General features: G+C 39.2%; 1 long non-coding RNA gene across 1 annotated transcript; it reads left to right on the forward strand.

Moving 5' to 3' along the window:
• The first annotated feature begins 36,436 nt into the window (after nucleotides 1-36,436).
• Nucleotides 36,437-39,540, forward strand: LOC106995203 (uncharacterized). Its single transcript, XR_001441964.3, has 4 exons — nucleotides 36,437-36,542; nucleotides 37,282-37,329; nucleotides 37,472-37,530; nucleotides 39,101-39,540. It is a non-coding gene; the product is annotated as an uncharacterized LOC106995203 (long non-coding RNA).
• Nucleotides 39,541-72,089: the final 32,549 nt, after the last annotated feature.

The following is a 72,089-nucleotide window of genomic DNA, read 5'->3' on the forward strand; positions in this document are numbered from 1 at the left end:
CAACTGGGATTTGTGTGATATGCTTCTTATGATTACACTGGGGTTATGGATTTCAGGGAGGAAGATAACAAAGGTAAAGTGCAGTTCTCATATATCAAGCATACATGCTATCAATGTGACTTATTACTGTGGATCTCCTAATTACTTGATCACCTGGCTGAGAGAGCATTTGACACCTTTCTCCACTGCAAAATTACTCTTCCTGCCCCATTTTCATTCTGTACTCTTTGGAAACAAGTCTCCATTTTCTTGAGAGGGTAATAACAACATAAATTATTTAGAGTTCTTCTCCACAGGAAATTTGTCTGTTGTCCTCCATTTATATATTTATATATGTAAGTGTGGGCTAATAGGTATTTATTTTCTACTTGTTATATACTATGTTATTTATATTGTTGCCCAAATTGCTTCAGATTTGGATATTGGGAACTCTTTCAGTTGGCTCCTGTGTCCCTTTGACACTCATCCATAGATATGTGGGTTTTAAAAAATTTTGAGCATTTCCTTGCTTTTTGGCTTTATAAGATGCTTGTCTTATGTATACTCTGACCAAGACCTAGAATCAGCCATTCATCTAAGGATCCCTTTTTGTTGGAAAATGTTACTAACAACCAAGATCTTGGTACTGGGTGTGCTCAGTGTTACTGGATTTTGTCACTTCTATCTCTTTATCTGCTCACTATTGTGCCTTATTCTTTCTATGCTATTCACTTCCAGTTTATCAGCTATTTAGCACTTTAATTTATTCCTTATTTTTTTCTGTACAATCAGCCTCCTACTCTAATGTGACTCCTCATGGGCTTACATTTTGAATCTCATCCTAAAAAAATATAAACTTTCATACCAACTTGCCTCCCCCTTCTCCATTATCCTGTTCAAAACCAAGTTTCTTAGAGATTTCAACTCACACTGCCTCTAATTTTTTGCCTCCCACTCAAAATCTCACAGTCAGCTTTCTTCTCTCATTCCATTGGCTCTGCTCTGACAGGGTCAAAAAATGACCTCCTTGTTTCTAAATCTAATGAGTGCTTTTATCTCCTTGTCTGGCTGGACTAATCAATACTATTTGGTCTTGTTAACTATGCAAGAAATTCTCTTCTTGAAACTCTCCTCATTCCTCTCTTCTTTTATGACACTGCTCTCTTGATTATTACATCCCTAGGATAATTTTTCTCTTTTGCAGGCTCCTCTTTCTCTGCCCCCTTGTTAATATTTCCTACGCTGGCTTTTTGTGTTTCTTTCTCTTACTGATATATTGGTTAAAAAATATTTGCGTAGATCTCTTGCATATGTGTTAAGAAATTTCTTCTGACTTACAACATATGCAACAGAGAGTCTTTAATCAGGCTTCTGCTATAAAAATTAATTTTCCTGGATTATGTAGATTGGTGTTTTCATCAATTCTGGAAAATTCTCAGTAATAACCTGTTCAAATACAGTAGTCACCCCATTATGTGCCGTTTTTCCATGGTTTCACTCACCTGTGGTCAACCATGATCCAAAAATATTAAATGACAAAATTCCAGAAACAAACAATTCCTAAGTTTCAAATTGCATGCTTTTTCAAGTAGCATAATAAAATTTAATGCCATCCCATTCCATCCTACTTAGCAAGGGAACATTACTTTGTCCAGTATATCCACATTGTACATGCTACACATTCATTACTTGCTTAATAGCCATCTTGGTTATCAGATTGACTGGCATGATATAATGCTTGTGTTCAAGTAACCCTTATTTTATGTATTAGTGGCCCCAAAGTAGAAGAGTAGTGATGCTGGCATATTGCTATAGTTGTTGTATTTTATTAGTAGCTATTGCTGTTAATCTCTTACTGTGCCTAATTTATAAATTAAACTTTGTCATGAGTAGTATATATAGACAAATACATATATATGTGTATATATGTGAATATACATATATATTTGTATATACATTTATATTTTATCTATAAATGTATTATACATAAATGTATATATGCATTATATATAATAGATATGTATTATATATAAATAATATATATTTATAAGTGTATATAATATACATTTATATATAAATATAAATACGTATTTACCTATGTGTATATAATATATAATATACATATATGTATAATCTATATTATTAACATATTTTAATAATACAAATAAATATATATTGCTATTTATATAGAATACAATAAAGCATAATAAATAATACTCTCTATAAAGACGTATATGCATTTATATGCGTATTTTGTATGTGTTATTTATACATATGTAAATACATATATATTTGTATATATAGGGCTCAGTACCAGCCAGTTTCAGGCATCCCCTGACAGTCTTGGAACATATACCCCATGTGCAGCCTCTGATTTTTTCCTTTTTTATTCTCTTTCTCAAACTTTGATTAAATATATTTTAGTCTTTTTACTGGACTCTTTGTCTTTTTTTATCTATTATGTAGTACCCATCTTTTGTCTCTCTATTCTGCATTCTAAACAGTATCTTTGACTTATCTCCTAATTCACTAATTCTTTCTTCAGCTGGATCTAGTATCCCGTGAATGTTTTAACTCTTAGTTATTGTTATTTTGATTTCCATAAATCCTATTTTGTTATTTTTCAAATTTATTACCTCAATTTTTTATGGTTTCCTTTTCTGGGCAGAAATCTTTAAGCTTAAAAATTTCTTTTCAAAAAATTAAGCATGTGCTTCGCATCTGTAAATTCTCATTACTCCAATTCCTAAAGCAGTCTTTGTGTATCTGGGCTTTTCTGTCTGTTGTTTTTACTGGTTCTTTATTGTGGTATCTTGTTTCCTAGTTCTTGGTTATCTATGCTTATAGCCAATCACTATATTATATTATTTATAGGCATAATTTAAATCCTAGAATGAAAGTATCTTCCTTCAAAAAGGATTCACATGTGCTTCTATTAGAGGGATAGTCCCAGTTCAGGACCATGTTAATAAGGTTAAAGCTCTGATTTTTCCCAGATGGCCCAGTCAAATCAAACTGTGGATGCGATTCCAAATGAGGTTTGACCGACTTCCACTTCACCTTCACCCAGATATTGAAGCCTTTTGAAGTCCTAGATTATTGTGCAAAAGCACTACTGTTAGATTTCCTATCTTATGTGGGCCCTGTGTTTTGATTTATTTTACCTGAAACTTCTAAATAAAACAGTTTTCATAATCATTTACCTCTCTGAATTCTTAGTTTCCCTTCCATTTTTACTGTTAATTTTCTTTCCGTATTGTCAGTTATTTGTTGTGTTAAGAAAACTTTAAAAAAGAAACCCCATTCGGCTGGACGCAGTGGCTTACGTCTGTAATCACGGCACTTTGGGAGGCCGAGGCGGGCGGATCACGAGGTCAGGAGATCGAGACCATCCTGGCTAACATGGTGAAACCCTGTCTCTACTAAAAATACAAAAAAGAAAAGAAAAAAATTAGCCAGGCGTGGTGGTGGGTGCCTGTAGTCCCAGCTACTCGGGAGGCTGAGGCAGGAGGATGGCGTGAACCCGGGAGACAGAGCTTGCAGTGAGCCGAGATCGTGCCACTCCCTGGGCGACAGAGCAAGACTCCGTCTCAAAAAAATAATAATAATAATAATAAAAAAATAAGCCCTATTCATTTTTACAGTTGTTTTTAATGTGAAATTTTGTCCAAACTTTCCAGTTATGATCATCCACCAGAAACAAAATTGTTGCCTTCCAGTGTAGGAGACTGCCATCCTAGAGTATGTAGGATTTCTTTTTTTGTAAAACTCCATTTATTAAATATATTTTATATATTCGAATGGAAGTAAGATATATCAATCAGGGTTCTTGATGGCAAGCAACAAAAATCAACTCTGGCTATTTTGAATAGAAAAAAAGTTATGAAAACATACTGAACCTTATGGAATCTCAAAGAAGGCTAGAGAAACAGACTTGGAGAAAGTGGCTGAACAAAACAGATTCACAAAAGCAAAGTCAAAAGTCATTCCACAGAACTAATTTTGTGCATATCCTGCTGCCATCTTCACTGCTACAAAGTGATTGTCAGTGTTTCACTGCCAATACCTTTGGCCCCAGTACTGATATTCTTGAAATTGAATGTTCTTGCCATTTGTCCTACTGGCTCATGAAATAAAATATTATTCTCTCTTCTTTCTCTTTGTGTCACTGATTTCTGATTCAGGGTCTAGAATGGGTGCGTCTGATTGACCCAGTCTGGAGTATGTGCCCACATCCTCAGAGGGAAGATGGGAAAGTAAATTTCTCATAATTGTAACTTCCATGATAGTAGGCAAATTTTGCTTTCCATCTAGATTCAAAAGGTAGAAAATTCCCAGACATGGTAAATGGGTCTATTACAGAAATACTTTTGTATTATAACAGTATTTTGGTAAAATTGTACAATACATGGTGTTTTGCTGGTCCAGCCCTTCCACAGTATGGAAAGATTGAAGGACCCAGTAAATAACATCCCAAAGGCAATAGAACTGGGATCAACTATAGACATTGGCATCTTCTAGTCTAGGCCTAGCCATCACCTCCATTTTTTTGACTGTCCCACTTGCTCTGCTTATTGGACCTTCAGCAATCTCTAGATCAATAGCAAACGTGACCAGAAAGACTGAGGCCAATAGCTACAGTAAAGGGCATAGAAAAATCTAAAGGTACATAGTCAAGCATACAGGTATGATTCCTCTGCTTCTCCAACAGTTTGACATATGATAGTCTCTGCTATACCCAAGAGGCCACTTTGCTAGGCCTGTGGCTCAGATAGGCTGCTTTCATTAGTGTGTTGCACCTGCTTTATATTTCTGCTTCTTAATTCCCACCTTGTCATCATATATAGACATTCTGCTTTGTTAGTTGTTCACTTAATGCCACCTCCTCAGCTAGAATTACATTCCTGGAAATTCACTGAAGTAAAATATAGATTTCTCAGGGCAATAGTAGGCAGTTTTAAGTTCTATACCTCTCACAGAGCTTTGTGGATGACATAGATGAAGCAACCAGGAAGGCCTTGAATAAGAAAATCCTTGCTTAGCACAGTGGTTTTAAATAACATTTGCGTGACTCCACATTTTATATCCATAGCTCTGATCTTCCACTCAACTTTAGACATAGACATGTGAGTAGAAATATCAAGTAAGCAATTGGATATATAATAAACATCAAATATTCATCATGGCCAAAGTAGAATTCTGGTGCTGTTACTCAACAGACCTGTTTTTCTCCAAGTCTTCCTTCTCACAATTAAGGATGCCAGGTTACACACCCCAAACACTGCTGTTCTCATTAAGGTTCAATAGGTTTTCTTGAATAAATGATCTTCAAATTGTTTCAAACCTTTTATGAACGACGAGACTTTGGAAAATGTTGATTTTCATAAATTGGCAATATTTTCATTGCTTTGCTAGAAGAGCAGATTTACGGAGGTTCCTATTCCACCATTATGGAAGTTCTGCCATTGTCTATGTTATTTGGCTGTACCTAGTAAAATAAATATGAAGAAATGAATCTATTAAGTCATTGTGTGCATTAAAAAGCTTGTTAAAGTTATATTATCATTTTAATGTTGAGATTTCATTTTCTAAAAGTTCATTTAGAAAAATTTGACATTCATAAATAATACATTTTCTGAAGTTTTCTTTTCTTGTAATCAATTTGATTTTGGGACTTGAGTCATGCTGGCTTCATAAAATTAGTTGAGAAGTGTTCCCTTCTCTGTTATCTGAATGATACTATGTAGAATTGGTGTTACTTTTCTCTACAAATTTAATGAATTTCCCTGAATTTTTGTTTTCAGATTTTTAACTAAGTATTCAATTTTTTAAATAGTCACAGAGTATTTCAACTACCTATTTATTCTTGAGGGAGTTTATATAGTTTGTGTTCTTTTTTTAGAAATTGGCCCATTACATCTAAGTTGTCACTTTACATGTGTATATTTGTGCATACTATTCCATTATTATCCTTTTAAACTAAAAATAGAACTACCATACAATCCAACAATCCCACTATGGGTTATTTATCCAAAGAAAAGGAAATCAGTGTATCAGAGGGATACCTGCACCCTCATGTTTATTGCAGCACTATTTATAATAAGCAAGATATGAAATGAACCTAAGTGTCCATCGATGGATGAATGGATAAAGAAAACTAGGCATATATTCTCAATGGAATAGTGTTCAGCCATAAGAAAGAGCAAAGTTTTGTAATTTGCAGCATCACGGATGGAACTGGAGGTCATTATGTTAAGCTGAATAAACCAGGCACAGAAAGATAAATACTGCATGTTCTCACTCTTACATGGGAGCTAAAAAAGTTAATGTCATGGAGGTAGAGAGTATAGTGATAGTTACCAGAGGCTGGGAAAAATGTGTGGTGGGGTGGGGCACGAAGAAAGGTTGGTTAATGGAAACAAACATACAGGTAGGTAAAAGGAATATGTCCTTATGTTCGATAGCAGAGTAGAGTAACTATAGTTAACAACAATGTATTGTATATTTCAAAATAGCTAGAAGAGAGAACTTGAAATGTTGCCAACACATAGAAACGATAAGTGCTTGAGATGATAGGTATCCTAAATATCCTGATTTGATCATTATACATTCTATGCATGTAACAAAATAGCACATGTGCCCCATAAATATGTACAAATATTATATAAACAATAAAACAATTAAATCTGTATGACCTGAAGTAATATTCTCTCATTCTTGATGATGATAATTTGTGTTCTCTTTATTTTATTCTTGCTACAGACTTGATGATTTTATTAATCTTTTCAGAAAGACTGCTTCTGCTTTAATTGATTCTTTGTTAATTTTCTTTTCATATTGTATTGATTTCTGCCCTTACAGTTATTATTTTTTAAACTCAGCTTTAATTTTGTTTCTTGATTTCTGCTTATGTAAGGGGGAAGCTTTAGATTACAATTTTCAGATTTTCCTTTTTTTCTAACAGAAATTTAATGCCGTAGCTTTCCATCTAAGTAATACTCTAGCTGCATGGTGCACATTTTATATGTTGTAATTTTATTTTTGTTCAATGCAAAATATTTTCTGATTTTGATTGAGACTTTCTTTTTGTCCCATATAAGCATGTCATTTAATTTTCACATGTTTGGAAGTTTTCCTGTTATCATTTTGTCACTGATTTTAAATTTAATTATCTTAAATTTATGCCTGAGAACATACTTCATATATTTCAATTGCATTATGTGTGCTAAATTTTGTCTCATTACCTAAAATATTGTCTGTTTTGATGAGTATTGCACGTACACTTGAACTTACATTCTATTGTTGAGTGAAAAATTCTATGAATGTTGATTAGATCCAGTTTGAAACATCATTCATTTATTCTACATCATTGCTGATTTTCTGTCTATCACTAAGAAAAGCATGTTGAAATTTCCAGGCATAATTGTGGATTAATTTGCCTATTTCTCCTTTTAATTCTGCTAGTTCTTGCTTTATTTGAAATTATGTTATTACTGGCATACACATTTAATTTACTGTGTAGATTGATTTCTCTCATTCTCTTTTTAGTTCTGTTATTGCTTTATTTGAAATTTTGTCATTAATGGCATGCACATTTTATTTACCATAACTTCTTAATGAAAAACCATTTTATTAATGCATAGTGTTCTTCTTTACTCTTGTAAAATAGTATTTGTTTTGCAGTCTATGTCTACTTTGTCAGATATTAATACAGTCACTCCAGCTTTCTTGATTTTTGTTTTCATGCTATATCTTTTTCCATCCTTTAATACTTAACCTACCTGTAATTGAAGTGAATTTCTTGTATATAATATATACTTCAGTCATTTAAAGAAATCTAATCTGATAATCTTTGTCTTTTAAGGAAAAGGTGACTGAAAACCCAGTAGGAGAGCTTTGTGGCATTTTCACTTACCCTTGCCTGATCCCCCTTTCCCTGGCTTAGTGACAGTCTGGAAGATGTCAGCCCACATTCCTGTGGTGGGTTTCTGGTGCCAGAGGAAACAGTATGAACTTGTTCTAAAGAACTATGGTTTTCTATTTTGACCTGTTTGGTGATTCTCTGAAGGAGTAACACAAATGCCTTATCTTTATGGAACCTAACCAGGAATTCTCTCAGGGAAGAGAAGCAACTATAAAAGAAGAATTTGTTTAAAGCATTTAAAAATAAATGAACTGGCTGCTGTGACCTGGGGCAAAAGACATCAATTAGGGCCAAATAATAAACATATTAAGAATCCTGTGAGAACAATCTAGGAAGGAAGATGTCTTGGAGAATAAAGGCTTTGAGAAGCTTCCACATGTTCCTCAGAATTTAGGAGGTCATATACATGCCCATGGCAGACTGCTGGGGGGGCTTGGGAAGAAGGCACTAAGCTTTGAGCTCTCTCTTCAAGTTCTACACAAGCGGGAAGTGAAGGTGTGAGAAATGTTGTAAACTGCCTGGGAGAATGTGGCAAGCATGCCTCAGTGCGCACATGCACACATGCAAACACACACACACACACACACACACACACACAATCTAGCTTCGAGATTGGAAATATGGTTTTTGGCTTCAGAAATTTAAAGACATCTCTATCAAATCACTAGCTGATCACTAAGCCAGAAGAACAGAGAATTTAGAAAATCACACTTGACAAAGACTAGAATAGTTTGGGAAACTCATCAAATGAATAACCAGAACCCACAAAACGAAGCAAAACTAACCCTGGTAAAGGAAGAAGAATCAGATTTTCATGTAATAATATACAAAATACCCATTTTTTTATTAAAAAAATTATGAGGTATGCAAGAAAGCAAGGGAGCATGACCCATTCACCATAAAAAAATAAATGGACAGAAACTGTCCATGAGGAAGCCCATGCACTGAGTTTCCTAGACTTACACTTTAAATCAACTATCTTAATTAAGCTCATTGAGTTAAAGGAAAGCATTGGCAAAGAACTAAAGGAAATCAGGAGAACAAGATCTCACCAATTAGAGAATTTTTAGTAAAGGGATAGAGATTATACAAAGTAAATAGAAATTCTGGAACAAAAAGTATAACTGAAATGAAAAATTTACTACAGGCATTCAGTACAAGATTTGAATAGTCAAATGAACCAGTGAATATGAAGATGAGTCATTTGGAATTTTCCAGTCTGAGAAGCAGAAAAAAAAATGAAGAAATATGAATAGTTGTAAAGGGAACTGCCGGATAATATAAAGCATACCAACATACATATGTTTGAAGACATAATGGCCAAAAGTTTTCCAAATTTGATAAAGAACATGAATCTACACATTCAAGAAGCTCCACAAACTTCAAGTACCATAAATTTAAACAGACCATACTAAAATACATTATAGTAAAAATGTTGAAAGCAATAGCAAAGAATCCTGAAAGCATCAAGAGAGAAGTGACTCCTTGTATATAAGGTATCCTTAATAAGATTAACTGCCAATTTTTCTTCAGGAACCATGGAGGTCAGAAAGCAGTGGATGATATATTAAAGTGTTAAAAGATAAGTCTGTCAACCAAGAGTTCTACATCTAGCAAAAATATCCTTCAAAAATGAGGGAGAAATCAGGACATTGCAAGATTTTTATAAAAGTTTGCCACTTGCCCTACAAGAAATCATAATGTAAGTCTGTTAGGCTGAATGGAAAGGACATTGGACAGTAACTTTAAACCATAAGAAGAAATAAAGAAAACCAGTAAAGGTAGCTGCATACATATTTTGGGTTGCTGGTGTCCTCTCAAAAGTTATATTGCAGTCCTAACTCCTAATATATTAGAATGTGACCTTATTTGGAAGTAACATCATCGCAGATGTGATTAGTTAAGAAAAGATTCTACTGGTACAGTGTGGGCTTTAATGCAATGAGTGGTGTTCTTATAAGAAAATGTTGTGTGAGCACACAGGGAGAGTGCTATGTGAAGGTGAAGGCAGGAAATGGAGTAATGCATCTACAAGACAAGGAACACTAAGGATTACAAGCTGTCACCAGAAGCTAGAAGACAGACATCAGACAGATTCTGTCTCAGAGTCCTCAGAAAAAACCAACATGGATGACACCTAGATATCAGACTTCTAGCCTCCAAAACTTTGAAGAAAATGAACAGAGAATAAATTTCTGTTGTTTTAAGCCACCCAATTTATGGTAATTTGTTATGGCCACACAGTGTCTGGCAATTTGTCATAGCAATCTATTTATGTTTAATAGGTAGATATAAAAGCTAGTATTATTATATTGTTAGGTTCTTTAAATTTTGTTTTTGCTTTTTGAGACAGAGTCTCACTGTCACCCAGACTGGAGTGCAGTGGTGTAATCTCTGCTCATCGCAGCCTCCAGCTACCAGGCTCAAGCAATTCTCCTGCCTCAGCCTCCTGAGTAGCTGGGATTACAGGCGCACATCACTACCACCTTGCTAATTTTTGTATTTTTAGTAAAGATGAGGTTTCACCATGTTGGCCAGGCTGATCTTGAACTCCTGACCTCAAATGATCCACCTGCCTTGGCCTCCCAAAGTGCTGGGATTACAGGCGTGAGCCTATATTGTTAGTTTGTAATTCCTCTTTTTTCTATCTTATTACAAAATTAAATGTATAAAACAATAACTATAAATATATGTTGATAAGAACGCAATATATAAAGATGCAATTTGTGACAATAACAACATAAAGGGGTATAGATGGAGCTCTATGGAAACAGATCTTGTGTAATAGCAAACCTAAATTGGTATTAATTCAAACTAAATGGTTATACATTTAAGATGTTAACTATAATCCCCAAGGTATCTAAGAAAATAACTTTAGAATGTACAGAAAAGGAATTGAGAAGAAAAATGTCACTCTATGAAAAAAATCAAACACAAAAGATGGTAGTAATGGAGAAAATGAAGGGCAAAAAGTCTAAGATATGCAGAAAACAAATAGCAAAATAATAGAAATAAGTACTTATAATTACTTTAAATGTAAATGCATTATTCTCCTCAATTAAAGGCAGAGATTGACAGAATGGATAAATGAAACATGATCCAACTGTGTATTGTCTATAAAATGTATACTTTAAATATAAAGGAAAAAATAGGTTGAAGTAAAAGGATTGAAATAGCTATTCCATGCAAATAGTAACCAAAAGAGGGCTGGGATGGCTATAGTACTATATCAGATAAAATAGACTTTAAGTAAAAATTGTTAAAAAGACATAAAAGGATAGTATATATTTTTAAACAGGTCAATTCATCAAGAAGATGTGCAATTTATATGCTTGTCTAAGAATAAACAGTTCTACAATCATAGTTGGAGACTTCAATACCACACTTTCAATTAAGGATAGAGCAATTGGAAAAAAGTCAATAAGGAATAGAGATTTTGAATAACACTATATACCGACTAGACCTAACAGACTATACCAAACAACAGCTGAATACTTAAGTGCACATGAAATATTCTCCAGGACAGATAAGATTTTAGAACACAAAATTAGTTTCAATACTTTTAAAATTACTGAAATCATGCAAAGTATATTTTCTAACCACAATGAAATAAAAATAGAAATCATTAACAGAAGAAAAATGGAAAAATCACAAATATGTTGAAATTAACATGTATCTGAACAACTAATGGGTCAAAGAAGTAATCACAAGAGGAATTCGAGAATTAAACATAAATGAAAATGAAAAGGCAACATACCAAAACTCATGGGATCCTGCAAAAGCAGATGTTTTAATTTAGGTTCTTTAAGATGGAAAGAATCCCTTCAATGATTAGGAGAGACATAAGATGAAAATAAAGATTTTAAGAGAAAGACCATGAGTGGTAGGCCAATACCTTTATTGATCCAGGGCAGTATCCAAACAGGTTTCCCTCGGGAAGTTTTAATTGGTGGGTTTAAAGCAATCAGGCATGAATTCCAATAGGTAATGCTGTGTCTGAGAGGTGGTCACTGTGGCATACCTGCACAGTGCATGCAGGATGTGGGGGTCAGCAGAGCCAGTCAAGAGATTGTATCTAGCTGTCTTACAGAGAAGTGATCACGAAGAGGAAGTTGTCTAAGACACATATCTGGATCAACCACATTATGAAACTGGGGGTGGGGAGGATATAGAACTGGAAACTGTGGCCAGGCGCGATGGCTTACACCTGTAACCCCAACACTTTGGGAGGCCGAGGTGGACAGATTACGAGGTCAGGAGTTCGAGACCAGCCTGGCCAATATGATGAAACCCCGTCTCTACTAAAAATACAAAAATTAGCTGGGTGTGGTGGCACGCGCCTGTAGTCCCAGTTACTCCGGAGGCTGAGGCAGAAGAATCGCTTGAACTCGGGAGGCAGAAGATGGAGTGAGCTGAGATCACACCACCGCATTCCAGCCTGAGTGACAAAGTGAGACTCCGTCTCAAAAAACAAACAAACAAAAAAACAAAAAAAAACTGGAAATCGTGTGAAGGGTGACTGAGCCCTGATTCTGGTAAGGAAAAGTTAAATTTATATTTAAAATAAATGCCCAGACGACCTAAAATGATAAGAATTCACTGAAGCAGTTCTCAGTAGAAAATGTCTAGCTGTACCAACAGACATATGACAAAATGCTCATCTTCACGGGTCATAGGAGAAATGCAAATCAAAACCACAATGAGATACCATCTCACGCCAGTTAGAATGACAATCATTAAAAAATCAGGAAACAACAGATGCTGGAGAGGATGTGGAGAAATAGGAATGCTTTTACATTGTTAGCGAGAGTGTAAATTAGTACAACCATTGTGGAAGACAGTGTGGCAATTCCTCAAGGATCTAGAACTAGAAATACCATTTGACCTAGTGATCCCATTACTGTGTATTTACCCAAAGGATTATAAATCATGCTACTGTAAAGACACATGTACATGTATGTTTATTGCAGCACTATTCCCAGTAGCAAAGACTTGGAATCACCTCAAATGTCCATCAATGATAAACTGGATTAAGAAAATGTGGCACATATACACCATGGAATACTATGCAGCCATAAAAAAGGATGAGTTTGTGTCCTTTGTAGGGACATGGATGCAGCTGGAAACCATCATTCTTAGCAAACTTTCACAAGAACAGAAAACCAAACACCGCATGTTCTCACTCATAGGTGGGAACTGAACAATGAGATCACTTGGACTCAGGAAGGGGAACATCACACACCGGGGCCTATCACGGGGGAGGGGGGAGGGGGGAGGGATTGCATTGGGAGTTATACCTGATGTAAATGACGAGTTGATGGGTGCAGCACGCCAACATGGCACAAGTATACATATGTAACAAAGCTGCACGTTATGCACATGTACCCTAGAACTTAAAGTATAATAATAATTAAAAAAAAAAGAAATAGAAAATCTGAACAGACCTATACCAAGTGAACAAATTGAATCACCAATCAAGAAGTAAAAGCCCAGAAATAAATGGCTTCACTGGTGAGTTCTACCAAACATTTAAAGAAGAATTAACACCAATCCTTCTCTAACTCTTCCAACCTATAGAGGAGAGGAGAAAACAGTTTCTAATTCATTATGTGAGGCCAGCATTTACCTGAAACCAGAACAAGACAAAGACAGTATAATAAAAAAAAAAAGTGCAAGTCAATATCCCAAACGAATACAGATGCAAAACTCTTCAACAAAATACTAGCAAACCAAATCCAACAACATATTTAAAGGATTATTACCATGACCAAATGGGATACATCCCACAAATGCAGGGGTGGTTCAATATACAAAAATCAATTAAACCACATTAAGAGAATAATGGGGGAAAAACACATTATTTCAATTGATGGAAAAAATGTATTTGACAGAATCCTGCACTGTTTCATGGTAAAAAACAAAACACTCAAAAAACAAGGAGGACAATTTCCTCAACATAGAGCATTTATGAAAAACCCACAGCTAACATCAAACTCAGTAGTGAAAGTATGAAAGCTTTTCCTTTAATGTTAGAGCTAAGACAAGCATGCCTGCATTTGCCACTTCTATTCAATGTCATACTGGAAGTTCTAGCCAGGGCAATCAGGCAACACAGAGAAATAAAAGGCATCCAAATTGTATAGAAAAAGTTTAAACTATCTCTATTCACAGATGACATGATCTTATATATAGAAAATTGTGATGAATCCTCAAAATATGATTAGAGCTAATAAAAATACAGCAAAGTTGCGGTATAATAAATCACACTATAATCAGTATTTCTATACTCTAGCAATGAACAATACAAATAGGAAATTAAGAAAATGATTCCATTTGAAGTGGCATCATAACAAATATTTAAGAATAAGTTTTTAAAATGTACAAGACTTGTACATAGAAAACTACAAATATTGATGAGAAATTAAAGACATACAAAAAATGGAAACTAATCCTGTGTTAATGGGTTTGAAGGCTTAATATTGTTAAGATGGCAATACTCCCCAAAGCGATCTACAGATGCAAGGCAATCATCGAAATCTCTATGACCTCTTTTGCAGCAATGGAAAATCTCATCTTAAAATTCATATGTAATTGCAAAGGACCCTAAATAGTCAAAGCAATCTTGGGGAAAAAAAAAAAAACCGAAGTAGGAGGACCCACAGTTCCCAATTTCTAAGCTTACTGCAGACTACAGTAATCAAAACAGTGTGATACTAGCATAAGAATAAACATATAGATCAATGGAATAGAATTGAGAGTTCAAAAGTTAAACCCATACACCTATATCAATTCATTTTTTTGAGAAGGATGCCATTATCATTAAATTGAGAAAGAATGTTTTAATGTATGATATATACTGTATGTATATACTAATAGGGTATGCACTACTCTGTATCTCTGGAGAATTCTAAGACATATAAAAGGCCAACGAGCCTATCAAAATATACTCAACGTCGTTAATCATTATAGAAATGCAAATCAAAACCACAGTGAGATACCACTTTATACTCTCTAGGATGGGTATAATACAAAGAGGGAAATCTTAAGTTTTGGCAAGGATGTGGAGTAAATTGGAACCTTTATACCACTGCTGGTGAGAATATAAAATGGTTCAACTGCTATGAGAAACAGTGTAGAGTTTTCTCAATAAGTACAACATAAAATTACCACATAATCCACAAATTCCACTCCTGGTGTTACACCCATAATACTTGAAAATAAGTATTCAAAGGAAACATGTACACAAATGTTCATGGTAGTTCTGTGTGCAATAAGCAAAACGTGGAAGCAACACAAATGGCCATCAACTGATATGTGGATGAACAAAATATGGCATATCCTACAATGGGATATTCAGCCATAAACATGAAGTATGGATGCATTTACAACATGGATAAACCTTGAAAACATTCTAATTGAAAGAAACTGTACACAAAATGGGCACATAGTGTACAATTCCATTTGTACGAAATATCCAGAATAGGTGTATACACAAACTGTCTGTTCTACTATTCTCACAATACTCTCAGTAGTTTTGACACCATGTATATGTTTCCTATACTAAGCAATTCTCCAGTGGACACCAACTGGGTACTCTACAATTCAATTCTGACATTATCTACCTGGAGTTATATCCCATCGCTTAAGAGCTCATTCCCACAAAACTGTCTTCACTTTAGAGGCCAATTGCAATTCTGGGCTTCTGGAACTGCTAACATACTGGCTGTAAATTGGGGATTCCTACAATTTCCTTCTCAGGTTCAATCATTTGCTATAGTGGCTCACAGAAATCGGGGAAACACTTAATATTGCTGATTTGTTACAAAGGGTATTTAAAAGGATACAAATGAATAGCTAGATGAAGAGATATACAGGGCAAGGTTCAGAAGAGTCCTGAGCACAGGATCTTCTGTTTTCATGCCACCCGCTTGGTATGTGGATGTGTTTATGACCCCAAAAGCTCCCTGAACCCAGTCCTTTTGTGTTTTTATGGGGGCCTCATTACACAGGCATGGTTGATTAAATCGTTGGTCATTGGTAATCAATTCAAACTTCACCCTTCCTATCTTCCTGGAGATCACTTTGGAGATTCCAAGGATTTTAGGACCAGTGAGCCAGGAAATGGGAAAGAAGACCTAACATAAATTTATTATACATTATAATATTACAACGGGAAATCCGTAGAGATATAAAGCATATTAGTGGTTGCCAGGTACTGGACTGGGGCAAAAAGAGAAAGGGAAATGGCTTTAATGGGTATGGGGTTTCCTTTTGAGGTAATGAATATGCTCTGTAATGGGAGTAGTGATGGCTGCACAACCTTTTGAATTTGCTAAATACCACTGAATTGTACACTTTAAAATGGTAAATTTTCTGTTATGTGTAGCTTATCACAATAAGAAAAACCAAGGGTGGTTTTGGCCTATAGTCCCAAACTTGATGACCCTTGCTCTAGGTATTTAAAAATGTATACTTGACTTTCACAATCTACCTAGATGCAATGTTTTACTATTCTATTTGGAATGTTGAAGCTGTTATTGTATAGGTTCCTTTACTCTGCTGTCTTTATGCTAATTGTCATATATATAAATATACTGAAAACTCATCAGACATTTTTATGATTCTTGCTGTTAAATACAATTTTTTAAAATGCAAGAAAAGTGGCCTATCATGTTTACCCAATTGATTGCTGTTTCTTTTATTCTTCCTTCATCCCTGATGTTCCACATTTCTTTCAAGGTAACATTTTCTTCCTGTCTGAAAAGGCTTTTTCACAATTCTCTTAAAGCATATCTGCTGGCTATAAATTCTCTTAGATTTATTTTATCTGGGAACATCTTTATTTCACATCTTTCCCCTGAACATTATTTCACTGGATATAAATTTGGAATTGATAAATATTTTCTTCTTGCATTTGAAAAATGTTGTGCCACTTCCTTCTGGCTCCTGTGGTTTCTGATGACAAGTCCAAAGTCATTTGAATCCTTTCTTCCCCATATGCGATGGACCATTTTTCTCTGGCTATTTTCAAGACTTTTTTGTGTGTCTTTGGTTTTTGGCAATTTGATTAGGATATTTCTTGGCATGAATTTCTCTTGGTTTATCTTGTTTGAGATTTGCTCAGGTTCTTGAATGGGCAGGTTTATATCTTTGCCAAACTTGGGAAAATTTATTCCATTATTTATTCAAAAATGTTTTTTCAGCAGCACTCTCTTTCTTCTCTCTTTGTAAGGCTCTGAGAATGCAAATGTTTAAAAAGTGGGCAAAGGACATGAACATATGCTTTTCAAAAGAAGACCTACATGCAGCCAACGAGCATATGAAAAGAACGCTCAACGTTGCTAATCATTAGGGAAATGCAAATGAAAACCACAATGAGATACCGTCTCACACCAGGCAGAATGGCTACTATTAAAAAGTCAAAAAATAACAGGTGCTGGCAAGGTTGCAGAGAAAAGGGAACACTTATACCTTGCTGGTGGGAATTGTAAATAGCTCAGCCATTGTGGAAAGCAGTTTAGTAATTTCTCAAAGAACTCAAAGCAGAATTACCATTCTACCCAGCAACTCCATTATTGGGTACATATCCAAAGGAATATAAATCATTCTACCACAAAGCCACACGCATGTGCGTGTTCCTTACAGCACTATTCACAACAGCAAAGACGTAGAGTCAACACCCACCAATGGTAGACTAGATAATGAAAATCTGATACATATATACCATAGAATGCTATACAGTCATCAAAAAGAACAAGATCATGTGCTTGGAAGCAACATGGATGGAGCTAGAGGCCATTGTCCTAAGCAAACTAACACAAGAAAAGAAAATCAAATACCTCATGTTCTCACTTATAAGTGGGAGCTAAAATTTGAGTACATATGGACACAAAGAAGGGAACAGCAGACACTGGGGCCTACTTGAGGGTGGAGGGTGGAAGAGGGGTGAGGATGGAAAAACTGCTTATCGGGTACTATGCTTATTACCTGGGTGATGAAATAATCTGTACACCAAACCCCTGTGACATACAATTTACCTACACAGCAAACCTGCACATGTACCCTTAAACCTAAAATAAACGTTTAAAAAAACCCAGCAAATAGATGTTGGCAAAACAATCTTTGTAAACTCGTAAGTTTATATTTCCTTATTCTTTTGTAAGTAGTGAAAGGCGAACTGTTGTGAAAGATGTTGGCCAGGGCCCAGTTTTCCTTTGGAGGCTTGACTGGTGTTAGGTCTGAGTTTACCCTGGTTGTTAGGATCTACTTCCTTGTGTCTCTTAGGTTGAGGGTCATGATTCTTATTGATTACCAGTTAGAGGACATGCTCAGCTCCTACAAGCTGCTCTGGAATTCCTTACCACATAGCCCTCTCCATAGGCTGCCTCAAAACATGGAAACTTGCTTCTTCAAAGCCAGCAAGAGAGAAAGAGAGCAAATCTAGCAAGATGGGGTCTTTCATCACAGGAGTAGCATCCCATCACCTCTTTCATATAGCATAGCATAACCATGGGAATGACATTCCATTATCTTTGCTATATTCTATTAATTAGAAGCAAAGTCACAGATCTTTCTCACATTCAAGGGGATTATGTTATACAAAAGCATACATAACAGGAGGTGGGGATCATGGAGTCCACCTTAAAGTCTGTTCGCCACACCAACACTCTATTTTTACATTTGTTGCAAGAATAAGATTGCTTTTATGAGCACTTTTATAATAGTTGTATTTGTCAGATACTTCAAACATTTGTGTCATTTCTGTTTTCATGTTTATTTCCCACAACACTTGGAATTTTTGAGGTTTTTAATCGTCTAGTAACTTCAGATTTATCTTGTCATTTTGAAAATTGCTATGAAACTCTGGGTCTCTCCTAAACTCTATGGAGAATGTTGATGTTTTGCTATAGTAGGCAATCAACCTGATTAACTTCTGGCCCCAGGTACCAATTTGCCTTCTGTTGCTCATCGTTCCTATTGCAGTTAAGCTTTCATAGACTTTGTGGTGCTATTCAAATCTGTCTTGTGAGTGCACCACTCTCCGTAGCCAGTCTGAGTCTTAGGGAGTGGTCTATCAGTTACTTCAGTTCTCAAAATATTTGGTAGGCTAATTAAGATCAGATTCATGCATGCACAGCTCACATGTGAGCCCTGGAACTCATATGAAAAAAACTTCATAGGTTGTTTTCCCAAGCTACCTTTCTGGTGCTTTTTGCTTCCTTGAGTCTCCTTTATTTGGCCCTTCAGCCAGAAATGTAGTTCTCTCATAACCTTGGTTTATGATTCTCTGTCATTCACTTTTGTGATTGGGCTCATTTCCTGGCCCAAGAAAGGAGGGGCAGAGAGAGGAAAAGGTTAACACGTGTTTACCCCCACCCTCTTAGGACCACAGTTCCATCAAATGGACAGGATTGGCTCCCTTCCCTCTGAGGTTTGGTTCTTGAGGTTTTGTCATTTATACCACAAGATTTCCTGGGGTCTGAGACATGAGAGAACAAAAAAGAAAGAGGGGAAAAATGGGAATTCTGCACTCTCTCTGAGCATTAGGAGCTACCATTTTTGACCCTCGAGACAGTACTAGAGGGCTTCTCCTGGAGCTCTCTGTCTACCCGGTGCCCACTTCTGCGTTTTGGTCTGTACTGAGTTCAGGATAGGGAATATTAAAGGGAAAAGGGGTAAAATAAAAAGTAAACTCACTGCTGATACACTGGTAATTCTACTAACTGGTGTCTTTCCTTCTCTGTCTTGCTACTGTTTACCTTTCAGACGCCTCAAATAGCTGCCCATGTATTCTGTCCTGGTTTGATAGTTGTGTTCTGGGGGCAGACAGGGTGAAGCATGCTCACTCTATCTTACCCAGGATCAGAACTCCTGCAGTAGATTCTTTACTGCTCATGTTGCTTCTTCTAGTGTAGCCCTTCTTGCAAACCATTCTCTACATAGCAACTGGAGTGGTCATAAAAACCCTCAATAAGATTATATCACTCCCTTACTTAAAACCTCTGAGTGGGCCGAGACGGGTGGATCACGAAGTCAGGAGATCAAGACCATCCTGGCTAACACGGTGAAACCCCGTCTCTACTAAAAAATACAAAAAACTAGCCGGGCGACGTGGCGGGCGCCTGTATTCCCAGCTACTCGGGAGGCTGAGGCAGGAGAATGGCGTAAACCCAGGAGGCGGAGCTTGCAGTGAGCTGAGATCCGGCCACTGCACTCCAGCCTGGGCAGCAGAGTGAGACTCCGTCTCAAAAAAAAAAAAAACAAAAACAAAAACCTCTGAGTGGGGGCCAGGCACGGTGGCTCATGCCTGTAATCCCAGCACTTTGGGTGGCCGAGGTGGGCGGATCACGAGGTCAGGAGATCGAGACCATCCTGGTTAACACGGGAAAACCTCGTCTCTATTAAAAATACAAAAAATTGGCTGGGCGTGGTGGCGGGCGTCTGTAGTCCCAGCTACTCGGGAGGCTGAGGCAGGAGAATGGCGTGAACCCGGGAGGCGGAGCTTGCAGTGAGCCGAGATGGTGCCTCTGCACTCCAGCCTGGGCGACAGAGCAAGACTCCCGTCTCAAAACAAACAAACAAACAAAACACCTCTGAGTGGGTTTCTCATTTTACTTAAAACAAAACCAACTCCTTAAGATGGCCTACAAAATCCTACATGATCTGACCCCTGCCTCTCTCTTCAAACTTATATCATATCCTTATCCCTCACTTGTATCATCCTAGCCCCATGCATCGTCTTTCAGTTCTTAGGGTAAGGCAAATGCAATTACTCCTTAGAGATTTGCATTTGTTATGTGCTGTCTTTCTGGGATGCTCTTCTCTAAGATCTTTGCATGACTGCCCACTTTTTTTTTTTAAATTTAGGTCTCAGCTCAAATGCCACTTCCTCAGATAGTCCTTTTCAGACAACTTAATCTAAAGTAGCTTAACCCTTTCCATTGCTTTGTTCTATTACCTTCAGAGCACTTACCACTTCTTATTATGTAATCCCTACATTTGTTCACTTGTTTGTTTTCCTTTTACCACTGAAATTTCAGCTCTCTGAGGGCAGGGACCTTGTCTTTCTTGTGCACCACTATATCCCCAATGTGACTAGAATAGTATTTTACACATAATAGATGATAAAAAATAATTGTTCAATGAATATCTTTCCAGTCTTATTTTCATGTGCATATTTTAAAACCATAAAACATTTTTTGTAAAAGCTATGTTTAATAGGGTTTTATATTCTGTTTCGTTAAATATACTTCAACAACATCACCTCAAGAATTGCTTCATTGCACTGGGTGCTTTTGTGTGATGTAGTCTAACAGTTTGCATCTCTGATATCTGATTTGTTTTGGGCTGAAATTGTAATTTTGTCTTTGTTCACCTTGTCATTTTCTCATCCTTTTATTTCTTTTAAGACTTTTTTTTTTTTTTTTTTTTTTTTTTGATATGGAGTCTCTCTCTGTCGCCCAGGCTGGAGTGCAGTGGCCGGATCTCAGCTTACTGCAAGCTCTGCCTCCCGGGTTTACGCTATTCTCCTGCCTCAGCTTCCCCAGTAGCTGGGACTACAGGCGCCCGCCACCTCGCCCGGCTAGTTTTTTGTATTTTTTAGTAGAGACGGGGTTTCACCGGGTTAGCCAGGATGGTCTCGATCTCCTGACCTTGTGATCCGCCCGTCTCGGCCTCCCAAAGTGCTGGGATTACAGGCTTGAGCCACCGTGCCCGGCCTTAAGATTTTAGACATTGGATTTTCATAAAGCACTTCTTCACTGCAACTATCTTATTTATTGTATTACTTGACTATTTCCCCCTTAAGAACAGAAGTTCCAGAATAGCTGTTTTGTCCACTGCTGTATCCCCAATTTCCAGAACAGGCACTCTATAAATGTTTGTTGAGTGAACACATCATATTTAATTTATTTAATTGCCTCATTTGTAAAATGGAGATGGTGATACTTATGTGAATGAATGTTGGGGAGAGCAGTAGAGCTATATCATGGTGTGGATACTAAAGGGCAAATGAGATGCCTTGACTAGCTGCGAGTCTGAGTCCTGCACACCAGCTTCCACAATGATGCTAAATCAAATATCTGTTTCAGAAAAATTGCAAACTACCATCTGAAGTAGAACACTGGCATTGCACTTATATAGTTCAAACTGCAAATCATTAAAAGTGCCACATTTCAACTCCATGGAAAGGTAATGAATCCCCTAAAGGAATTTTTTAGATGGGAAATAGAAGTAAAATAGATCATGAAACATCTCATTACAAAAGTTGAGGAATTGCAGAACTTGACTTGATTTGACAGGTAAAGGAAACAATTTGAAATTTCTGAACAGGGAGGCAGTGTGATAAAAATGAGGTTTGCATGTGAGTCTATTTTTCACTGCAAAGAGAGACCCCCAACTGTTCAATGCTATTAGTTTTGGTGGTGTTTTGGGTCTGGTAAATGAGAAGAGTTGTGTTATGGATTGGATATTTGTGTCCCACTCAAATTCATAAATCGAACCTCTAACCCCCAATGTGATGATATTTGCAGATTAGGTCTTTGAGAGGTGATTCGTGTTAGATTGGGTCATGAAGGTGAGGTTCTCATGATGAGATTAGTGTCCTTAAAGAAGAGAATGGCTGGGCATAGTAGCTCATGTGCATAATCCCAGCACTTTAGGAGGCTGAGGTGGGAGGATCACTTGAGCCCAGCAGTTTTAGACCAGCCTGACAACATAGCCAGACCTTGTCTTTACAAAAAATAGAAAAAATTAGCCGAGCATGGTGGTACATGCCTGTGGTCCCAGCTACTCGGGAGGCTGAGGCCAGAGGATCACTTGAGCCTAGGAGTTTGAGGCTGCAGTGAGCTGTGATTGTGCCATTGCACTCAGGCCTGGACAACAGAGCAAGACCCTGTCTCGAGTATATATATATATATGAGAGAGAGCAAGAGAGCTCCCTTGTATGAGCACAGAGGACAGGCCATCTGCATGTCAGGAATAGAGTCCTCACCAGGAACTCAATCATCCTGGCACCCTGATCTCAGACTTCCAGACTCTAGAACTGTGAAAAAATAGACTTCTGTTGTTTAAGCCATCTAGTCTATGGTATTTTGTTATGGCAGTGAGATCTGACTAAGACTGGTAGGTGGATTCTTTGTGGGATCTTCAGTATTGGCAAAGGCTTCCCAGAAGCTGTGTTTGACTGGGGCAGTGGAAGGTAGTTATGAGGGACATTTTTTTATAGCTGTATTTGGATATTGAGAATATTTTGTTATGTTTCTTGACCTGTGAAATGCCAATACTTTAAAGCTAGTATGTGTTCTAAAGCCCCTCCCCTTCATACACACTCTTTGAGGCTACGTCTGCTTGGGTGGCTCTTTGCTTTTCATTCAATAATTACCTTTCTCAGTATGCTGCAGAGAGCTTGGAAAGTACTGATGTCTCATTCAGTGATTCATCCTATTTATTGCCTAATTTAGAAGGACAGTGAAAGCACTCGTAATTACTTTGTGATTTTCCACATTGACAGCTTAGCTAAGATATGGCAAGTCCCAAAGTAATTCAAAGTACTTTCGAGTTCTTTGCAGACTGGCAGAGTACGTGCCTAGAAAGAACATTACAGAGACCAACCTTAACACTAGAATCTCCAGTAGTCTCTGCTATCACTCCTCTCCCAAGCCACGGGTTATAAGGAAATTTTCTTTATATTCTGCCTCCAGTTGAGCTGGTTTGTCAGTACAATGAGCACCTTAAGTCTAAGGTCTAGACTTTATATAACTGGAAAGGGCACCTTACATACTGTATATATATATACAGTATATGACTGTTTAAGGGCACCCTTAAAAGACCTACTGCCTCCAAATCTCTTCCCACTGCCTAAACATTTAAACTTTTATAAATGAATTTATATAAGATATTACCAAGAACATATGCTAAAATTATTTATGATAAAGATCAAAGTAACTGTCAAATTCTTGAAGTCATCCATTTTTTGTCTATTTTTTGAATCCACCTTATCAAGATTCTTCCCATACCTTAAACAATCTGTAATTTAATTAAAAGAAATTCCTTCCTTCAGATTCATGCCTTCTACATCTACATGATTCCTCTTTTAAAAATGCAAATTCTTTTTTTTTATTTTGAGACAGGGTCTCACTCCTATCACCCAGGCTGAAGTGCAGTGGTGCCATCACAGCTCACTGCAGCCTTGACTTCCTGGGCTCAGGTGATTCTCCCACTTCAGCCTCTTGAGTAGCTGAGACTACAGGCCTGCACCACCATGCCTGGCTAATTTTTGTATTTGTAGTAGAAATGAGGTTTCACCATGTTGCCCAGGCTGGTCTCGAACTCCTGGGCTCAAGCAGTCCTCCTGCCTCAGCCTTCTAAAGTGCTAGGATTACAAGCCTAAACCACCATGCCTGGTGCAAATTCGTTTTTAAAAAAAAAAAAAAATTAAACTTTTATAATGAACTTGTATATGACAAGTTCATTATAAATGAATTTATGTACGATATTACCAAGAACATATGCTAAATGTGATCTTGTTTCCAAACCAAACTGAGAGTCAGGCTGCTATTTCTCGTGGCCCAATAACGAGATGCAGATAAACTGGGGAGAAAGAGGGTTTTTATTTCTGCAGCCAGTTACAAGGAGAAGGCCTGGAAATTATTGCTAGATCAACTCAAAAGTACAATGTTTTCCAGAGCTTATATACCTTCTAAGCTGTATGTCTATGTGTAAGTGTGCATTCATCTAAAGACAATAAGTGATTAACTTCTTTTAATCTATAACTAAGGTCTGAGTCCTGAAGACCTTCTTCTGGAGCCTGAGTAAGTATATTTAATCTAAATGGGTCTAGGTGCTAGGGCGATTACCCTTATCTTGTCTCCTGTTAAATCATAAAGGTTTGGGGAGTTCCTTTAGACCTCAGTAAACTTGTTTGTGGAGGCCTGGGGAGTTTCTTCAGACCCACAGTAAAACTTGTTTAATTCTAAAAGGGTCCTGTTAAGAATTCCTTCATTATTTTGTCATGCTTGAAAGCCCAGGAAAAGCCTAGGGAAAACTCTTGGTGGGCTATTTGTTACATTCCAGCCTTTGTATAAGAGCACTGGCTCAATCAGCTTTTAATGTTTAACCTAGCTACTCAGTCAGTGCTGGAACAGTTGTAATGGAGGCCTATGTTAGTGAGATCTGGCCTGCCAGTCTCGCTATGTTGCCCAGTCTGGTCTTAAACTCCTGGGCTCAAGCCATCGTTTTGCCTCAGCCTCTCAAAGTACTAGGATTATAGGTGTGAGCTACTACACCTGGCCCACAAATTCTTTATAAGAAAGGTGTTAGGCTGGGCACGGTGGCTCGCACCTGTAATCCCAGTACTTTGGGAGACTGAGGTGGGTGGATCACGAGGTCAGGAGTTCAAGACCAGCCTGGCCAACATGGTAAAACCCCATCTCTACTAAAAATACAAAAAATTAGCTGGGCATGGTGGCGGGAGCCTATAATCCTAGCTACTCAGGAGGCTGAGGCAGAGAATTGCTTGAACCCAGGAGGCGTAGGTTGCAGTAAGCCGAGATCGTGCCACTGCACTCCAATCTGGGTGACAAAGCGAGACTCTGTCTTAAAAAAAAAGAAAAAAAAAAAAAAAGAAAGAAAGAAAGAAAAGAAAAAAGAAAAAAAAGAAAGGAGTTAAGCCATTTTAATCCATGAGCGTCTTAGGATGAGTTCATGTGGTTTGGGGGTTAGAACATGGTTGTGAAGTCATATATCTGAGTTCAAACTCCTTCTCTTCCATTTATTAGCACTGTGACCTTGGTCAAATCCCTTTTATTATTTGGGCCTCAGTTTCCGAAGGATAATGTTTCTTAATTCATAGAGTTTTGGCAAGGAGAGGTCCAGTTTATGTGAGTAATGTATAGACATTGGGTGGCCAGCTTTGGAGATTCCAAGCTTTATCAGAGATTGGTAATAGGGTGGAAAGAGCAATAGGAAGTGGGCATAGGCTAGAGGATTTATTTGTGCTGTTTTAATGTGGCCATCACACCATTTTCACTCATCTGATATATTCATTGAGGGTAGCTAATGCTGATATGGAGGAATAGAGCTAAAGCCCTTGAAGCTACCTGTAGGTGCTGCCACTGGAGCTCATGAAGAGGCCAATGCCTAAAGAGGTCCTTGAACACAAACTTGCTGAATTTATACTTCTATAGAGGGCCCTACCTAGGATGCTGCTAATGATAACAACAACAACAAAAAAGCCTGACATCTATGTAGTGTTTATTTCATGCGAGGTACTGTTCTAAGCACTTTACGTATATAAATTCCATTTCATCATTATGAAACCCCTAAGAGGCAGATATGACTATTATCTACATTTTACAAATGAGGAAACTGTTAGATGACAGAGATGTGATGAAGACAGGGAATCTCATATTTTTCGGGTCCTTTAGAAGCAGGACTTTGATCTGTCTCTTTGCTCCCAACCTTAGCAGTTGCCTTTCTAGTAACAGTATACAGTCTGGTATAACAGCCGCTGCATTTTAAATCTAGCTGAGTCACTAAGTCTGAAGGCTCCAGCCATGGGAAACTGGATATATAGAAAAGCCCAAACAAATAGGGATAGGGCCAGCAGTTTAGTGAGGGGGCAGCAGAATTTGTCTCTGGGGCTCAAATCCATGCTGTCTCAGATCATTCCACTCCCTCAAATACCCCGTGGTTGTTAATTTTATGTGTCAATTTGGCTATACGGTAGTTCTCACTTATCCTCAGGGGATATGTTCAAGACCCCCATTAGATGCTTGAAACAGTGGTTAGTACTGAACTCAATTGCCATCAATTGGAACATGTTTCTGTTCATGTCCTTCACCCACAAATGTAATGCCTTTTTTACCCTAACTAAGCACTTGTGAAACACTATGGCCATCACGTTTGCAGTTTGAGGTGGGACAGGACAACAGAACTAAATGAATTTCTTTCTCCTTTTTCACAATTTCACAGATAGAAGATTTGCTGTTACTCTAGATCTTAGCAACCTCAGCATACAGTTTTTCTTTTGTTCCTTAAGTGAAAAACTTTCAGCTTTTCACTTAAAAAAGCATTTTATGACTTTTCCTTGGCACGTCCAAATTGCTAGCATCACTACTCTTTTACTTTGGGGCCATGATTAAGTAAAATAGGGGTGACTTGAATATAAGCACTCTAATACCACGATAGTCATCTAATAACCAAGCCAGTTACTAAGTGACTAATGGGCAAGCAGTGTCAAAGGGATGATTCATGGCCTGGGCGGCATGGAGCGGAATGGCAAGAAATTTCATCACACTACTCAGAATGACCCATGACTTAAAACTTATGAATTGTTTATTTCTGGAATTTTCCATTTAATATTTTCAGAACATGGTTGACCACAGGTAATGGAAACCACAGAAAGTGAAATTGTAGATAAGCAGGGGGACTACTGTACTACGGTGCCCAGTTGTTTGTCAGATACTAATCTAGACTTTGCTATGGAGGGTTTTTGCAGATGTGATTAATATTTGCCGTCAGTTGACTTTAGGTAAAGGAAATTACCCTTGATAATGTGCATGAACCTGATTCTATCAGTTGAACACCTTAAGAGTAAAAACTGAGGTCTCTTCACAAAGAAGGAATTGTGCTTTGAGACTGTGACATAGAAATTCTGCCTGAGTTTCCAGCCTTCTGGCCTGCCTTTTAGATTTTGAATTTGCCAGCCACCACAATCATGTGAGTTAATTCCTTAAAATAAATCTATTTATGTATATATTTCTTATTAGTTCTGTTTCTTGGAAAAACTCTAATTGATACATACCACATGGCCTGCTCTCTTTGGCAGTGACTACTTATTGCAGTTTGAAAATGAGCATGGCCCTCCCCCTGCCACCTGCTTAATATGTGTGATATGGAGCAAGCTATTGAGCCACTTGGGACCTTAGTTCCTCTTCTGTCAAATGAATGTATTTGATCCCTACCTTACTTGCTGATATTCAGAAAACATGATAAATGGTACGGCATGGTCTCCAATCAATCAGAATGTATTCTGGTAAAAAAAAAAAAAACAACTGGTCAGCCATACTAATTAAAAATCAGCCCTAGCTCATGATGAGGATGCATTGTGTGTGGGTATGTCTTACAAACTCACAAACTCATATTCTTTTTTTTTTTTTTTTTTTTTTTGAGACAGAGTCTCGCTCTGTTGCCCAGGCTAGAGTGCAATGGTGTGATCTCGACTCACTGCAACCTCTGCCTCCCAGGTTCAAGCAATTCTCCCACCTTAGCCTCTGGAGTAGCTGGGATTACAGGCGCAAGCCACCACGCCCAGCTAACTTTTGTATTTTTAGTAGAGATGGGGTTTCACCATGTTGCCCAGGCTAGTCTTGCACTCCTGACCTCAGGTGATCCACCTGCCTCAGCTTCCCAACAAACTTATATTCTTATTCCAAATGTATAGTTCTTGGTAGATTGTAGGGATGTGTATTTTTAATGAGTTCTCCAGAGATTCTCCTTATTGAAAAAGCCTGGAAGATACTGAAATGATGTCCAGGGTCGAATATACATGGTAGGTTCCCAATACATTTTAGAAATCACTTCTATCCATCAAAACCCTTTGGGACAAGGTGTGACTTAATTAGTTATTTCATCCCTGGAACAAGAACAAACCTCTAACTGATGACACACTCAGATTAAGAGAAAGTGCATGAGGGTTACAAATCATACTGCAATGTATAAACATTTTATTAATGTGAACTCTAGTTTGTGAAAATGGGGAATTTTCCCACAATGAAGAGAAGAAATAAAAAGAGAGTGATATAACATGGGCCAGGTGACCTGTGATACTTCAATCTAGAAGTTCAGAAACCTAGGTTCATCTGACTCTCCCAGAAACTAGTTATGTGACTATACACAAGACACAAAACCTCTCTGAACCCCCATTTGTTCATTTATAAAATGGAGATTATGAAAATAAGAGTTTCCCAATTTCTATCATAGGATATTGTGATAATCAAATGGGACTAGATACCAAAAAGAACATTTAGCAAATCACCTAGTCCAACTTCCTCTTTGTATAGAAAGGGAAACTGAGGCCCCCAAGAGAAAAGGGAAATGCTCATGGTCTTTAAGCCATTCAGGGTCACTCCTATGAGTGGCATTATGATCTCTTAATGCTACCACAGAAAAAACATGACTTTGAAGTGAGTCAAACCTGGGTTTGAATCCCTATTCTTGCACTCGCCCTGTGACCTTAGACAGGTTACCTCACCTCTCTGTTCCTTAGTTTCTTCAATTTTAAAATAGGTACAAAAATAATTCCTACTTCATAGGGTTGTATTGAACAATAAAGGATGGAAGGGTGTGGCAGATAGTAATGACTCAGTAATGTTGATGCTTTTCTTTCCTCATCCAGTGCTCCTTCTCTAATTCTACTGGCATCTCATGCCAGTTTCCAGATACATGGAGTCTTTGTGTTTCCTTGTGACAGACAACATGGCAAATGCAAGAATGGCAAGTGTAAGAGTGGGATCATAGTGTGGAGTGGGGGCAAGACCCTTTTTTGGTAGATAAATCACCATTTTGCTCCAAAGAATGGACCTGTGCTCAGGTATCCAAATTATGTGCTAAGGTCCACTTCTTCATGAAAACTCTTCTGGAGTTTAGATGACTTGTCAACCCCAAAAATATTGGAGCCACAATGTGTATGGTTCCTGTGATTGGTGCTGAGCCTATTCCCATGAAAAAGAGGGTCTGTTTTTCAAAGCTGGCTTTTAAATGACATATGATACATCTGCTATCAGCCTGGCCTTAGTTCAAACTCTTATGTTCAATAGAGAAAGAGTCATTTTCTCTTTCAACCAACCCATTTAATCTTTTCAAGATATGTGCATTGTGTACAAACTAGGGCGCTGAATGTGGACCACAGGGCTGTAGGTGAAAGACCCAAGTACTCTCTCCAGAATCATGTGTTCTTGACTCTAATTGAAGGTCCAATTGGACAGTACAGAGTTGGGAAAAATTCTCCTATAATTTCTTGCTAAAAATCCAAGATTTATGCTCTTTGACTAAGACAGTTCTCTGCTAGGAATTGAGCCTAAGAGAATGGTTTAATATTAACTTATTTGACAAATATTCATTGAGCATCTATTATATGCTAGTTACTATTCTAGGACCTGGGCTACATCAGTGAACAAATGAGACAAGGGGCCTTGCTCTTCTTGATTAACTTCAAAATAGGACTAATTGATAATAATAAAAATAACTAAGTAAATGAGGTCATATGCACAGATGATGATAAGAGCTTTGCAGAAAAGAAAAAAATAGATCAGAGTCCTTGCATGTAGTCATTTCCATATTGTGGCTGTTGTGTAATTGCACTAATTGTCCTGCATTCAGGGAATGAGAAGATTGAGTGCATTATGGTACATTAACTGGAAAGAATGTTATACATCCATTAAAACAATAAATGCAAAACTATAAAGCAACACAGATCAGTGTTTATAAAATAATGGTAAAAGGGGAACCAAACTGTGTATACACTATAATTACAGCTATGTAAGAAAGTATATGCACATATGAATAAAGATTGAAAGGAGATCTAGAGAAATAAAAGCAATTGTGTTCAGGATGGGGGATTATGGGTATACCTATTTACTTGTAAAATATCCTTTGATGCTGTGCTAATTATACATTATTTAAGCTGAAAGCCAAAAAGCCTCAAAAGGATAAAAAGAATAAAAGATAGGGAGCATAATGGTTGCCTGAATGCTGAGTTAAAGAGCTGTGTGGGGAAAATTACTTTCTGTGCCACTTACTTGAAAACTAGCTTTCTTTTGAATTTTTGGAAATGAGCTTTGGTCACCCATAATGATCAGCCTCAGAATTTTTCTCCTAAGTGCCAGAGCTGAAGCTTAAGGCTGTGTGTATTGTATACTGCACAACTTCAGGGGGCACCATTTACATTGTAGTCCATAAAATGGTGTTTCCTGTAGTTGCAGAGTATACAATTTGCAAAATCACGTATCACAGCCCTGTCAAGAGCTAGTAACTCAGTATTATCAGCCATGGCTAGTTTGGAACATACCTTATCCATCTAGCACTTCCCTGATTATAAAAGCTGTATTGCGATATAATTTATATGCCAGACAATTTCCCCATTTAAACTGTACAATTAGGTGGTTTTAGTATATGCATAGAGTGTGTAACCATCAGGACAATCAATTTTAGATCCCGTTCATAACCCCATGAAGAAATCCTGTATTCTTTATCCATAACCCCTAAATCCCCATTCCCATCAGCTCTAGGCCATTACTGATGTACTTTCTGTCTCTATAGGTTTGCCTATTCTGCACATTTAATGTAAATGGAATCATACAATATGCAGTCCTCTGTGATTGGCTTCTTTCCCATAGCATAATGTTTTCAAGGTCCATCCATGTTGTAGTATGTATCAGTCCTTCAATCCTTTTTATGGGTGAGTAATATTCAATCATATGGTTTTATAAAGAAAATCATATTTTGTTTATTAATCAGTTGATGAATATTTGGGTTAGTTCTATATTTTGGCTTTTGTGAATGCTGCTGCTATAAACATCCTAATGCAAGTTTTTGTGTGGACATGTGCTTTCATTTCTCTTGGTTGCTAGGTCAAATGGCAACTCTAGGTATAACTTTTTGAGGAACTGCCAGACTGTTTTCCAGAGTGTCTGTACTATTTTACATTCCCACCAGCAGTTTATAAGGGTTCAATTTCTCTATATCCTCATGGACACTGGTAGTATCTTATTATGGTTTAGATTTGCATTTTTATGATGACTAATGTTAAACATCTTTGCATGTACCTATAGACCATTTGTATATCTTCTTTCAAATCATTTTACTATTTTTTCAGTTGGGTGATTTCTCTTCTTATCATTGAGTTGCAAGCATTCTTTATACATTTTAGGTACATTTTAGAGATAAGTCCCGTGTCCAATATATAGTTTGTATATATCATCTTTCATTATTTGAATTTTCTTCTTTCTTTTCTTTTCTTTTCCCTCCCTCCCTCCCTCCCTCCCTCCCTCCCTCCCTCCCTCCCTTCCTTCCTTCCTTCCTTCCTTTCTTTCGATGGACTTTCACTCTTATTGCCCAGGCTGGAGTGCAATGGCACCATCTCGGCTCATTGCAACCTCTGCCTCCTGGGTTCAGGCGATTCTCCTGCCTCAGCCTCCCAAGTAGCTGGGATTATAGGCATGTGCCACCACACCCAGCTAATTTTTGTATTTTTAGTAGAGATGGGATTTCTCCATGTTGGTCAGGCTGTTCTCAAACTCCGGACCTCAGGTGATCTGCCCACCTCGGCCTCCCAAAGTGATGGGATTACAGGCGTGAGCCACCGCGCCTGACCTCTTTTCACTTTCTTAATAGTGTCCTTTGAAACATTAAAAAATTTTAATTTTGATAAAGTCCAATTTATCTATTTTTTTTCTTTTGTTGCTTGTACTTTTGGTTTCATGTCTAAGAAACCATTGCCCTATGATTTACCCCTATGTTTTCTTCTAATATTTGTATAATGTAAACACTGGTATTTAGACCTTTATTCATTTTGAGTTAATTTTTGCATATAGTGTGAGATTGAGGCTCAAGTTTGTTTGTTTAAATGTAGATATTCAGTTGTTCTAGCACCATTTGTTGAAAAGACTATTATTTTCTCATTGTATTGTTTCAGCACCCTTGTCAAACTGGATTGATTGTAAACATGAGAGCTCATTTCAAGACTCTCAGTTATATTTTATTGTTTTAGATGTCTATCATTATGCCAATAAGCAGGGCATCATATGTCCTGCTTCCTGTGGACTTGAAGTTGGGAATTATGAGCCCTCCAAATTTGTTTTCCTTTATAATGATTGTTTTGACTATTCTGTTTTTCTTGAGTTTCGATATGAATTTAATTATTATGTTGTTAATTTCTATAAAGGAGTCAACTGACATTTTGATAGAATTTCCATTGAATTCATAGATCACTCTGAAGAGTATTATCGTCTTAACGTTATCAAGTTTTTCTATCTATGAGCACTGGATGTCTTCCCATTAGTTTAGGTGTTCTTTAATTTCTTTCAACACTATAAGTTTTCAGCATACATGTCTTGAACTTTTGATTGAATTGTTGAAGTTTCAGAAGACAGAACCTGAGGAGAATATAGAATTTTATCAGGTCAACACAATCTGTGATGAGATAATGAGTTTATTCTGTGAAGACACAGTCTCCCAGATAAACCATGATCTTGTTAGCTACATCTTGGCCATGTGACCTTGGGAAGGTTATTAATTCCCTTTGAGCCCCAGTCTCATTTTCAAAATGAAGCTAACAGTACTTCGTAGGGCTGTTGAAAATTTTGGATATGAAAATGCATCTAAAATGGCCCAAAATAGAGCAGTAAAAATATTGATTTCCTTTTCTTCTTCCATTTCTATGTATTTCCCCAGAAGTTATTGTTGTATAATAATTATTCTGGTCAAGTCAAGATAAAAAATTTTCTATCTTAAATTTTCTAAGCAACCAATACACATAAATGCAGCTTGTCTTACATGGATATATAATTTGTAAGCTTAACCCTTAAAATTCCCTGAGATACAAGAACAATGTACGAAACTCAACTGAATTTCTATACATTTGCAATTAATACATTTAAAACAAAATTAAGTAATTCCACTTATTATAGCATCGAAAAGAATAAAATATTTAAGAATACATTTAACCAAGGAAGTGCAAGCCTTGTAAACTGAAAACTGCAACACTTCGTTTAAAAAATTTAAAGAATATCTAAATAAATGGCAAAACATCCCATGCTCATTGTTGGGAATAAAGCTCAAAATCCTAAGAAGATTGAACACTCAAACAAAGAATTCTTAGCAAAGCAATTTTACTTCTGTGTAAAGGGGTGCTTCTCCTTGGCCAGTCGCCGTGAGAGCACACCTGAACAAAGGGGCACGAGAGCCTTTATTCCTGATGCAAGTCCTGCCCCTGTACCCTTTACCCACTGGCCAGGGTCGGGTCGCACAACCTGAACTAATCCCAGTTGGCTAGATATTTGAACTTTTTAAAGATAAGGTGGGCATATAAGGGAGAGAGGGAAAAAAGAGGGGAAGGGGTGTTTGCAATGAGCTAGAGAGCTAGTCTCCCTTCCAGATAAGGAAAGGAATGTGAGCTGGTACTGATAAGCCTGGTACTGTGGCGTGTCCGTGTCCTGGTATGTAACAAAGGCAGAAAAGAGAAAAAGGAGAAAGGGGTGGGTACTATGAATTAAAGAATAAAGGATTGATCAGGCTATTTGAAGAGAAACCTCATCATATCCCACATCATGGATCAGAATACTTAATTTATTAGGATGGTAATATTCTCCAAAGTGGTCTACAGATTCAATGTAGTCTTTGTCACAATAATAGTATGTTTCTTTGTAGAAATTGGCAAGGTGATCCTAAAATTCTTATGGAAACTCAAGGGACCCAGAATAGCCAAAATAATCTAGAAAAAGGAGAACAAAGTTGAAGGATTCACACATTTTGATTTCAAAAGTTACTACAAAGCAAGAATAATCAAAACAATGTGGCACTGGCATAAGGATAAAATAAAGATAAATGGAATAAAATTGAGAGTCCGGAAATGAACTCTCACATTTACAATCAACTGATTTTTGACAAAGGTTCCAAAACAATTCAATGGGAGAAAGAATATCCTTTTCAACAAGTGGTGCGGGGACAACTGAATAGCCACATACAAAAGAATAAGGTCAGACTCTAACTCACCTTGAGACAGCTAGATGGGAGCGTGTCCCTGGGAAAAACTCCAACTGGCCTGAGCACTGGGGTAGAGCCTCAGGAATTTTGTGCCTTTTGCAGTTGAGAGGAGCCTGGCCCCTCCTCTTGTGTGGAACCTAGGATTCAAGCTGTGGGCAGAAAGTGCTCTAGCAGGGACTCTGGCCTTGTGAGAGTCCCTTTTCCTCCCTTCCTTCCTTTACACCCAATAAAAGCTGTCTTACCCTTCAAAGTGTCTGCAAGCCTGAATTTTCATGGCTGTGGGACAAAGGACCCCATCTTTAGCTGAACTAAGGAAAAAGTCCTGTAACATTTTTGGCGTGCAACGTGGGGACTCAAAACCTCTTACAGTTGCTCCTAAACCTTTTCATCTTGGGACTTCTGAGCTTATGGGAAACAGTGCCCCCACCCCCGGCCCTCCCGGGCAGGGGACCTTTTCATGGCCTTTTCCTTCCTTTTTCCAGATGGACTGGTGAGCCGCAGCTGCCTGCCGCTCCCCACTCCGTGCTGGGGCTGGGATGCATGGCCCAAGGGTCCCACACAGCCGGCTGGCTGGTTCCACTGGACAGTAATTAAGCTTAAGCTTCTCTCCCCGGTGGAGGAACCACTTGCATGAGAATAAAAGGTTCTTCCCCAGGCATTTTTAAACCCTTTTTCTTTCCCCTTCTCTACCCTATCAACAAGTTAACCTTTAAAGTTTTCTTTTTCTTTTAGAAGATAGGCCAACCCCAACCCAACTATCACTGTTGGTATTCTCTGCAAAGTTTAGGTTGTGAAATCAAGCCTCCATCTTGTTTTACAGCCTGAGGGCATGGCTTGTAATTCTGGGGGCAGGACTTACAACTCTGGGGGCAAGGCTTTGTTTAGCAATCCTGCCTCAGGGAATGAGCCCTTTCTGGTTCCATATCTGCATATTTTCCTAGCTCTGTCTCTTAAAGGGCCCCATCCAGCTACTGGGTTTTTTTCTGCCTGTCTGTGTATGTACTGTATATGATTTCTGTAAAATGAGTGCTAATTAATTTGGCCTAAAGAAAGACAAGCACTTGGATTAAATATTTTTAAAAGGGAAGATAAAAACTGGGGTACTTTTCAGTTCATGTGACTTTAATCTTTGAGAAATAAAAACAGCCTTAAAGATTATTGGTAAAATGCAGGTATCATTAAAATGTAAATAGATGAAACAAACTATGCAGGTCAGATGCGAGGTTTGCCAAATGTTTTAAGGTTACAAACTGCTTTTTGGCCTTTGAGAACTATCTGCCTTGCCTGCTTCACAATTGGTAAGGCCTGGGGACATAAGGAACTAACTGCGCCCTTCATTATGCTGGAGTCAGACCTTGACTGCCCATAGCGCACAATTAAAGCAAACTAACAAGTTTTACCTTAAAGTTAAAAATCGCTAGGAGTTACCATTATAATATGTAATTGAAACTACTGAAAATAAATTTACATGCAAGAAGTGTAAGCACAGTAAAATGTGTTTTTTAGTAAAAGGTTACAAAAAGGCATAGAAATGTAAATTTTTGCCTAGGGTTAAAAGATGGTTTTAAATTAGGAAAAAACTGAGGGTTCAAACAAGTGGTGGAAGAATTGTAGAAACTGATCTCGCAGAAGAAGTTCTCTGTGTGAACGTGTTGACTAAATTCAAAAGGGTTATAAAAGGTTTTTGCTTCTTTAAAATTTATGAGTCATCATCTTGGAAAAATAAATAACTTGTGGTAATCTGGAATTCTATTTCATAATGTCAAGTACTTTCAACATATTTAAGTCTTCCCAAAATCAGATTTCAGTTTCAAATTGTCTTTCTTGACAATTTTCAGATAGTCCAGAGGACCCTTGGAATGTCCAGGAAAGAGAGGTAAACAGGATTATTTGACATGTTTAGGTACATGGGATTGCCAAAGGTGATGTTGAATCTTCTTTAGGTTATATCTTGGTGAATAATACTAATATATGTTCCAAAATTGTACGGGATTTCTAAAATTCTAACGTCTAAGTATATGCTATCAATCATAATTAAGGTTGCTATGTCGTTATTGTAAACCATGGAGATAACCAAACTTCTTTGTCAATTGTGTTTCTAACTATAACTGCTCTAGACATTTTGCTATTCACAGACAATTGTTGTCTTGTTTTAATCCTTTCAAAAGATGGTTTATAATAAGCTATAGGACTCTGACAGGTGCTCTCAAATACAATTTTTGATTGAGACAATTGGGTTTCTGATAACTTTGGAGATTGTAGCATTGGAATAAAGGAAAATGTACAGGATTCAGGAAGAGCTGAAATGTTCATGAATATCAAGAGAAACAAGAGTTAACTAACTGGACTGAACTCAGAAATCTGAAGCAACCTTTCTAAGACTTGCTTGGAATATTGCTGATCCATGTTTTGTTTTTCAGAGTCAAGGAAACTTATGTTAAACTATTTATAGCCTTTTAATAATTGAGTAAGGTAATACCCACTGTGAGCAAAATTTAGAGCATGTTTGTTTCTCTCTGCCTGGTTCCTCTAAATTTGAAAACTATCTGGAGTGTTCTTGTGGCAATATAGTTGTTTGTATCAGTGCAGTAAGAATCCATTTTTCTTTTGCACAGAGCACAACTGGAGAAGGTGGTAATTTTACCAAGGCTTGGACTGGAAGGGTATGCTTCCCTTTAAGGAGTCAAGCTTGACTTGCAGAGCTGATAGAAGCCCAATGGGGAGACTGGCCTCATACCCTCATCTACACAGTCCCTGTACAGGGTTCCTGACCTGTGGTCAAAAAAGAATGTCACTTTCTAACAGGTCCAAGAGCTCCGAGTTTATCTGGGGACCTTAAGAGGAGAGGATCATCCAACTCACAGGTATTTCAGGATAAACCCATGGCTGGACTTGGCTTTAAAAGGTCTTGTAATGAGATCCCTTGGGGAACAGAGTTCCAACACAGGCAATCTAAAAGGCCTTTGTAGAAATAATTTTTCTTGCTTCACTTTATGCAAATAATCAGGCCAAGTATAAGACTAAAGTCTATTTTGCAAACCACTCAGTCCCAGGATGATTTGGTTTTTTAACAAAAATGAGGACTGGAGAGAGAGAAAAATTATGTTTCAACACTTACACATTTGTCACCAAATTCTAAACTCACTAGTTGTTTTTAAGTTTTTGCCTACATGTTTGACTAACCCTGATTGTTCCTGTGAACCAACCAGCAATCTCCAGCTTCAGCTCAGAAAGAACAAAAGGGATGGGTAATGTAGAAATCCGGATCAATATTCTAATTCTGAGAACTTATCCTACAAATCCTGCCAGGCGACTGGAATAAATAGGGTGCGCATCACTCAGGGGTTTCCTTTTGGGAAAGTAAGACCAAAGGAGCTAACCAAGCCAAGCACCATGCACCGAAATCCTAGCAAGCATGACTATAGCCACCAGTTATCTGGGCATGTCACAAGACATCCTTTTCTCTCCTTTGCTGGTGGAGGACTCAATTCCACAGTTTCACTTTAGCATTCAGCTTATAATAAGGAGTCCATGCAATCCCCCACCCTGAGACACATTTTTGTCCCAAACTCAATTCCAAGCTTTGGGTTAAAGTCCTAGGAAAGAAAACTGGATCTGAAGGATCCAGAGGCAGATGATAATGGAAGTTAAAAGGCACAGGGCAGGTGAGCATGACTGATGCCTGCCCATCAAGCCAAGCCCAAGCTTCCTGTTTCATGGATAAAGGCCACGTTAGTATCCATGGCAAAAATGAGGTGTAGAGAATCCATGGCTACTGAAAAGCAGGGGAGATAAGGCATATGTGGGTAAGAGTGGGTGATTCCCACCCCCTACCCACCCGTCCCCTGCTTCATTGGTGCAAGCCACTGTGACATTCATGGTGGGACTGCCATGGTCGCCAGGACTCAGGGATGCAAGGATGGAAGAGGGAAAGACGATGCTTTTCCCTCTTTCCCTCACGTACCCCAGGTATCAGTTAGGAGGAGAAGGGAACCAGGGATACCTGCTTCACTCTTTCTAGAAGGGTAGCCATTCATCTGCAGTCTGTACCCCTTTTGAATGCATCATGAACCCCTGGGACTCCTTTAAAAGGCACCTTCTTTTTTCCTTTCTCCTCTTCTGTCCTCTTCACAGATAGGTAATTGTGTCTCTGTAATATGGGACACTCCCCTCAGATACATCCTCCAAACTGGAAAGAGTTAATTTCCCAAACCTTAAACTGGTTGGCTTAGGATTGGGCTTAGGGGAAGAGAACCCAGAAGACCAATATGCCAGCAAAAGGGTAAAGTGTTTCTTACCAGTCAGGCTTTTGGCCTCCCTCTCCATGTGCAAACTGGTAAAAGGCCTCAGGATTTCTGAGCTGCCCTTACCCCTTCCCTTGTTTCAACTTGATACATGTTTTCTAATAAACTGGTTTGTCTCTTCTTCCTTCAGGTCATCAAACTCGAAGTGGCCATGCAACCAGAGCCTCTGATGATGGCCCCTTCTGCTCAGAACCTTACATAGGCCTCTGAGGGAGCTTTGACTGCCGTTTCCCCAAAACAGCACCCCTGTCAGCAGGAAGCAGTTAAGATAGGTCTTCATACTTACCCTTATTCAAGGGCACTTGGATGTGCTTCTTTAGAGGGGGGAATGAGACAGCCAAGTGGGAGGGGGTCCCTGGAAAATCTCCAACCAGCCTGCACACTGGGGTGGAGCCTTGGGAAGTTCATGCCATTTGCAGCAGGGAGGAGCCTGGCTCCTTCTCTCTCTGTGTGGAACCTGGGATTCAAGTTTTGAGCGGCAAGCGCTCTAGCAGGGACTCTGGCCTTGTGAGAGTCCCTGTTTCCCCCCTTTCTTTCTTTACATCCAATAAAACCCTGTCTTACTCACCATTCAAACCTGAATTTTTGTGGCCATGGACAGAGGACCCCATCTTTAGCTGAAATAAGGAAAAGTCGTGCAACAACATCAGATACAATAATTAATGCAAAATGGATCAATGGCTTCGTGTAATAGCTAAAACTATAAAACTGTTAGAAGAAAACATAGGGGTAAATCCTCGTGGCCTTAGATTTGGCAATAGTTTCTTACATGTGATACCAAAAGCACAAGCAACAAAAGAAAAACATAGATACATTGAACTTTATCAAAATCAAAATTGTGAGTTTTTGTTCTTTAAAGGACACTATCAAGAAAGTGAAAATACAACCCACACAATGGAAGAAGTGGTTTATAAATTATACACTGAGTAATGGCCTAGCACCCAGAATCTATAAAGTACCCACAACTCAATAACAAAAAGAAAAAAATGGGAAAAGGGTCAAAATCAACATTTCTCAAAAGAAGATGCACAAATGGCCAACAGACACAAGAAAAGATTCTCAATGTTATTAGTCATTAGGGAAATACAAATAAAAACCACAATGAAATACAACTTTACACATACTACAATGCCTATAATCAAAAAGATCATAAGAAGCACTGGTGAGGACGTAGAGAAATTTGAACCCTAAAACACTGCTGACAGGAATATAAAATGGTGCAGTCACTTTGGAAGACAGTCCAGCCGTTTCTCAAAGGGTTAAATCTAGAATTATCATATGGCCTAGCAATTCCTCGGTATATAGCTAAGAAAAATGAAAACGTATGTCTTCACAAAAACTTGTACTCAAATGCTTATAGCAGTATTATTTATAGTATCTAAAGGTAGAAACAACCCAAATGTTCAACTAATGAATGAATAAATAAAATGTGGTATAACCATACATTCAAATGTCATTTGGCTATAAAAAGGAATGAAGTACTGAGGTACATGGCACAACATGGATGAACCTTAAAAATACTACATTTCATGAAAGAAGCCAGTCAGAAAATCACATATATGGTGCCATTCATGTGAAGTGTCAAGAATAAGCCAATCTACGGAGTCAGAAAATAGATTAGTAGTCACTGCTAGTGGCTGGAGGGCAGGGGGAATGGAGAGTGACTGCTAATGGGTATGAGCTTTCTTTATGGGGTGATGAAAATGTTACAAAATTGGTTGTGCCAATGACTGTAAAACTCTGTAAATATACTAAAAAAACATTGACTCGTAGACTGTAAATGAATAAATTGTTCGGTATGTGAATCATGTATCAAAGCACATGTTCTGATCAAAGTGGAAAACAATGAAATAAAAAGTCCCCTGGAGCAGAGTTCTGGAGCGGTGGGAGCTAAACAGGTAAACGTAATTCATAGAAGTCTAAATTCTGGAAACCAGGACTGTGTCTTTTACACTGCTGCAGTGCACATGTTTAACAAAGTTCTATATGTAGGCAATGTTAAAGACAATCACACTAAAAGTGAAGAAAAGCTCTTAGAGCCAAATCATCCATCAATTTGCAGCTATGTAGAAGAGAAGATGTTATAAAATCATGGAAGCCTCCAAGAGCCTTGACATGTAAGAGGCTTACACAATTGAATTGTGCAGATGCCTTGTGACTTGGTCAGAAATTTGCTCATTCCAGAGATGCCCTGGGGTTCAGATAGCTGACAACTACGCCTGAAGAAGTTAGACCTGTTCTAAATACCCCCAGATTGTAGCATTCTTAAAACCATCTCCAGGCTCAGAACCTAACTAGAGGATTGCTGAACCAACTTGCTTTCCTTGAGGACCTTTGGACTACTTAGAAGGAATTCAGGCTTGGGGTCAGTTTTTGAGACTAAAAGTCCTGAAATCTGTCTCCTGGAAACACTAAGGGACATTTTTTAGTAATTTTTCTTCCAGTAAAATCCCAAAGTCTAATTTTAGTCCAAATCTTTGGGGTTCATCCAGAAGCAAGTGGCTGCTAGGAACATAGACTTTCACTCCAGAGTGAGTAAATGTTAGATAGATTAAATTTTTATCTAGCTTTAGATTTGGTCTTGTATGAAACTGACAATAAAATAAGAAACATGGTTTAAACTGTACAAATATCTATCAAGAAGCTAGTCTGTCTCAAATCACTTTCACAAGGGTAAAAGATAAACCTGTAGCCATCTGATTTCTTTGCCAGTAGGAATGGGGTACTTGGTCATAGAATCAATATTATTTACATTTGCTTTCAAAAACCTTGAGGTTTAAAACATATATACTTTGTTTTGTGGGATATATTACTTCCTACAAATGCTCATATGGAAGACTCTAAACAGCATTTAAAGTGAATTCCATGACACCTATTGACTTCCATTATGAGTTCATAGATGGATTTCCATGAAAGAATTCTCCTAAGCAACTGTTGAAAACTTTTGCAAAGGAAGATGCTATCATGGCGGTCATCTCTATGACCTACTGACCAGTGTAAAGAACACTGCTGGAACTTTGGTGCTACCAACTGTCAGCTATTAGTTATCTGCCCTTACTTAGAATTCAGTTAGGGCCAAGCCAATCCAATTCAGGTCTCCTCAGGGATTCTTACACATACAGATAGTAAAATAACTTACTGCTTAATTAGGAAGGCCCTGGTTAGCATTCCTGGGGTTAAGCATTAACACAAAGGCTGTAAGATAATTTTTATTAAAAGGATACTATATTAGGCTACTGAAATGGCAAAGCAGTGATTCTCAAATTTCAGCGGGCATATTGAAAATACAAATTCTTGGGCCACACACTCAGAGCCACAGAGTCAGATAATCCTAAAGCAAAGGACATCCAAGACTCTGCAGGCTCCTTGGATACATAATCCAGTACCTATATTCTCTTTGGAATGTGATATATAGGATTCTATAAATAAATAACAGCCCATAAATACTATACACTGGGTACTGTCTACACACATTACATATATTAACTTATTTAATCCTCACAGCAAAACTTTCAAGGAGATACTATTATTTTCACTCCCCATTTTCTAGATGAAAAAACTAAGGCAGAGGTTAAGTAAGTTTCCCAGGGTCAGTCTGCTGATAAAGCAGCAGTACTTAGATTTGAACAAATCATCATTTATTGCAGAAACTATGCTTAATCTGCTATGGGCTGTAACACTTTGCTTTTCCTACACCATTCTTTTTTCTAGCTGTATCAGATTTTTTTAATTGGCAGTTTTAAGAGTGTGCTAACAAGGTCAATCTCTGTGAAAGTCAGAGGAATGCTCTCTGCACTAATTAAGAGATACAGCTAAGTTCTCCTGGCCTCAATAATGCAGACATGGTCTGTCTTAATATTTGCATTCTTCCAGCCAATGTCCATGAATAGAATATAGTTTGGGCATCTATTCTCAGTTTGACAGTCTTATGAAGGCAATATAGTCTATACACCCAAAGACTGGCATAGAGTGGGTCATGGTGCTCTGAGGCTTCCTTTCATTCTCTGTGGAGATAGAGAGGAATGTATCCTTTGAAGACAGCTATGGGATTTCAACAAGAAAACACCTGACCAGAGACATTGAGAAGTATAACCTAGTCTCATATTTATTTAATATCTCTTGAGTGCCTGCTATATGGAGGTGGTAGGGTTATGGTAGGGAAGAAAACAGGCAACCCCCTGCCCTTGGGGATATCCTCATTTAAGATTCGACATGTCTTTAAGTATTATTCTTATTAGAATTATAATTTTCCTTGAAATATGACTCTCCAAATTGCCTCAGTTTCCCCACAAGTAAAACAAAGGTGGGATTAAACTCCCCAGGGAAGCGGCTTCTGAGCCAGAGCTTAGTGTGTAGGAAGTTTATTGGGAGTGCTATCAGAACTGACACCCGTTGAGGGAGGAAAGAAGCTAGACTGGCTAGAGGGAGAAGCTGAACTGTGATACAGCCTCAACAAAGGCTGCAGGTCACCTCATAGAGCCCTCTGGAATTGAGATGGTCATGCTAAATTGGAGCCAGAGGATCAGGGATAAGGTTTTTACACCCTCTCCCATAAGGCGGTCATTGGTTAGTGCTGCCCTGTGCAAGACAGCTGTCTTCAAAGAATGGAAATTCCCAAAGAGCTATTTTCAGGCAGCACTTCCAGCAGTTAGGGGAAATAAGTTATTTAGTCCTCAAGAGGGATTTGGATGATACATCACAGCATCCATTACAGAAAGACTGGACTCTTTATCTATGGCACCCTGTCCAGATACCACATCCTACAATCTTATGACTGTAGGGGACTGGTAATGTCACTGTTGTCCACTCTGTCAAGCAGATATCCTAAGTGTAGTGAGTGCCCCTGTGGCAGTGTTGCCCTGGGATGCTGTTTCTTACATGGCTACCTGCTGCTCTGAATACCCAATAGACCTTGACTGGCAGGCCCAATCTCTCATCCTGCTTGAAGCTTACACTTGCACCTCATGGGCTCTGTGAGATCTTCAGAATAGATGTCAGCGCTTTGAATTCCATCACGGGCCCCTGCAGACATAATCTGGGTTCTGCGACACCCTGCATAATCTTGTAAAGCAGGATTTTGCTAATTTTTTTAGAGAGCTAAACCTGGCTTCTGTACTATGTTAATTAAAAGCATCCTGATTTATTAGAGTTGTAGGCAAAGGCATGCAATGGCTCAGGGGTACACAATTTCTAACTTTGTGCTGCCACCTAATGGCCATCCAGCTGATGAGCAAAATAGAAGGCTGGGATATAATTAATTGAATACCCAAGAAAAGGAATCTTTAATATGGGCTTCCCCTTCATCCCCCACTTGGAGATGAAGAAACATTCAAAGTTTCAGCTTAGGTTATCTTAAAACCTTTCTCCATGAATCATTCCTTTCCTGGAAAGCCTTCTACCAATCTTTCAAGCTCTAACCCAGATGTCCTCTCTTTAAGAAGCCTTCCCAACCAACCCAGCAGTCAGCCTTTCCTCCTCTGGGCTGCCCTGGAATGGGGTATGTCCCTTTAGCATAGCCTGAATTGCACTTAGGTGAATTGCTTTGTGGTATATCTGACCAGGCTGAGCTCCAGTGAGGCAAGTCCTTGCGTTTTTGTTTTGTTTTTCTTGCTTCGTACATAGTATTTTCCCCAAGAGTGTTGTAGGTCTACACTAATCATTCATTTCACTCCACTTCTTGCTCTTTAAAGTGTTTCTGGGTCTGTCATACAAATGCATGCTGGAAGTGATGAAAAAGTTGTCAAAGTAGTTTGCAGTTTGTGACATTCTGTCCCTATTTCTCTTTCTCACTTCTGTCTCACATTCAGTTTTCACAGAACTGCCTCGCAGAGGCAGGCTTTCACTGTCCATGGGAACTTTTGTTTCATGACCCAGTTGGGACACCCCTCTTTTCGTTGTGGCTGCCGCCCTTTGAAGAATAGACTGGAGTTGCCTCCACACTCCTTGCTTCCTAATATATATGCAATTATCTTTAGGACTATCAAAACCCTATTTTGTAAAAACCCATCAAAACCCTATTTTGCAAAGCACTCTCACCATTCTGGTACCCAGCAGCCCACTGCCTGGGAACATTCAAATCTCTGGAATGCATTGAGTAGCATGTTCAGTGTAGCCTGTGCTTCTGGTCCACCTAGCCTGACCCACGGAATTCACTTACTAACTCACAGACATGCTCTACTCAGAACTCCCTTTTTTCCTTCAGTTAAGGCTACTGAGCCTACAACTTCCCCTCCTCACCCAGCAGCGATGCCACTCCAGCTGTTAATCAGTGTTTGGAGAAACCATGGGCCAAACAAGAGGCCCTTCAGCACATCTTGAAGTCCGAGGGAGAGCCTTCAAATGGAATCTGCTAACTGACTTTTTCCTCCAATGCACAAATACCTTCCGCTGTCTTTTTTCACTTATGGATTCTGACCATTTAACTGGCACTTATCAGGTGCTCAATAAATGTTTGCTGAATAAGTGAATGAATCCATTTAGGTGGAAGACTTGAGGGTAATATCTGGAATGTTCATCAGAGAGCACTGTGGTCTTCTGGCTTTACCTGTTCAGCTGCATACATGTTAACTCCATGTACCTGAGGTAATGGAGATACAAAGCACCCAGACTGGCTTGAGAGAGTAAAGGAAGTCTTCCAGAGCAGGTGATGGTAGAGCCCAACTTGGCAGCAAAGTGAGAGTTTTGCCGGGTAGACAAGGAGGGGAAGGAAGGAATGACAGGAACAGGGAAGCGGATGGGCAGGTAAGTGTAAGGAACCATGATAGGCTTCTTCCGCCTGGTACATTCAGGAGACTATGAGTAGGCCAGGTTTTCTGGAGTGAGGTATAAAGTGACAGGGCAGGGGGAATGCTGAGAGATTTGACCAAATAGAATCATGGTATTTTAAAAGCAAAAAGAAAAAAGAAAAAAAAAAAAAAAAAGAAATCACCGCCTGCTACAAAATACACAAATGTTTCCCTCCAAACTTGGGGAAGAAAATCCAAATCCAACGCCTCTCTGCCCTCAGCTGCCTCTTCCTACTTCCTCTCTTATTCTGCTCCAGTCACACAGGCTTCCCTGCTTGCCAGCTGGATTTCTGAAACCAAGGGAACCTCCTCTGGTCTCTAGCAGGCTCCACCATGGACTCAGACTCAGATCTTTCTATAACCTTCAGGGTCTTCTTCCCCAATACCCGCTTTCCTTTCTTGAAGCTCTCCTGTACCATGTTTGTCTCAGACCATATGAGCTACTACTCTTTTTACTATTTTTCCACATAAACCCAGATGACTGACAGCACACTAGTAATTTCATCCTCACTGTAATTTGCAAGGACCTTCTTAAAGGAGGAGAATGATCCTAGAACAAAATGTTTTGTGAGGTAGTGAGCTTCTCATCACCAGTGATGTTCCAGCAGAAGTTAAATGCCCGTTCCCAGGGAAGTTGTAGGAAGGAAGCACTCACTGGGTGGGATCACATAGGGGACCTCTAAAGTCCCATCTGCCTCTTAAGATTTTATTCTAACTGTACACAAACACCTAGACAGACATTAAAATTTTATTAAAAGAATGTGATATAAGTGTTCCATAATTAAGCAAAATATATAAAATGTAAATTTTTCAAATAAATTTTGAGGGGCTGTGTTTTATAAAAGGGATCCTTCTGGGTGACTTTAACTAGAATCCTAAAATATCACAGGTAAAAGGGACTTTACTCATTTTGTTTCCTAAAACAATAATTCTTTCTAATAGAGCATTTTAGCCCAATTACATTTGTTTAGAATTTGACCTGGTACATAGTGGGAGACAAATACATATTTGTTTAATGAATGCATAACCAAAGAAAAAAATGTGATTTATACAACTTTTCAAAAATACAGCTATTGTTCCAAGGAAGATTCAAGTGCTGAGAGGACCCAGTTTGAGAAGCTGCTGTTGAGTGCAATAACAATAGTGAAAGGTGCTTGTTTTGTTTAATTGTGGTCTCGTTGTTTGGTCGTTGTTGGAGAACAAAAGGTCAACAGTATTTTCTGATGACAATTATACTCCTTTTAAAAATGTGGATCACCAATAAAACTTCCAAAAGAAAACGTCTTCCCATGTCCTTAGGTTATGTAAATACCTATCGAGGTGTTTGAGGGGAGGCATGTTGTCTCACAGTTCCCTTATTCAGAATGTACCTGCCCCTATCCCTTATACATATGACCCATCCCAAGCCTCAGCTGCACTTCACCACCTGGTGAGTGGAGAGGGTGCCAGGTATGGTAAGCACAATCCCCACATGGCAAGCCCAGACAGTAAATGTCAGATCTGTTGGGAGTGGCATGGGGTTGAGATTATGAGGCTCATACCTATTTCTCTAAACTCAACACCCTGGTGGCCAATCTTTTCAAGAAATAGGAGGGAGAGCTTTGAATGGACTCTGGATTCATCAGGCAGCTTTTAGGGTCCCTTAGAGACCCTTCCCTGTGGCCTCATCTTCTGCTCCACCTATCCCTTTATCATAGAGATTGCTGCCTCTAATACTGGGATGGGATCTGCATTTTCAAGGGACAGTTCCTGTTGTACCTGCTTTTTAAATGATGCTGACTCTAGCATAATATCAGCTACTTGGAAAAGAACACCAGTCTCCCATCAGATAAGCCATCTTCATTGCCTGGTACATTGACTTGTCAAGTTCCAAATGTCACGACCTGTGAAAACTCGAGACAACTACAAAGCAAATGCCGGAGCAGTGGGCCCTATGGCTTCTGCAATTTGAGATTCTGATTACAAAAGACTGGAAAAGGAAAGACCCTGGGCAGTGCTCAACATGAACCAAAACACAAATAGACTCCGCATTTTTAATGTTTTAATGACTAGAAATGGAGCCTTCACATATTGTAAAAAGTGAACAGAAAAGAAACATTAAATAAGAATAATGCATAATCTGCAGTTTTTATTGTTTTGTGTTAATCTGTATTTTCAATGTTTGTATAACGTCCATGTGTTTGTAGTAATAAAATAATAAGGCATTTAAAACTATTTACTTTCAACCTTCACATCATTTTGTACTTATGTTACTTTGTAAGCAACTATGTCATTAAATTCTGGATTCTGGATCTAGTGGGCCCTATCAGCTGGACCAGAAACCACAGTGAGAGAAGGTGGGGAATCTGCAATGAGTGTCTAAATAAGTTACTTCAGATCCAGTACCTATCTGGTTCCTAGGTTTTTCTGGCTCCCATGGGTGGTTCCCTCATCCTGTCAGAGTGGGCTTCATGCTGATCCTTTGTGTATTTCTGGGTATTCAGGACATCGTGTTTGGAGGTCCACAGATCCTGTTGATACAGAAAGATTGCCAGAGTGCAGCTGTAGTAGTGGAGATGGATGGAGGAGTGGAAATAGAGTTGAGAGAGTGTTACATTTAGGGATGGGCTGGGCTCCCACCTGTAATTTCAGCATTTTGGGAGGCTGAGGCAGAAGGATCACTTGAGGCCAGGAGTTCAAGACCAGACTGAGAAACACAGTGAGACTCCATCTCTTAAAAAAAAAAAAAGAAAGGTAGGAATGACCAAAGTTGGTGAACAGATAGTAGGGAGAAGGTAAGATGTAAAATGAGTTCCAGGTTCCAGCTCAGGAGACAGGTTGCATGATGGTATCATGAACTGAGATTTTAGGCACACAAGGGGAAGGAGGAAATTTGGATAGGACGTAGAGCAGGAGTGGAGTTAGGGAAACAGTTCGATGGTCTCCAATGGGTGCTATCAACCTTCCAAATGGGGATTTCTAGAGACAGTCAAATACCTAAATCTGGAGAGGGGCTGGGCAAGGATCAGGTAGAGGAGTGATCCACAGTTGTTGCCTAACATCATGGACATAGTTGAGCTGAACTGAACAAGTATAAGTCTAATGAAATGGAAAGATGAAGAAGAGATTAGTGAAAAATAGAAAAGGGAATATAGCAGGGAAATAAAAAGAGGCATTGCCAAGAATGGCACCTTGGGTAACATCATTATGGATATATCAGAGTCAGCCAGTTAAAACACATCCTTAAACAATGCCCATGTGCCAGATCCTGTAGTGGATTCTGACAACTGTGGTCCACAGAACAGCAACATAGAGCTTAGTGCTTCAGACTTAGACATTAAACACATTTTACAATGAAACAAATTGTTACAAAATGTTTACCTAGCAATTCTAAGTAGAAAAAGTTTATTGTCAAGGAAAATATAGGATGCTGTTGGGAGTGTAGAACAGTATGGACTTACCAAATCTCGGTGGGCGGGGATTCGAGGAAAGGTAAAAATGCTTTCTCTGAGAAAGTAGGTTGAAAATTCAAGGAGAAGTAGCTGTTGACAAGGCAATGGGAAGAGAGAGAATCTCTTGCAGGAAGAAGAAAGGAGCCAGTGAAGGCTCCTCAGAAGAAGCTACCACAGAGGTAGGATGAGAGCACTGAAGGGACTGTTAGGAATGCTAAATGAGGAGAGAGAATATGTCAGCTCCAAACCCAGAGGTCATCAGTCATGGTTTCCCCCTTCTGCTGACAAAGTCGCCTATGACACCAAGTAAGCCACTTCCTTCCACTTGAATTTTGGTTTCAGCAGGACAACTTCTTGGCCATGGGCTTCTCTTGGGAGCAGCCAGTTTGCTAGGACCAGGGGATGAGGCAGGATTTGTCTATAGAGGCATTTTTTTCTACAGAGGAAGTTTTTGATGGTGAAGGAGCTGTTCTACTTTTTGATTGTGGTGGTGGGCCTACTGTCGTATGTGTTTGTCAGGTCTCACAGAACTGTACACAAGAAAAGTGAACTTTAGTGATTTAAAATTATACTTCAGTAATGTAAGCAGGAAAAATAATATACTCTTACATTAAAACGCACACTTATTTGAAAAGCTAATAAAATACATAAATCAATTTGAGTAGAAATAATAGAATGTTACTGAGAGTGAAAAAGAGGATAAATAAGTGGAGAGATAGTCCACGTAAATGGCCTGGAAAATTATAGTTTTTACATGCGTAGTCTCCCAAAATTGATCTACATATTATTCAGTGCAATTCAAAAAAACTCTATATTTTAATGTGTGGAAATTGGTAAACTGATTCTAAAATTTATGTAAAATCCAAATGTGCATGAAAAAGAAGATTAATTTGAGAAAGAACAAGGTATGAATCAGCTTGGTGCTGATACAAACTCATTTGCATATGAAAAACTTAATTAATGATAATTATGGCACTGCAGACCATGGGAAATTGACTATCTTTTCCATAATTAGTCTTGAGAAAACTAGGCCTCTCCCTCACATTAGAAACAAAAATTCATTTTGGATGGTCTTAAATTTTAAAGGAAAAGCATATGTATTTTGAAATATAAGACTGTATGTTCATCTTTTATATGTATATTTATATTTCATTCATATTTGTATATGCATAATATATCACAGGGATAAAGAAACATAATGAGAAAATATGCACTATCTTATGGCAATAGTTTTTAAAATTTGAATGTATTAACAAATGTTTGAAAAATCTTACTTAAACTTGACACAAGATGATACAGAAATCATGAAGAGGTATATAAATATTAAAATAAATAAATGGGTAATTAAAAATTGTCCCAAGAATTAAAAGCAAAAATGAAATACTCTAGGCTATTCAAACATTAAAGGAGAAAATGATCCCAATATTATACAAAGTGTTCTAGGGAACATATGATAAAAAGAACATTTTCCAATTTATATCATGTGGTAAAATTTTAATAGTGAATACAATGATGGACACAAAAATAAAAGGCAATAAGAGCTCAATCACACCCATGAAAATAGATGGAAAATCCTCAAGAAAATATTAGCAAACTAAATTCAGCAATGTATGTACAAAATAACATATCAAGACCAAGATGGTTTATCATTTAGAAATAAATTAGTGTTCTCCACCATATTAATCCAAAGCATGGAAATCATGTAATTATTTCAGTACATGTAGTAAAAAAGTGTTCGATAAGCTCAAGCTGCATTCATAATAAAACTTTTCAGATATCTATGAAGAGAAAGTTACTTAACCGGATTAAGGATATCTTTAAAAAATAACTTTAATAAGTAAGTATCCTACTACATTTTGAAATATTTAAAGCTTTCTTTTTGAGATTGAGAAATAGTTTCCCTTGATGATTCTATCGGAGATCTTAATTTACTTAGCAAAGGCAAGAATAATAAAAGTGTAAGGATTACAAATGAAGAAGCAAATCTGTCATTATTCATAAGTGATTTGGTAATGGACTAGAAAAATCAAAATAACTTATACATAAATTGTTAGACAAAAGTATCACTACTAGATGATATATGTGTATGCATATACATACACACATAAAATTTACAAATCAATACATAGGCAAAAGAGTGATAGAGAATGAATAAATTAAAATATACTAACAATAATATCAGAAATCAGCGTGGTTCTAATCAAAAGATAGAAACTACATAGCAGGTTAAACATATTAGTTTAATAGAAATAATTATTCAACTGTGATCAAGAGTAACTATGAGATTTATGGAAACTTGATATGACACATAGGGCTAGGGGAAAGTACACAAGGAAAGAAACACTTGGAAGGATACCTCATGGCATAAGTTGTAGTTTGGGCCGGTGGTTGTGTTATAGCTCCTCCTAATGGCCTCACCCATACCACTCACCCTGCCTCTGCTGGAAATGGAAGGAATGTCTCTTCCCCCTTCATTGTTCCTCCACCAGCCTCTACTGAGAAAGCTCACTTTTATCGTGTTCACTTGAAAAAAGAAATGCTTAATGGAATCATGTTGTTTATCAAAGAGCGTATATGTAAGGATGCAGTCTAAGCGGAGAGGCAATAAAATGATAACGGATGAAAGTACATGGAATAAATCCAACACAGTGAAGACCTATATGGGGGAAAAAAAAACCCCAAAAAACCTATAACCCTTTTTTAAGAGATACTCCTGCTATAGGTTGAATTGTGCCCCTCCCGGCCACCATTCGTATGTTGAAGTTGTAACACCTAGTACCTCAGAATGTGGCCTTATTTGGAGATGGAGTCATTGCAGGTGTAATTAGCAAGATGAAGTCATTAAGACAGACCCTACTCCAGTATGGCCAGAGTCCTCATTAAAAGGTGAAATTTGTACACAAAGACAGACACACATAGAGGAAAGACCCCATGAAGAGACATGCGAAGAAGACAGCCATCTACAAGCCAAGGAGAGAGGTCTCAAACAGATCCTTCTCTCATACCCCTTAGAAGGAACCAAGTCTGTTGGCACCTTGATTTTGGACTTCTAGCCTCCAGAACTGTGAGACAATATATTTGTGTTGTTTAAGCCAATCAATTGTGGTACTTTGTTATGGCAGTCATAGCAAATGAATGGATTCTTGTACTGAGAAGTGAGGTGCTGCTGTAACAAATACCTAGAAATATGCACATGATGTTGGTTAATACTAGAGCAAGGTGGGCTCCTAAGTCCAAGGACTAGTGTTGTTATCCAAAGGGGACATTTGGACACAGGCAGGCATACACACGGAGAGAATGGTACGTGAAGAATGGAGTTAAGTTGCCACAAGGCAGGGAACCACCAGAAGCTACGAGAGAGGCATGGGACAGATCCTCCCTCACAGCCCTCAGAAGAAACCCACCCTGCCGACACCTTGATCTTGAACGTGTAGCTTCCAGAACTGTGAAAGAACACATTTCTGTTGTTTAAGCCACCCAGGATGTGGTGCTTTGTTACAGCAGCCCATGCAAACTAATACAGATAGTAATAAATGATAACTTCAGTTAATAGAGAGATGTACTTTGTTCACTGACAGTGAAACTTAATGTTGTATTAGTGTCAGTTTTCTCTGAATCATTTTAAAGATTCGATGTGACCACAAACAAAATCCCAAGCGATCGTTTTTGTGTGACCTTTGACAAGGTGATTCTAACTATGATACAGTGATGTGCAGGCCACAAATTCCAAAGATTAAGAAAAAGGTAGGAGGAGTTTTACTAGTACAGCCAGTCCTTGCTTTGCACCTAGCGGAGGACCATGCAAATCACCGTGCAAACTGCAACCATACCACGCGATCTCAATAACCAAAGGAAAAGTTGTGCTCATTCTGTGACTTTTAAATATTTTTGTCAAAATATTAAAACTCTCTTACTTTTGGTTATACATGTATAGGAGAATTTAAAAAGTAGTAAAGCTAAGTGTCATTCAAAACATTAGACACATTGAGAATTAAAATTCCAAATACCTATGGAGATCCTTTAATATGAAGGTTTTTTGCTATGTTCATAGCATCCCTTGATAATAGTCTGAAGCTGGAAACAATACAAATATTCCTCATTATTAGAAGTGGTTAGTAAATTATGGAATGTTCATGGAATGAAATATACGCAGCAGTAAAAAATAAAGAAATTATGGTTGCTAGCATCAAGATAAACGACCCTAATTAGAGTGAGCAAAAGTTGCAAATCGAAAGAAGTTAACAGTATAATTGCGCATTAAAAAGTTTAAGAACAGGCAAAACTATAGTGTTTCAGGGTGCAAATGAAGATGGTAGAAAGTATCAATGAAAGCAGGGTAGAGAGTTTTACAAAAGTCAGGAAGTGGGTATGTTTAGATTTGATTGAATGGGATGTGTTCAGGAAGGGACATACTAGCGGTTTGTAAATTACAGGAAATATTCTGTTCTTTAGGTAGTGATGTGTGCCCTATAGTTACTGTTTTAAGTGTGCATATACTTTATATGTTATGTTACTGATACATATTTAATAATATGGTTAAAATAAAAATGCAGACAGACTTAGAAGGAGCAGCCAGTGTGAAGAGACCTCAGGAAGCACCTGGGAAGCTGTAATGTTCTATTTCTTGACACGTACACACTTGTGTGTATATATTAACATATATGTGTGTAATACACTCCTTTATATTGCATGATAAAAATCTCATGATATTCACATGCTTGTTTCTCGTATGTTTTCTTCTACAAATCATGAGAGAGGCTGTGAAATGTTTGAAAAACAGTGTAGGCTTTAGCACAACAAAATGAATTGGAAGAATTTTCAATATCCTCCCCTCAGTTTGGGCTTTTGTTGTTGTTCCTGTTCTGTTCAGCAAACTAAAACATGGTGTTGAGTCTAAAACTTCCAGACAAGGCTGGGAGGACCAGCAAAAGGGAAAACTAGAGCTAGAAAGATGGGGATAAGTTCAGAGAAATGAACACAGACATGGTACTGGCCAGCAGTGCATCACCTTTAAGGTCCAGTATGAAGACTAAGGGTGGCAAAGGCACCTTATAGAAAAGCCTGGACTGCTCACTGCATTGCAGCCTGCATGGCAAGAAGCTCAAATGGTGATTGCCAGGGATTCCTTTCTGGAACTACTAGCTCATCACGTCTTCCTGGAAGCATGACCTACATGACCTGGTGATGTCGCTGCTGCTTCCCGTATAGCAAACCTGATTGCCCAGACCTCCCAAGGAAGGATCAATGGGAGGAGTCTGTGTTCTCTTGTTTGTGGGATGAAGCAACCTCACCTAATCCCTCGGTTCTCAGTTGGTGTGGTGGGCTCCATGGAAAATTTACTGTTTCAGGGAGTTTTGCTGAATGAGTCTTTGCCCATCTGTCATCCTTGTGTGTCTTGAGTGACTGCTGTTCTAGAGATTATTGTCATGTTTCGCTGCATTCAGGAGGTGAGAGTGTTACCCCAAGCCTCAGCCTCACTTTCAACCCATCTCTCCTTCTTGCTAAGGCGGGAGCACACCCAATATTAGTGTCACCTTGACTGGGTTGAGGGATGCCTCCATGCCTGGTGATGCATTGTCTCTGGGTGTACCTGTGAGGGTGTAGCCAGAGGCGTTTGACGTGAAACAGTGGACTGGGAGGGGAAGAGCCCCCTTAATGTGAGTGGTTATCATCCAATCAGCTGCTGGTGCAGTTAGAACAAATCAAGCAGAAGAAGGGGACTTCCTATCTCTCTCTCTCTCTGTCTCTGTCTCTCTCTTTCTCTCTCTCTCTCTGTCTCTGTCTCTCTCTCTCTCTCTCTGTGTCTCTGTCTCTCTCTTTCTCTCTCTCTCTCTCTGTGTCTCTTTCTCTCTCTGTGTGTGTCTCTGTCTCTCTCTCTCTCTCTCTCCCACATTTGGGAATGGGGTATCATTTTCTCCTCCTTTCCTTGGACAATGGTCTCTAGGATCCATGGCCTTTGGACTCTGGGACTTGCACCAGCAGCCTCCCGGGAGATCTCAAGCCTTTAGCCTCAGACTGGGGACTGCAAATTAGCTTCCCTGGGTTTAAAGTGGTTGGACTTGGACTGAGCTATACTGCTGGTTTTTCTTATTCCCCAGATTGCAGAGGGTGCATTATGGGACTTCATCTTTATAATCGTGTGAGCCATTTCTCCCTATTAAACTCCCTGCTATATATATACAAATATATCTTATTGGTCCTGTCTTCGTCCCTCTGGAGAACTCTGGCTGCTGCAGTTCTCCAGAGGTCGGCTCACCCTCTGCTTTGGAATTTGGCCCTCTTGAAACCTTCAAATCCTGAGATTGGGGCAGTGGTAAAACAGAAAAATGTGAAGAGTAATAAAGCTATCTCTGCCTAGCCAGTCGACTGCCCTCCAGCCTCCCTTTTAAATATTGGAAGTCAATACTTAAATGATTCTTTTGGCTCCACATATTTTATTGCATCTTTTCAGAAGGATATGTGCTTGCTTGAGACGTGGTGGATGTGGGCTGGGTGATCTGGAGGTGTAGAGGTTGTGGGTGGATGAGCATAAGAACATACTTGTCCCTGTTACTCTGTGATCCTATGCCTTAGGGCTGTACTTTTTCCTTCCACTTTGCTTTTTGGGCCGTGCTGATTAGAATGCAGGATGAATTTACATAGTGGGCTGCTCTGACTGGAATGATTTAATACAGAAATGAGTGGGGACTGTGGATGTGGTGGTGAAAAGAGACATGAATCTAATTTTCCTTATGAATCTGTATCTTTTATGCAATAGAGCTCTGCTTGCGTCTGAATAGTTTTCTCGACAATGCCACAATGAGTATAAATCTATTTAAGAAAAAGACTGCTATGACAGTGGGGTCAACTTAGGAGCAAAGAAGGAACACACACAGTGTTTTAGCAGTTGGACTGCGCAGAAACTAAGGGACTGTGGCTCCAGGAAACACACACTCAATTGTAACCACTTGCTTTCCACCCAGAGCCTCAGTATCATATGTGCTATTCCACTGACCTTCCACTCACTTTCAGTCTCATACTTCACAATGAAGATGCCTTTCCCCTCCTTGGCTGGTTCCACTCATTTCTCATCATTCCCAGATCCTCTGGGGAAAAGAAGCCAGGGATTTTGAAGAAGACTACTATGTGAATTCAAAAGCCCAGTTGCCTCACATGCCTGTGGAATCCAGCTGAGGGTCAATGCCAGGTGGAGAGGAGCCTCATGACCACTTCATGGCCCTTCACTCTTTCCCCTGAGGTGGAGCAAACAATATGTTTAGAACAGCAGAGGCTGCTGAGCCTAGGACTGAGAGGACAGCCAAAGGCTGGGAGACTGCTAAGCCTGTGGTCATGGCCAGAGACCAGGGAAGAGACAAAACTGAAAGATAGGCTGCTAGGCCCTGACATTCATGCCATGGTCATTCTCTGCCATAATATAAGCACTTGCTGAAAAACATTCAGATGGCAAATGGGTGTAAAATGAGGAATATCTCCTGACCCTACACACCCCTGCAAGAGCTGTCACTGCTATACACACTCCAGCCTATGCTCCCTGTAGAGATAGATATTTAGATGAGGAAGTATAGACACATGAGAACATGTTTTCCTTTTCATTTTCCTTGTATAAATTTATGTTCTACCCTACACGTAAGGACGGTCCTATAGCAGGCTCCTTCCATATCAGGAACATTGACAGTGTCTCTGTAAAGTCTCGCCCAAACAGAGGCCTCTGCTCGGTGTGGCCCCTGCTCAAAGGTGGCCAGGCATAGCCCTTGCTGCTCTGCTCATCCCTGCACAGTACTGAACTTCAAGGGACACTCCCCACTGTCAACCCTAGGGAGCTCCTGATAGAATATAGACTACCCCTTCCTTCACACAGAACATTCAAGTCAGTCACTTCACTGGTCACTGAAAAGGATGTGGAGGACTCCTGCCATCCCTCACACACCTGATTTACAACAATCCCTTATGGGAAAACATAAGGGATTTTTTTGACCTGGAAGACTGAATTCCAGGAAATAGTAACCTGTAGCCCAGAAAACACCAGCAGACCAGTGGGCTTGTTTTTCTCTCCCTCTAGTTGGGCCTGAGAGTGGCCAGGGGAGGAAGTTTACCAGCCTGTAAACCAGACATGTGATACCTGGGAGTTAGTCCTCCTGACGTCTCCCAAAGGACTGTGAAAAACTGGAGCTTTTTGGGGGCTGCTTGTTTCCTTAGGACTCTGCTGGAAGTGGTCTCCTGGAAATGCCTTGAAAAATTCAAGTCCTCCAACCTGCTTCAAAGGCCCAGTATATCATCTTGGGCACCTGGTATGGAGCGACACACAGATCTCCACCTAGACTTAAATTCACAAAAATGAATCTTATCATTTCCCAGATTGTGAAAGTAAGGGAAGCGCTTGGATAGTCTTAAGCAAGAAAGGGGTGGGATCCTTTCCTCTAGACACAAGGCCACAGGGGACCTACAGAACACGCCCTCTCCCTGCCTACCAAACTCTAATCTATAATGAAGAGCCAAGCTCTTGCTCCCGTGCCCTTTGTTTTTCTTTGGAATAAATTGCTACTTTTCCTGATTATAATGAGTACATATGAATTACTTTCAAAAGTGAAACAACTCAGGGATGCGTGTGGTTAAAATTAGAGACCATTTGAAATTGTTCTGCCTGGAGGTGACTGCAATTAATTTTCTGCTGACTGTGGCAGGCAGAAATTTGGCCCCTAGATCCTCACTCCCAGGGCTCACTCCCACAAATACGTTTTATTACATGGCAAAAAGGACTTTACACATGCAATTAAGGTTACTGAGCAGCTGAGCTTAAGATAGGGCTATTATACTGGATTATACAGGTGGACCTGATGTAGCCGCTTGAGCCCTTAAAAGTAGCAAGTAGGAACAGAAAAGGAAATCAGAGATCTGAAGCGTGAGGCCTCAACAGGTCGTTGCTGGTTTGAAGGTGGGGGTGCCGTGTGAAAAGGAATGCAGCAGTCCGAAGTTCCTCAGAAAAAGGACCCAGCTGACCGTGGGTGAGCAATGGAAACCCGAGTCCTACAACCACAAGAAATTTTAAATTCTGCCGACAACCTGAGTGAGCCTGGAAGTAGATTCTTCCCCAGAGCCTGCAGAAAGGAATGCATCCGTGCCTACATTTTCATCTCAACCTTGCGAGACCCTAAGCAGAGAGCCCAGCTAAGCCACGATATTCCTGGCCTTCTGAGCCATGAAAAACTGCGAGTTAATAAATGAGTTTTGCTTTAAGACACTAAGTTGACGGTAATATGGTTTGGCAGCGCTAACAAATACAGTGACCATCATTTAATGCATCTCTTCTTCCAGATATGCACACACGAACACAAATGCACCCAATATATATGTGTGATTAACATGTACATTGGGTTTTTGTGAACAATTAAAACAATTTGCCTTGCTTCTTCTTAACCTTCTTCCTCCACTGTCCCTTTTTATCCCCTTTAACCCATATTAGTAATTTCAGATTTATAATTTTCTATCTTTCTCTTTGATGACATATACCCTTATACCTTTGTGATATTGTGATATAACAAGGAATATATGTTTCGTCTCCTGTCTCCAGTTCCTGGAATAGAGCTCCTAAAACCCTTGTAATTTCCTGAGCAATAGGAGTGTACAGAACATCTCTTGTTCTAATATTTGATCTCTGATCCCCATTTCTGACACAGAGCCTGAATTTTCTGGGTAATAGGAATGTCTTTTGTTCTAATGAGGCAACTTTTGGTGGACTCCTGCATGGAACCGGTCACCAGAAAAGCCAAGCCGTGGTTAGAGGGCTTGGAACTTTCAGCTCCACTTCCTATCCTCGGGGAAAGGGACACAAGCGAGAAATTGAGTTAATAATAGACCATACCTGCGTGATGAAGCCTCCATAAAAGTCCCTAAACTATGGGTTCAGAATCCTTCCAGGTCGGTGAACACACCTATGAACGAGGAGGGTGGCACACCTCAACTCCATAGGGACAGAAGCTCCTTCACTCAGGACCCTTCCAGACCTCACCCCTATGTATCTCTTCAAGGGCTGTTCATCTATATCATTATATTCTTCATTATATAATAAACTGGTAAATGTAACAAGTGTTTTCCTGAGTTCAGTAAGTTGTCCTAGCAAATTATCAAAGCCTAGTCATAGGAACCTTGAATGATAGCCAGTCAGTTAGAAGTACAGGTGAAAACCTGGGGCTTAAGATTGGCATCTAGGGTGGGAGGCAGTCTTGTGGGACTGCACCCTTAAAGTGCGGGATCTATGCTAACTCCAGTTAGTGATGGAATTGGACTGAATTGTAGGACGTCCAGCCGGTGTCTGCAGATAATAGGAAAATTTGTTAATGTGTGAAAAATTCTCTCATTTGGTGGCCAGAACTGTCCTGTGTTGAGTGTATGTAGTATAAGGGGGAAAATGCACAAACTCCAACACTTAGCACATCAATTCACACACAGCAGGTATTCAATCAATGTCTGATGAATAAATGATGAAATGGGCGTTATGTCATCTATCAGGCATTTATTCTTTCTCCATCCTTGCAAAGTTAAGGAAATCCATGTGTATATCGCTCAATTTTGTAGAAAACCAGACTGAAAGAGAAGGCAAAAGCCAGGATATAATCATCTTTATACTTTGCTATTTTATTTTTCTGGAAACCAACTATTTATTGGTGATTTATTTTTGCTGATTACCATGTAATTAGCCCTAGCCCTAGCCTTAGTCCTAACTATAACCACAACCCTAACTCTAAATACAACCCCATAACAAGCCCTACACTAAACCTAGCCCTAAACCCTAACCCTAACCCTAAACCCTAAACCAGATTCTGAACCTGACACTGACTCCCAATGTGACCTGTGACCAGCCTTGACTGATATCAACTGGTCTTGACTGGCTTTGACAGGCTGTGACAGGGCATGACAGGTTCTGATCAGTCTAGACCAGTCTTGACTGTCTGGGACTCATTATACCAGCCATGACTGCAATGAACTGGTCTTGACTAGCCATGACCAGCTTTCACTGGCTGTGACCAGAATTGACCGTATTTGACTGGCTTTGACTGACTGTGCCCAGCTTTGATCAGTCTTGTTTGGTATTGACCAGGCTTCACCAGTCTGAACTGGCCATGACCAGCAGTGACCATCCTTCACTGGCTGTTTCTGGCATAGCCTGATGCCTTCTGCCTGACTGAGTGCCAAGGACTCGGGGGCTGTGCAGCATTGATGGGTAGGTGGAGGGGAGCAGAGTGGGAGGGAAGAAAGCCCTGTGGGAATACTCCAGGAGTGGGTATGCCCAGGAGAGCTCACTGGTTGGTTTATACCATAAGGTCCTTGCAAATCATTTTCTTGCAGAAGGGGAAATAGGTCCTGGGGATGTGTACCCAACTGTCAGGGCAGGTGGCAGAGGACAGGGGCAGGGACGCCTGCCTGTCAATCAAAAAGTCAGTCTCAAGGCACTATTTTGCGCTTTGTTGTCCAGCCATGAAAGCCACTAGTTCATAATAAAGAGTTCTATCTCTTATGACTTTGGGCTGTGGCCAGGGCTCAGGAAGGCTGCAACTTTGCACCATGTCCTTTGGGTAACAAATCCTATGCACAGTGAAATAAATATAAGAGATGAGTATGTTTGAGCTAAATTTACTTGACATGAATTTCACCATTTCAACATTGTAACCTTTTTTTTTCACTTTAAGTTCCAGGATATATGTGCAGAATGTGTAGGTTTGTTACATAGGTATACATGTGTCATGGTGATTTGCTGCACCTATCAACCCGTCATCTAGGTTTTAAGCCCCGCATGCATGAGATATTTGTGCTAACGCCCTCCCTCCCTTTGCCCCTCATCCTCTGACAGGCCCTGGTGTGTGTTGTTCCCCTCCCTGTGTCCATGTGTTCTCATTGTTCAACTCCCACTTATGAGTGAGAACATGCACTGTTTGATTTTCTGTTTCTGTGTTGCTTTGCTGAGAATGATGGCTTCCATTTTTAAGTACACAACTTGGTGAAATTTAACACCTGACAGTGTTGTACAGCCACCTGTCTAGTTCCAGAGCATTTTTATCACCTCCAAAGGGAACTCAGTACCCATTATGAAGTCCTTTCCTATTTCCCCCTCCTTCAGTCCCTGGAAGCTACTAATTTCCTCCTGACTCTATGCATTTGCTGTTCTGGACATTCCATATAAATTGGCTCATACAGTATGTGGCTTTTGGGTCTGGTTTCTTTCACTTAAGGTGTTTTCAAGGTTCATCCATGTTACAACATACATCAGTACTTCATTCCTGTGTTCTTTCTGATTGAATACACTTAACATTTACCATTTAAATCATCTTAATTATACAGTCCTATGGCATTAACCACATTTACAGTGGTCATGTACCATCACTCCCATCCATCTCCAGAACTTTTTTCATCATCCCCAACAGGAATTCTGTGTTCATTAAACACTAACTCCTTATTCCTCTCTCCTCCAGCCACTGGAAACTACCTCTCTACTTTATGTCCTAGTGAATTGATTACTCTAGGTAGATCAGAAAAGCGGAACAATACAATATTTGTCCTTCTGTGCCTTGGTTATTTCTCTTTGCATAATGTCTGACGTTTCATCCATGTTGCAGTATGTGTCAGAATTCCCTTTGTTTTTAAGGCAGAATAATATTATATACCACATTTTGTTTATCTACTCATCTATTGGTGGGCACTTGTGTTGCCTCCAACTTCTGGCTATTGTGATTACTGCTGCCATACATATGGGTGTTTTTAGTCTTTTTGAGTCTATACCTATATATACCCATCCCTGCATTTAGTTCTTTGGAGCATATGCCCATGTAAGTGACAGGTTTGCATAATTCATCTCACTGAATCCTGGGCCACCTGGGAAAGTTCTTCTCTAAATGCCTGTGTTAGAGAAAAAGAGTGTAATGCTATGACCCAAGTCCATGGCCCAAGATCATAGGGTGACAGCAGGGCTTAGCTGGGATCTGAACTGAAATATTGCTCAGCTGTTGTGTTTGTCCATTTTGTGTTGCTGTAAAGGAATACTTGATGAGGGTAATTGATAAATTAAAAAAGGAAAAAGCTTTATTTGGCTCATGGTTTTGCAGACTACAAAAAACATGACTCCAGCATCTCTGTCTGGTGAGGCCTGTGGAAGCTTTTACTCATTGTGGAAGGCAAGGGAAACCAGTGTGTCTCATGAGGAGAGAGATAGCAAGAGAGTGGGGGAAGATCTGCGAGTCTTTTTAACAACTAGATTTCTTGTGAACTCATTGTCATGCAGAGGGCACCAAGCCATTCAGGAGGGATCCGCCCTCATGACCCAAACCCCTCCTGTAAGGGGCCACTTCCAACATTGGGGATCACGTTTCAACATGAGATTTGGAGGGGACAAATAGCCAAACCATATCAGTTCTCATCATTTTCATGGCGTATTATTAGGCCCTCTTGATTTAAGATTCCATTGTGCGGCCAGCATTTCAATTAATATTTACATATATTTGCATACGAATGAGCATATTTAATACATAAGGTTTTTTTTACCAAGTGTTCCATATTTTATCTTTTATGATATTCACAACGTTTCATGTTGTACAGATGTTCCTGTTTTTTGTAGTTCCACTCCTACCTGAGGAATAGCTAGGTTAACAATGCTACTTTGGAGCAGGTTTATATATATATATACTATAAGTTCTGGGATGCATGTGCAGAACGTGCAGGTTTGTGACATAGGTATACACGTGTCATGGTGGTTTGCTGCACCCATCAACCCGTCATCTACATTACGTGTTTCTCCTAAGGCTATCCCTCCCCTTGCTCCCCACCCCTCGACAGGCCCTGGTGTGTGATGTTCCCCTCCCTGTGCCCATATGTTCTCACTGTTCAACTCCCACTTATGAATGACAATATGCAGTGTTTGGTTTTCTGTTCCTGTGTTAGTCTGCTGAGAATGATGGTTTCCAGCTTCATCCATGTCGCTGCAAAGGACATGAACTCATTCTTTTCTTATGGCTGCATAGTATTCCATGGTGTATATGTGCCACATTTTCTTTATCCAGTCTAACGCTGATGGGCATTTGGGTTGGTTCCAAGTCTTTGCTATTGTGAATAGTGCTGCAATAAACATATGTGTGCATGTGTCTTTATAGTAAAATGATTTATAATCCTTTGGGTATATACCCAGTAATGGGCTTGCTGGATCAAATGCTATTTCTAGTTCTAGATCCATGAGGAATTGCCACACTGTCTTCCACAATGGTTGAACTAATTTACACTCACACCAACAGTGTAAAAGCATTCCTATTTCTCCACATCCTCTCCAGCATCTGTTGTTTCCTGACTTTTTAATGATCGCCATTCTAACTGGTGTGAGATGGTATCTCATTGTGGTTTTGATTTGCGTTTCTCCAAAGACGAGTGATGAGCTTTTTTTCATATGTTTGTTGGCCGCATAAATGTCTTCTTTTGAGAAGTGTCTGTTCATATCCTTCGCCCACTTTTTGATGGGGTTGTTTTTTTCTTGTAAATTTGTTTAAGTTCCTTGTAGATTCTGGATATTAGCCCCTTGTCAGATGGATAGATTGCAAAAATTTTCTCCCATTCTGTAGGTTGCCTGTTCACTTTGATGATAGTTTCTTTTGCTGTGCAGAAGCTCTTTAGTTTAATTAGATCCCATTTGTCAATTTTGGCTTTTGTTGCAATTGTTTAGGTCTTACATTTAAATATTTAGTCCATCCTGAGTTACTTTTTGTATAAGGTGTAAGGAAGGGGTCCGGTTTCAGTTTTCTGCATATGGTTAGCGGATTTTCCCAACAACTTTTATTAAATAGGGAATCCTTTCCCCATTGCTTGTTTGTGTCAGGTTTGTCTAAGATCAGATGGTTGTATTATTTCTGAGGTCTCTCTTCTGTTCCATGGGTCTATATATCTGTTTTGGTACCAGTACCATACTGTTTATTATTTCTGAGGCCTCTCTTCTGTTATTATTTCCGAGGCATCTCTTCTGTTCCATGGGTCTATATATCTGTTTTGGTACCGGTACCATACTGTTTTGGTTACTGTAGTATAGTTGTAGTATAGTATACATGTAGTGTAGTATGCCTTGTAGTATAGTTTGAAGTCAAGTAGTGTGATGCCTCCAGCTTTGTTCTTTTTGCTTAGGATTGTCTTGGCTATATAGACTCTTTTTGAGTTCCATATGAAATTTAAAATAGCTTTTATAATTCTGTGAAGAAAGTCAGTGGTAGCTTGATGGGAATAGCACTGAATCTATAAATTACTTTGGGCAATATGGCCATTTTCACAATATTGATTCTTCCTATCTATGAGCATGGAATATTTTTCCATTTGTTTGTGTCCTCTCTTATATTCTCAAGCAGTGATTTGTAGTTCTCCTTGAAGAGGTCCTTCACATCCCTTGTAAGTTGTATTCCTAGGTATTTTATTCTATTTGTAGCAATTGTGAATGGGCGTTTGCTCATGATTTGGCTCTCTGTTTGTCTATTATTGGTGTATAGGAATGCTTGTGATTTTTGCACTTGGATTTTGTATCCTGAGACTATGCTGAAGTTGTTTATCAGCTTAAGGAGTTTTTGGGCTGAGACAATGGGGTTTTCTAAATATACAATCATGTCATCTGCAAACAGAGATAATTTGACTTCCTCTCTTCCTATTTGAATACCCTTTATTTCTTTCTCTTGCCTGATTGCCCTGGCCAGAACTTCCCATACTATGTTGAATAGGAGTGGTGAGAGAGGGCATCCTTGTCCTGTGCTGGTTTTCAAAAAGAATGCTTCCATTCAGTATGATACTGGCTGTGGGTTTGTCATAAATAGCTCTTACTATTTTGAGATATGTTCCACCAATACCTAGTTTATTGAGTGTTTTTAGCATGAAGGGGTATTGAATTTTATCGAAGGCCTTTTCTGCATCTATTGAGATAATCATGTGGTTTTTCTCATTGGTTCTGTTTATGTGATGGATTACGTTTATTGATTTGCGTATGTTGAACCAGCCTTGCATCCCAGGGATGAAGCCGACTTGACTGTGGTGGATAAGTTTTCCAGTATGCTGCTGGATTCAGTTTGCCAGTATTTTATTGAAGATTTTTGCATAGATATTCATCAGGGATATTGGCCTGAAATTTTCCTTTTTTGTTGTGTCTCTGCCCGGTTTTATCAGGATGATACTGGCCTCATAAAATGAGTTAGGGAGGACTCCCTCTTTTCCTATTGTTTGGAAAAGTTTCAGAAGGAATAGTACCAGCTCCTCTTTGTAACTCTGGTAGAACTCGGCTGTGAATCGTCTGGTCCTGGGCTTTTTTTGTTGTTGTTGGTAGGCTATTAATTACTGCCTCAATTTCAGAGCTTGTTATTGGTCTATTCAGGGATTTGACTTTTTCTTGATTTAGTCTTGGGAGGGTGTATGTATCCAGGAATTTATTCATTTCTTCTAGATTTTTCTAGTTATTAGTGTAGAAGTGTTTATACTATGCTCTGATGGTAGTTTGTATTTCTGTGGAATCAGTGGTGATCTCCCCTTCAACATTTTTTATTGTGTCTATTTGATTCTTCTCTCTTTTCTTCTTTATTAGTCTGGCTAACAGTCTATTTATTTTGTTAAACTTTTCAAAAAAACCAGCTCCTGGATTCATTGATGTTTTGAATAGTTTCTCGAGTCTCTATCTCCTTCAGTTCTGTTCTGATTTTAGTTATTTCTTGTCTTCTGTTAGCTTTTGAATTTGTTTGCTCTTGCTAGTTCTTTTAATTGTGATGTTAGGGTATCGATGTTAGATCTTTCCCACTTTCTCCTGTGGGCATTTAGTGCTATAAATTTCCCTGTAAACACGGCTTTAGCTGTGTCCCAGAGATTCTGGTACATTGTGTCTTTGTTTTCATTGGTTTCAAAGAACTTATTTATTTCTGCCTTAATTTTGTTATTTACCCAGCAGTCATTCAGGAGCAGGTTGTTCAGTTTCCATGTAGTTGTGTGGTTTTGAGTGACTTTCTTAATCCTAAGTTCTAATTTGATTGCACTGTGGTCTGAGAGACTGTTTATTATGATTTCCATTCTTTTGCATTCTTTTGCTGAGGAGTGTTTTACTTCCAATTATGTGTTCAATTTTAGAATTTAAGTGTAATGTGGTACTCAGAAGAACGTATATTCTGTTGATTTGGGGTGGACAGTTCTGTAGATGTCTATTAGTTCTGCTTAGTCCAGAGATGAGTTCAAGTCCTGAATATCTCTGTTAATTTTCTGTCTTGTTGATCTGTCTAATATTGACAGTGGGGTGTTAAAGTCTCCCATTATTATTGTGTAGGAGTCTAAGTCTCTTTGTAGGTCTCTAAGAACTTGCTTTATGAATCTGGGTGCTCCTGTATTGGGTGCATATATATTTAGGATAGCTAGCTCTTCTTGTGGAATTGATCTCTTTACCATTATGGAATGCCCTTCTGTGTCTTTTTTGATCTTTGTCAGTTTAAAGTCTGTTTTATCAGAGACTAGGATTGCAACCCTTGCTTTTTTTTTTTCCTTCCCATTTCCTAGGAAAATCTTCCTCCACTCCTTTATTTTGAAGCTATGTGTGTCTTTGCACGTGAGATGGGTCTCCTGCACACCGATAGGTCTTGACACCTATCCAATTTGCCAGTCTGTGCCTTTTAATTGGGGCATTTAACCCATTTACATTTCAGGTTAATATTGTTATGTGTGAATTTGGTTCTGTCATTATGATGCTAGCTGGTTATTTTGCCCATTAGTTGATGCAGTTTCTTCATAGTGTCAATGGTCTTTACATTTTGGGATGTTTTTGCAGTGGCTCGTACCAATTTTTCCTTTCCATATTTAGTGCTTCCTTCCGGAGCTCTTGTAAGGTGGGCCTGGTGGTGATAAAATCCCTCAGCATTTGGTTGTCTGTAAAGGATTTTATTTCTCCTTCACTTATGAAGCTTAGTTTGGCTGGATATGAATTTCTGGGTTGAAAATTCTTTTCTTTAAGAATGTTGAATATTGGCCCCCACTCTCTTTAGGCTTGCAGAATTTCTGCAGGGAGATCCGCTGTTAGTCTGATGGGCTTCCCTTTGTGGGTAACCCGACCTTTCTCTCTGGCTGCCCTTAACATTTTTTCCTTCATTTCAATCTTGGTGAATGTGATGCTTATGTGTCTTGGGGTTGCTCTTCATGAGGAGTATCTTTGTGGTGTTCTCTGTATTTCCTGAATTTGAATGTTGGCCTGTCTTGCTAGGTTGGGGAAGTTCTCTTGGATAATATCCTGAAGTGTCTTTTCCAACTTGGTTACATTCTCCCTGTCACTTTCAGGTGCACCAATCAAACATAGGTTTGGTCTTTTCACATAGTCCCATATTTCTTGGAGGCTTTGTTTGTTCCTTTTCATTCTTTTTTCTAATCTTGTCTTCACACTTTATTTCATTAAGTTGATCTTCAATCTCTGATATCCTTTCTTCCACTTGATCGATTTGGCTATTGATACTTGTGTATCCTTCATGAAGTTCTTGTGCTGTGTTTTTCAGCTCTATTAGGTCATTTATGTTCTTCTCTAAACTGGTTATTCTAGTTAGCAGTTCCTCTAACCTTTTATCAAGGTTCTTAGCTTCCTTGCATTGGGTTAGAATATGCTCCTTGGAGGAGTATGTTATTAGCCAACTTCTGAAGCCCACTTCTGTTAATTTGTCAAACTCATTCTCCATCCAGTTTTGTTCCCTTGCTGTCAAGGAGTTGTGATCCTTTGGAGGAGAAGAAGCTTTCTGGTTTTTGGCATTTTCAGCCTTTTTGCACTGGTTTTTCCTCATCTTCATGGATTTACCTTTGGTCTTTGCCATTGGTGACCTTTGGATAGAGGTTTTGCTTGGTTGTCCTTTTTTTTTCCATGTTGATGCTATTGCTTTCTGTTCATTAGTTTTTTTTCTAAGAGTCAGGCCCCTCTTCTGCAGGTCTGCTGGAGTTTGCTGGGGGTCCACTCCAGACCCTGTTTGCCTGAGTATCACCAGTGGAGGCTGCAGAACAGCAAAGATTGCTGCCTGTTCCTTCCTCTGGAAGCTTTGTCCCAGAGGGGCACCCACCAGATGCCAGGCAGAGCTCTCCTGTATGAGGTGTCTTTTGACCCCTGCTCAGAGGTGTCTCCCAGTCAGGAGGCTCAGGGGTCAGGGACGCACTTTAGGAGGCAGTCTGACCCTTAGCAGAGCTCAGGCGCTGTGCTGGGAGATCTGCTGCTTTCTTCAGAGCCAGCAGGCAGGAACGTTTAAGTCTGCTGTAGCTGTGCCCATAGCCACTCCTTCTCCCAGGTGCTCTATCCCAGGGAGATGGGAATTATATCTACGAGTCCCTGACTGAGGCTGCTGCCTTTCTTTCAGAGATGCCCTGCCCAGAGAGAAGGAATCTAGAGAGGCAGTCGGGCTACAGTGGCTTTGTGGTGCTGTGGTGGGCTCCACCCAGTCTGAACTTCCTGGTGGCTTTGTTTACACCGTGAGGGGAAAACCAGCTACTTAAGCCTCAGTAATGGAGGATGCCCCTTCCCCCACCAAGCTGGAGCCTCCCAGGTGGACTTCAGACTGCTGTGCTGGCAGGGAGAATTTCAAGCCAGTGTATCTTAGTTTGCTAGGCTCTATAGGCAGGGGGAATCCACTGAGCAAGACCACTTGGATCACTGGCTTCAGCCCCCCTTCCAGGGGAGTGAATGGTTCTGTCTCACTGACATTCCAGGCACCACTGGGGTATGAAAAAAACCTGCAGCTAGCTTGGTGACTGCTCAAACAGCTGCCCAGTTTTGTGCTTGAAACCTAGGGCCTTTGTGATGTAGGCACCCAAGGGAATCTCCTGGTCTGTGGGTTGTGAAGACCATGGGAAAAGCTTAGTATATGGGTGGGATAGCACTGTTCCTCACAGCACAGTCCCTCACGGCTTGCCTTGGCTAGCGGAGGGAGTTCCCTGACCCCTTGCACTTCCCAGGTGAGGTGACACTTCACCCTGCTTCTGCTTGCCCTCTGTGGGCTGCACCTGCTGTCTAACCAGTCCCAGTGAGATGAACCGAATATCTCAGTTGGAAATGGAGAAATCACCTGCCTTCTGCATTGGTTTTACTGGGAGCTGCAGAATGGAGCTATTCCTATTTGGCCATCTTGCTCGGGAATCCCTGGAGCAGGTTTTCTTGGATGAGAAAAGAAAATACCTAGCGTCATATTGCAGGGGTGAAGGGAAGAGTCAGACTCTCAGTTAATCTTGCCTAGATCTGGCCAATGTTTGTGGTATACATTTTTATTTCCTTCAATATGATATTATGAACTATGGGAACTTTCTTGCTGGACTAGTCTCTGATGAAGGGACAGTTTGTTCCAAAGTCTCCATGGCGTCTGAGCCCTAACCCATCATTTAATTTAGTTTAGCAAAACTCTAAGGGTGTGGTTACAAAAAGCATTGAAAAAACCTAAGTAAGCATATCATAAATCTTTCTTGTGAAAAGTTCGTTTATAAACTTTTATCTCATTTACATGTATTTTATTCATTTAATTTTAACAATTATGTTTAGGCAGTTTTAGGAGACATTAGAAAAACCTAGTCATCACAAGTGAAATTTTCTATTAGCCATTTTTATATTAGTGTATGTTCGGCAAGTATCATGAAAGTAAGAACCTTAAAGTTAAGTACATGTATATTTTGTTGTTAGCTCAGAAGACATAGTTGTTTTTATTAAACCAACAATAACAATCTAGTTTTATTTACCAAAAGATTTATTCAAGTCACATAAAGTTGAAAAAATATTTGGTCTTATGCATTTAATTTATGAGTACTCATTCAGGTTATTGTGATACCATGTGTAGATAATATGTAAAGATATGTATGACCATATACATATATGTAGACACAACATATAACATTTATATGTGCACATGTATGTACCTAATAGCCAAAGAGATCAAGGAGTTTAGTGCAAAAGAGAGTAGAGCTTCAGACTTGAATCTCTCCACTTACAATTCTTGGGATTCCATGAGGATAAACAAAGTTTCCTCCCTAAAAGAGAAGCCTGTGTTGCCTTTTCTGTTTCCCTTAAGGGATCCCAGGCAGTTAGAATTGTTTTTAGGTCCCCTCCTGTGGCACTGAAAGTGGCAAGGGGAAGGAGGGACACACAGAATAGATGGAGAAGCAGACAGAGGGAGCAAATATGGTTAGCCGAGGTTTAAGAAGACAGGAATTCAATTGACTGAGAAGTTTTACAGAGAGAGAATAGAGGCCTTAAACAATATGTATGTATAAACACAGAGCCTAAATATCAGTTTTAATTAAGTCAACTTTTGACTATAGAGCTCTTAAAAAAATCTTTTAAAATCTCTTGTTAATAAATTGTAGCTGGCATTTCTGAGTTCTGACTTTTTTTTTTTTTTTTGCAACAGAAGTACCCTCCCAAATGAAAGCAATAAGCCTTGACCACGGTTGTGACTTAACCAAGGATTCACAAGACATCTCCAAACATGTAAGTGGGTACCTCTGAAATTAAAAGTCACACAAATATTAAATGAATAGGGACTGGTTCCCTGAGCAGAAATCACACCCAGGCCATGGCTGTGAAAGTGTGGAATTGGAACTACCGGACAACAGGAGGAGCAACATTCATTTTAATCCTGCAGGGAATCCGAAGCAGGCAGTTTGAGCTGACAAAGATTTTAAATTTGTTTAGGTTAGATTTTTACTCTTAATTATGTCAAGAGGATTTCTAGGGCTGGTCATGACACTATTGCATGTCTTTCTTTGAATTTGATCTTCCCATTAACTGTTTAGAATGAGAGATCTCAAAAGTCTTTTTAAAAATATGTAGGAATCTAATTTAAAAGATTCACCTTCTGGCCATTGAATTTCCAATGGCATACTTACTTCAATAGTGACTCAATCCAAAAGCCTCTTCATGGAGAGCCCAGGTTCAAAAAAAAAGATGTTTCCTGGAGATGGCATAAGAGAAGCGAACCCAAAGACTCCCACCCGGAAAAACTCTCCCAGTAATAGGTTCAGATAGCAAAGGACTCTTGTTACTATAGATTGGTGTATACCTTTGGCAACCCAAAATTTGTGAGGGAGGGTTCTACTCACAGACCTTTTAATCTGTGAAACTGCATAGGCCTGCCTAGGCTTGCACTTCCTCAGCACTAACCAGGCAACAAGCATTGAGATGACAAAAGTGGTGTAGAAATGGAACTTCTTAAGACAAACTCTTCTGAGAGCTTGACATATTTGGAACAAAACATCTCAATTTTGGAGCCTTTTTGAGACTGGCTACCCAATGCGACTTGAAAATCACGCTGCCCAGATGGCAGATACCAAAAGAGAGCCCTTCCACTTGGTCACAAGTTAAGTTTTCAAGGACATCAAACAAGATGATAGAGAACCTAAAATGATACCCCTGTTTATGACAGAAGGACACACAAAGACAAAGACAAAGGAAAATACTATTTCTGGGAGAAAAGGGATCAAACATTATGAATATTCAAACCACAAAGTACCAAAAAGTATATCAGAGTCATTGGACCAAGACTAGTCAAACAAATCCTTTCCTCCTATTAATCAAGATTTTGGAGAAGAAAAAGAAATAAACAACAATATTGACTGTCTGCTTGACCAGATTCCACAGAGACACAGAGGTCTGGAGCCTGACTGGTAAGAAATCCTTACCCTTTTGATGGCTCATTGGGACCTGGATTGACTTGGCTGCGGGTTTCAGGAGAGCAGAGCCTGCTCACAGCGTCAAGCTGTAGGAGCCAAGGGAAAGTGTCCCCTTCGCCCTCGGAAGGTTTGCTAAAAAATCAGCTCACAAATGGCAGATTAATTGCAGCAAAGGCATAGGAACTTTACTGATGTGTACACAGGGGCATCACAGAGGTTATAGAGAAAATGTGGGTTTAGGGAATGGCCACAA

This window comes from Macaca mulatta, chromosome X (genome assembly GCF_049350105.2).
Source record: "Macaca mulatta isolate MMU2019108-1 chromosome X, T2T-MMU8v2.0, whole genome shotgun sequence".
Classification (NCBI taxonomy): domain Eukaryota; kingdom Metazoa; phylum Chordata; class Mammalia; order Primates; family Cercopithecidae; genus Macaca; species Macaca mulatta.